The sequence below is a fragment of the Podarcis vaucheri genome (genome assembly GCF_965113315.1).
Source record: "Podarcis vaucheri genome assembly, chromosome: 3".
NCBI classification, from domain to species: domain Eukaryota; kingdom Metazoa; phylum Chordata; class Lepidosauria; order Squamata; family Lacertidae; genus Podarcis; species Podarcis vaucheri.
In genome coordinates, this window is record NC_138761.1 from 6,418,347 (window position 1) to 6,479,443 (window position 61,097).

At 44.0% G+C, this 61,097-nt stretch overlaps 3 long non-coding RNA genes across 6 annotated transcripts; 1 reads left to right on the forward strand and 2 right to left on the reverse strand.

The window, feature by feature from the left end:
• The first annotated feature begins 35,463 nt into the window (after nt 1-35,463).
• LOC309529017 lies at nt 35,464-37,709 on the forward strand. Its single transcript, XR_014218034.1, has 3 exons — nt 35,464-35,581; nt 36,915-37,035; nt 37,497-37,709. It is a non-coding gene; the product is annotated as an uncharacterized lncRNA (long non-coding RNA).
• A 3,953-nt stretch (nt 37,710-41,662) lies between these two features.
• On the reverse strand, nt 41,663-46,410 carry LOC309529185. Its single transcript, XR_014218117.1, has 3 exons — nt 46,161-46,410; nt 44,477-44,603; nt 41,663-41,848 (listed from the first exon to the last, which is right to left on the reverse strand). It is a non-coding gene; the product is annotated as an uncharacterized lncRNA (long non-coding RNA).
• Nucleotides 46,411-50,928: 4,518 nt separating this feature from the next.
• LOC309528616 lies at nt 50,929-58,251 on the reverse strand. 4 transcript variants are annotated; one of them, XR_014217846.1, is made up of 3 exons: nt 58,055-58,251; nt 54,474-54,603; nt 50,929-51,150 (listed from the first exon to the last, which is right to left on the reverse strand). It is a non-coding gene; the product is annotated as an uncharacterized lncRNA (long non-coding RNA). The 4 variants fall into 4 exon arrangements; XR_014217847.1 differs by lacking the exon at nt 58,055-58,251 and adding an exon at nt 57,959-58,035; XR_014217848.1 differs by lacking the exon at nt 58,055-58,251 and adding an exon at nt 57,639-57,779.
• Between the last annotated feature and the right edge of the window lie 2,846 nt (nt 58,252-61,097).

Sequence of the window (61,097 nt, forward strand, 5' to 3'; positions counted from 1 at the left end):
AAATAGTCTTTTAACGTCCTATAATACTTGGAGGTGAGTCCATCCGGTCCTGGAGATTTGCCTAACTGCATATTCTGAATGGCATCCTCAATTTCCTGTTGTGTTATTTTGCAATTCAAGATTGATCTCTTCTCTTGAGATAGTTCTGGAAGGCCATTTTCTTTCAAAAATTGTTCTATCTCGGCTACATCCTCGGATCCTTGTGTGTATAGTTTTTTAAAATATTTCTGGAAGCACTTTCTAATTTCTCCGGGTTTCTGGATGTTCTTTCCTTCAACTTCTAGATTGGTAACATAATTTAATTTTTGTCTCTTTTTCAACTGCCAAGCTAGCAGTTTCCCACATTTATTTGCCGACTCAAATGATCTTTGTTTCATTTGTTTAATTCTCCATTCCACTTCTTGGTTGATCAGTTGCGCATATTGTGACTGGTGGAATTTAATTTCTCTTAGAGTCTCTTTTGATTTTGGATTCAATCTTAATTTTTTCTCACCGTCTCTTATCTTCTCCAATATCTTGTCTTTTTTACCATTCCAGAGTTTTTTCTTAATCGTATTCTGTTGTATCAGAAACCCTCTCATAACAGCTTTACTCGCGTCCCAGATTGTTCTTTTTTCCACCGAGGTATTTAAGTTGATTTCAAAATAGTCCTTTAAAGCTTTTTGGGCCTTCTTTACAATCTCTTGATCTCTTAGCAGGTTGTCATTCATTTTCCATCTGAAGGAATCGGCAGTAGTAAATCTCATTTCCATTTTCAAAGCGTTATGGTCGGAGCAAGTCTTTGGGCAGATTTCTATTTTTGTAGTCTTAGGTGCCAGCCCTCTAGTTGTCCAAATTTGGTCGATTCTTGTCCATGACAGGTGGGCTTCAGAAAAGAAAGTTCCTTCTTTACCTAGGGGGTTTCTCGTCCTCCATAGATCGATTAAATCCATATTGTCAATTAGTTCAAAGAAAGTTTTTGGTAGTCTTCCATCTTTAGTCAAGTTCTGATTCTGTGACTTATCCATCAAAGTAGAGACAACCCCATTCATATCTCCCATCATAATGATGTTGGAATAGTCCAGATAGTCCAATAATGTCTCATGCAGCTTCTTATAAAATTCTGATTTCCCCTCATTTGGTGCATAAATTCCCAATATCAAAACTTTTTCTCCTTGGGTCGAAATTTCAATAGCCAGGATTCTTCCTTGTTCATCTTTAAACAAAAATTTTGGTGAAAGATTCTCTTTGGCGTAAATCACCACGCCTCTCTTCTTTACTCTGTCTGATGAGATAAATTCTTGGCCTAATCTTTTATTTGTTAACACCTTCCTGTGTAGCCTGGTCACATGTGTTTCTTGCAAACAAATTATATCCAAATTCTCTTTCTTTAAAATATGGAAGATCCTTTTGCGTTTTTCAGGGGAATTCGCGCCATTAATGTTCCAACTATACAGCTGCAGAGACATCTTGTGTCAATCTGTTGTTACTCTTGTTGGGTATCTTCTTTTTTGTCCGAATCCGAGGGTGGTAACTCTTTTCCTGACTCTGGTGGTGGCCAAATAGCTGCCGCTCCTTTCTGTAAGTCTTCTCCGTGATCGTGTAGAAACTTCTGGCTATCCTCTTTCGTTTTGATTTTTATCTTCTTTCCTTTGTATTTAAATGAAAGACCTTGTGGAAACTCCCACCTGTAAGGTATTCCGTTACCTCTCAAAAGTCCAGCTAGGTCCGTATAGTTAGCTCTTAGATCCAGTAATTGTTTAGGAATATCCTTGTAAATTTGTGCTCTTCTGTCCTGGATCACAAGTGCTTTGTTGAAATGTAAATCAAGTAGCTTGTCTCTCTCCTGTTTAGTCCTTAAAATAATCAAACAGTCTCTAGGCCTGTCCTTCCCGGCAACTCTTCCCAATCTAAATGCAGTCGTTATTTTGAAGTCTGTATCTTGATTTATACCCCAGAATTTGGAAAATTCTGCCGTTAAGAAACCAGTCAAATCCTCTTTCTCAATCTCTGGGATAGAGCGTAATCTCAAATTATTTTCCCTGTTTCGCAATTCCACCAAAGACAGGTAGGCCTGCTGGTCCGTAATATGTTTGTGGAGCGGCCTTACCTCTCCTTTCAGTTCCTCCACTCCTTTGGCTGCAGCCTCTGCTTTCCCAATCGCAGCCTCCGCCAATTTTCGATTTTCAGATGTTACGTCGTTTAGATTACCAATATCTTGTGAGTGTTTAGCCACCTGTTCTGAAAGTTTGGTAATTGAGGATGTGGCTAAGTCAATTTTTGCAGTTTGATCATCCACTTTTTTATTCAAAATTGCGAATTGTTGTAGCATTTCCTCTAACAAAGTGTTAGATCCTCCAGATGCCATATCCTCGCCTGTTAATTGTTCAGCTTCTTCAGCTGGAGTTGTTGGCGAGGGTGCAGTCTGTAAAACAGCAGGGACCGAAGATCTACGTCCCTGAGAAAACAGGGTTGTTTGTGTCAATTTGCCTTTCCCTGCCTTCGACGCAGCTCTTGTTTTCACTCTGTCACTCATTCCACACCTGTCTTAGGATTCAAGGTCAAACTGTCAAAAGTTTCATGAGAAAGACAGGCCTTGGAGTAAACAACCAAACCACAGAGAGACAAAGCAAAGTTGGTTCCCAGAAAGTTGTAAATCCCAAACTCCACTAGAGGGAGTGATGTTACAGTTCAGGAAAGAAGAAACAAAGTTTCAGTCGCCATTAAAGTTCCTTCAGTTAAGTAAATTAACAATAATCCTTGGAAAAGACCTTTTCCCTCTGGCAGGGCTCTCACAATGTTGCCACAAGTTTCTTAAAAGGTGCAAGGTACAGTTGTTTAATTGTATCCAACAGTAATGCCTCTAAATATCCATTTCAGGTTGTAAATGTATCCGCAAAGTAGCCTTTTGTCCCGCTGCAAGTCCGGAGACTGGGGGTTTTAAAGTCTTTAAAGTTTTTAAAGGTCTAGCAGAGGAGAAAGTCCCCAAATAAGGTACAGAAAATAACAAGAAAATAAGAGTAACTTGCCTCCTTCAATTTCCGACTTCTCTGGACGTATGATGTCTCTCACTTTAAAACCTCTCTGTGCTGCTTCCAGCTTGTCAGATCTTTGCCTTTGATCACTAAGCATCGTCGGGAGACGGACTTCCTTTTTCTCGTCTCCCGCTTTCAGCCGAATTCATAAATTTGTAATCCAATTTTGAGTAAGTCTTACTCACGAGTAGTTGATTTGTAATCCAATGTAGAAGGAAGAAAGGTCGGCGCTCATCAGTAACAGCCGCGCGGCTTCACTCCCGCAGAAAGAGCGATGAATCCACAGCACCGCTTCCCCTCCGCGCTTCCGGAACCCCTTACGGGGTCCCTTCTTCGTTTCGGGGGTCGCTCTTGGTGCCCGCCGGATCCCACGGCCACGAGCTCACTCTGCTCGTGGTTTTTCTTAGTGGGTCGTCGCTTTGCCGCAGCGAACGACCCTTTCCTGCGGAGCCCCTCTTCGCGGCGCAAAGAGGACCGCCATTACTTGCTTCGCGCCGCCTCCGGAAGAGCAGCGGCGAGGGCCTTCTGGAGGTTCCCTCCCTGCAAGAAGTGAGGTTACAGGGAACCAGGCAGAGGGCCTTCTCGGTAGTGGCACTCACCCTGTGGAATGCCCTCCCATCAGATATCAAGGAAATAAACAACTATCTGACTTTTAGAAGAGATCTGAAGTCAACCCTATTTAAAGAAGTGTTTATCTTTGATGTTTCATCGTGTTTTTAATAATCGGTTGGGAGCCACCCCCAGTGGCTAGGGAAAACCAGCCAGATGGGCGAGGTATAAATAACAAATTGTTATTCCAGTTACAGAATCAAGTCTGAGACTGTACAAACTCTTTAGAGATATTGACATGAGTTTTCAGAATGAAGGATGAAAAGAGTTAGTTATGTGCGGAGAGGACTTCCAGAAGAGCGTGCACAGTGTTGGGTCGGAGTTTGAGCTGTGAGCTGCTTGAGACAGACTCAGCACCTGGAGAGGCGAAGCAGGAGCAACAGGAGGCGTAAGTTGCCCCTACCCGGGTGGATTTCCTGGGAGCAGAGGCTCAGCAGCGAAAAAAGGGGGTTTCCCCACACTAGAATTGGACTTTAAGACACTTTAAAAAAGAAGAAATTTAGGGGAGAACCTCTGCACAAAGGAGCGACACCGCCCTCCGGTGCCTTCGCTTCCAGACCCCATGAGCTAGTGCTGGACTCTCCAGTAAGATATTGACACAAATTCAAGGAGCATCCCCCCCCCCAATTTATACAGTGAGAAAGGGGTTATCTAAGCCCCAACAATACATCAGAAACAAACAAAGGGGGGGGGGACTAACAAACAGATAAAATTAAGAAGTTGCAAGTGGAATGCTAAAAGGGGGTCATCCCTCACAACAGAAATTAACGCTGCAGAACCGGCAGTGCAGTAGAGATCTTGAGGAGCTTCTCTGCACTCCCAAAATAACACAGTCAACCCAAGAAGTGTCACTGGAGTTTGGAGCGGGGGAACGGTTTAGTTCAGCTAAACAGACGACAGAAATTAAGGAGAGCTCTTGACCAGAGACTTGCAGAGATCTGGAGACGCGAGGAGAAGGCTGGAGGAGTGAGTCAGCAGATTGAGTGAGGTGGGTGGTGGCCATTACTGAAAGACTACACTGGAAAAGACTTTAAAGAGCCGCTTTAACACCAGAGAAAGATAGAGTGAGGAACGGCTGGAAGAGTGATATAGCGGCTACTAGTAGAAGTAAAAGACATAACAGCCAAGAGACATAGTACTCAAGAATAGTAGGAAGAGCGACACAGCGGTCACTAGTGGAAGGAAAAGATACAATAGCCAAGAGGAAAAGTAATAGCCATACCCGCAACGCCAATATTTCCTTAAATGAACTGTAAAGCATAAACATCAAAGGGGAAATTTAAAATTCCAAATATTTCCAGCATAAAGGTAAAATTAATTACCCATGAAAATTAGATCCAATTAAACTTCCCACAGGGGAACTCCCAATAGCTTTAATCTATAGATTATATAGATTCTATAGATAATATATAGAATCTGAGGCGGAGAAGCGGAATCGAAAGACAAGTGAACTCAATCTCAAAACAACCAGCCATCCAAAAATACCCAAATACCCAAATGGGTTCAAAGAAAACGCAATCAACAATTGGCCAAACTTTAATTGCCAGCCAAGCAAGGAGAACTTCGATGGCGGAAGGTGAAGCAAGTATGGATGTAAAGGATTTGATTATTGCCATGCAGAAAGACTTAGGGGACAGAATAAACTCAGAATAAACTCAGAATAAACTCAGAATAAACTCAGAATAGCTCATCTCAGCTATCTGCCAATCTCCCATTCCCACCACCCTTCTGAGTAATACCCCTCCCCACCTTCTCACTATGTAGAAGGATCTGGCAACTTCTGTTTCAGTGTATCTGAAGAAGTGTGCATGCACATGAAAGCTCATACCAAGAACTAACTTAGTTGGTCTTTAAGGTGCTACTGGAAGGAATTGTTTTATTTTGAAAAAACCCCAAGACAAAAACTAGGGGGAAATAGAGGACCTAAGGAAGATGCGGGAGGCGATTTGGGGCGAATTGGCTGTCCTTGAGTTGAGACAAAAGGAAATGATTCTCTGCCTGAGAGGAATACCAGAGAGCCAGGATGAGGATATTTCGACAAAATTGTTAAAAGCCCTGGCGGACTGGTTGGGGGTTCAGGAGGAGGACTTATCACTTGATATTGATAAAATATTCAGGATAAAACTGCATATAAGAGGAATTAACCTAGGAACTCGATACTACAAAATTAAAGCCTTTGCCAATGATGTAATCGTAACCACTGAAAATCCAGTGGAAAGTATCCAAAAAATGCTTGCACAACTGGAAGAATTTGGGAAGGTCTCTGGGTTCAAACTGAGTAAAGGAAAATTCAAATTATTAACGAAAAATTTACGTAAGTTGGAACAAGAGGAACTGGAATACAACAGGTTTAAAGGTAGCCAATAAGGTAAATTATTTGGGGGTTTGGATCACCAATAAGAATATAAACTTATATAAGGACAATTATGAGAAGAAGTGGAAGGAAATAAAAAAAGAATTAGAGACTTGGGGATAAAAGAACCAAAGGATTTGACAAAAAAAATCCTATCTGGATCAGGATATTTTATATAATAATCAAAAGACACTTTCTAAAATGTACAAACTACTTTTGAATTGGGAAAGAAAGGAGGAAGATATCAAAGAAATTACAGTAAAATGGGAGAGGGACCTGGGACATACGATCAAACCCAATATTTGGAATGAATTATGGACTCAAAATATAAAATTCACTGCTTGTTTCCTTATAAGGGAAAATCTTATGAAAATGTACTATAGGTGGTACCTGACCCCTGTAAAACTTGCAAAAATAAATAAATCAAATAATAACAAGTGCTGGCGATGTAAGGAACAGATAGAAACATACAACCATATGTGGTGTTCCTGTCTAGAGATACAAAGAATTTGGAACATGATTTATAAGGAGATAAAGAGATTAATAAAAACTACATTTAGCAAGAAACCGGAAGAATTTTTACTAGGAATGGTTTCAGATAATATTCCCAAAAACAAAACTAGGCTATTTATGTATGCAACGTCAGCAGCAAGGGTTATAGTGGCAAAACACTGGAAAGATAAAAATACACCCACTAAAGAGGAATGGGTAGTCAAATTGTGCGAGTACTTGGAGCTCGCAATGCTGACAGATGCAATAAGAGATAAACCTAAAAAATTGGTGAAAGAAGAATGGGAATGTTTAAATAATTATTTAGGGGACAAGGGCTCAGCAAGAAAGATCTGGCTATGTTTAGAATGATATCGCATAGAGGAGACTTCCGGAGGCGGCGCGAAACGGGCAATGGCGGTCCTCTTCAGTCTCTGAAGAGGGGCTCCGCAGGAAAGGATTGTTCGCTACGGCACAGCGACGATCCACCAAGAAAAACCACGAGCAGAGTGAGCTCGTGGCCGTGGGACTTGGCGGGCACCTGGAGCGACCCCCAAAACGAAGAAGGGACCCCGTAAGGGGCTCCGGAAGCGCGGAGGGGAAGCGGTGCTGAGAGTACATCGCTCTTTCTGCGGGAGCGAAGCCGCGCGGCTGTTGCTGATGAGCGCCGACCTTTCTTCCTTAAGCATTGGACTCTAAATCATCTACTCGTGAGTAAGAAGGGTTTTAATTCGGAACTGCAAATTGGAAATTTGGCTGAAAGCGGGAGACGAGAAAAAGGAAGTCCGTCTCCCGGTAGCGCTTAGAGATCAAAGGCAAAGGAACAGACAAGCTGGAAGCAACAGAAAGGGATTTTAAAACGGGAAGTATCATGCGTCTGGCGGAGCTAGCAACTGAAAGGAAAGGCAAGCCTTCTTGTTTTCTTTATGTTACTGTGTTGATTTAACTTGGAGACCTTCTCCTCTTGTGGATTTTAAAAACTTTAAAAAACCCAGTCCCGGACTGGCAGGGGGGAAAGGGTTTTTGCGGATACATTTATAAAGTTGAAATGGATACATAGAGGCATCACTGGAAGATACAATTAAGCAACTGTATCTTGCACCTTCAGATGGGACTATCGTGGTAACATTGAAAGGGCTCTGCAAGTGGAAAACAGTTTTTAAGGATTATTGTTAACTTATCCAGCTGCAGGAACTTTAATGGCGATTAAAGCTTTATTCCTTCTTTCCTGAACTGTAACAATACTCCCTCTAGTGGAGTTTGGGATTTACAAATTCCTGAGAACTAACTTTGTTTTGGCTCTCTGCGGTTTGGTTATCTACTTCGAGGCCTGTCTTTCCCATGGAACATTTGACAGTTTGACCTTGAATCCAAAGACAGGTGTGGAATGAGTGGCCCTCCAAAAACAAGAGCTGCGTCGAAAGCAGGGAAAGGCCAACTTGTACAAACAACTTTGATTTCCCAGGCTCGCAGATCCTCAGTCCCTGCTGTTTTACAGGGAGCTGTACCTTCAACAACAGCTCCATCCAAGGAAGTTGAACAGCCAACAACTGAGGATATGGCAGCAGGGGGATCTGGCACCCTTCTAGATGAAATGCTACAACAATTTGCAATTTTAAATAAGAAGGTTGATGACCAAACAGCAAAAATTGACTTAGCCACATCTTCAGTCACCAAACTATCTGAACAAGTGGCTAAGCATTCACAAGAAATCGGGAATTTAAAGGACGCCACATCTGAGAATCTGAAACTGGCCGAGGCTGCAAACGAAAAAGCTGATCAAGCAATCCAGAAAGTGGACGAATTGAAAGGAGAGGTAAGGCCACTACATAAACATATTAGCGATCAGCAGGCCTATCTGTCTATGGTGGAACTGAAAAACAGGGAAAATAATTTAAGATTACGCTCCATCCCAGAGATTGAGAAAGAGGATCTGACCGGCTTTTTGACAACATAATTCTCAAAATTATGGGGCATAAAGGAAGATACAGACTTTAAAATAACAACTGCATTTAGATTGGGAAGAGTCGCCAGGAAAGACAGGCCCAGAGACTGTTTGATCATCTTAAGGACCAAGCAGGAGAGAGACAAATTACTTGACCTACACTTCAATAAAGCACTCGAGATCCAGGACAGAAGAGCGGAAATTTACAAGGATATCCCTAAACAATTACTGGATCTCAGATCTAACTACACTGATCTAGCTGGACTTCTGAGAAGTAACGGGATACCTTACAGGTGGGAGTTTCCACAAGGCCTATCATTCAACTACAAAGGAAAGAAGGTTAAAATCAAAATGAAAGAGGACAGCCAGAAGTTTCTACATGACCACGGAGAAGACCTGCAGAAGGGAGTAGCAGTTCCTTGGCCTCCACCAGAATCTGGAAAAGAACCAGCACCCTCGGATTTGGACAAAAAAGAAGACGCCCCATAAAGAGCAACAACAGATTGATGCAGGATGTCTCTGCAGCTGTACAGTTGGAATATTAATGGCGCAAATTCCCCGGAAAAACGCAAAAGGATTTTTCATATTTTGAAGAAAGAACATTTGGATATAATCTGCCTGCAAGAAACTCATGTGACCAGGCTCCATAGGAAAGTGTTAATAAACAAAAGATTAGGCCAAGAATTTATTTCATCAGACAGAGTTAAAAAGAGAGGCGTGGTGATCTACGCAAAGGAGAATCTATTACCAAAATTTTTGTTTAAAGACGAACAAGGAAGAATCCTGGCAATTGAAATACAAACCCAAGGAGAAAAAGTTTTGATACTAGGAATCTACGCACCAAATGAGGGGAAATCAGAATTTTACAAGAAGCTACATGAGACATTACTGGACTATCTGGACTACTCTAACATCATTATGATGGGAGACATGAATGGGGTGGTCTCTACCTATATGGATAAGTCACAGAACCAGAACTTGACCAAGGATGGAAGACTACCAAAAACTTTTTTTGAACTAACTGACAATAAGGATTTGATTGATCTATGGAGGACGAGAAACCCCTTAGGTAAAGAAGGAACTTTCTTTTCTGAGGCTCACCTGTCATGGACAAGAATCGACCAAATTTGGACAACTAGAGGGCTGGCACCTAAGACTACAAGAGTGGAAATCTGCCCAAAGACCTGCTCCGACCACAACGCTTTGAAAATGGAAATGAGATTTACTACTGCCGACTCCTTCAGATGGAAAATGAATGACAACCTGTTAAGAGATCAAGAGATTGTAAAGAAGGCCCAAAAAGCTTTAAAGGACTATTTTGAAATTAACCTGAACACCTCGGTGGAAAAAAGAATAATCTGGGACGCAAGTAAAGCTGTTATGAGAGGGTTTCTGATACAACAGAACACGATTAAGAAAAAACTTTGGAACGGGAAAAAGGACAAGATATTAGAGAAGATAACAGATGGAGAGAAAAAATTAAGATTGAATCCAAAATCAAAAGAGACTTTAAGAGAAATTAAATTCCACCAGTCACAATATACGAAATTGATTAACCAAGAAGTGGAATGGAAAATTAAACAAATGAAACAAAGATCCTTTGAATCTGCGAATAAATGTGGGAAACTGCTAGCTTGGCAGTTGAAAAAGAGACAAAAATTAAATTATGTTACCAACCTAGAAGTTGAAGGGAAAAATATTCAGAAACCGGGAGAAATTAGAAAGTGTTTCCAGAAATACTTCAAAAAACTGTACACCCAAGGGTCTGAGGAAGTGACTGAGATAGAACAATTCTTGAAAGACAATGGCCTACCAGAACTATCCCAAGAGAAGAGATCAATCTTGAATTGTAAAATAACACAACAGGAAATTGAGGATGCCATTCAGAATATGCAGCTAGGCAAATCTCCAGGCCCTGATGGACTCACCTCCAAGTATTATAGGACGTTAAAAGACTATTTGATACAACCACTAATGGAGGTTTGCAACCAGATCATGGGGGGAGGGAGGGCACCAGAAACGTGGAAAGAAGCATTCATCACACTGATACCTAAAGTGGAAACTGAAAAGACTCAACTTAAGAACTACCGCCCCATCTCACTCCTAAACGTGGATTACAAAATATTTGCAGACATTTTGGCAAATAGATTTAAAAAAGTACTAAATGAAGTAATTCATAAGGACCAAGCAGGCTTTCTCCCAGGTAGACATTTGTTTGACAACACTAGGAATATTATCGATATTCTGGAACTTTTACAAACAAATATTAACACTAAAGCAGTGCTAATTTTTATTGACGCGGAGAAGGCCTTTGACAACATTTCTTGGAAATTTATGAAGAAAAACTTGGAAGGGATGGGAGTGGGACGGGGGTTTGAGAATGGAATAGAAGCAATCTATTCAGAACAAAAGGCTAAGTTGATAGTGAACAATGTGGTGACAGAGGGGTTTAATATTGAAAAAGGAACACGACAGGGGTGCCCCCTATCCCCTCTATTATTTATTTCGGTCCTGGAGGTGTTGCTGAACATGATAAGGAAGGATCGGCAGGTACAAGGAATACGGGTCGGAGCGAAACAATATAAACTGAAAGCATTTGCAGATGACTTGGTCTTAACATTACAGGAGCCAGAATCTAGTACAAAAAGAGTTTTGGAATTGATTCAGAAATTTGGTCGGGTGGCGGGTTTTAAGCTGAACAAACAAAAAACTAAGGTGTTAGGGAAAAACTTGACAGCTACTGAAACAGAGGGGTTTCAGAAGGAAACAGAACTAAACATTGTCAAAAAAGTGAAATACCTGGGGGTCAATCTGTCTTCTAAGAATTTGAATTTATTTAAAGATAATTATGAGAAATGTTGGTCAGAAGTTAAAAAAGATCTAGAAATTTGGTCAAGACTGAAACTATCCTTGTTAGGCCGAATTGCAGCTATAAAAATGAACGTTTTGCCAAAAATGTTGTTTTTGTTTCAAGCCCTGCAGATTGTGGACAGAGTGGAATGTTTTGGAAAGTGGCAGAAGGATATTTCTAAATTTGTCTGGCAGGGCAAAAAGCCCCGAATAAAGTTTAAAATACTAACTGATGCAAAGGAGAGAGGGGGGTTTGCCCTGCCAGACTTAAGGTTATACTATGAAGCTGCGGCCTTCTGCTGGATGAAAGATTGGATTCTGTTAGAAAACACTGATGTCCTAGATCTGGAAGGCTTTAATAATTCGCTAGGTTGGCATGCATATTTGTGGTATGACAAGGCAAAAACATACGGAATGTTTAAAAACCATATTGTCAGAAAAGCAATATTTATGGTCTGGAAAAAATACAAAGACTTATTGGAAAGCAAAACTCCGAGGTGGGTATCACCAATAGATGCCAAGGCTCGGAAAAAACCTAATATGGAGGCCGGCTGGCCGAAATATTGGGAAATAATAGAAAACATTGGAGGTAATTGGAGGTTGCAGAGCTTTGAAAAACTAAAAGGTAAGGTGCAAAATTGGCTACATTATGCCCAAATTAATGAGGTCTTTAAGCTAGACAAAAAAATAGGATTCCAGGTGGAAAAATCGAGTTGTTAGAACCAAAGACCAAGTTATTGTCGAGAATGTATAACTTGCTGCTTAAATGGAACACTCAGGACGAGACAGTTAAATCAGCCATGATAAAATGGGCTCAGGACATTGGTTATAATATCATGTCTGAAGACTGGGAGAGGTTATGGACCACCGGTATGAAGTTTACCGCATGTAATGCTCTGAAAGAAAATATTATGAAAATGGTATACAGGTGGTACATGACCCCGGTCAAGCTGGCTAAGATATACCATTTGTCCGATAATAAATGTTGGAAATGTAAGGAGGCTGAGGGGACATTCTTTCACCTTTGGTGGACTTGTCCAAGAGTGAAGGCCTTCTGGGAAATGATTTATAACGAGTTAAAAAAGGTGTTTAAGTACACCTTCCCTAAGAAACCGGAGGCCTTCCTTCTGGGCATTGTCGGCCAGAAGGTGTTAAAGAAGGATAGAACTTTTTTCATGTATGCTACCACAGCAGCAAGAATCCTCATCGCTAAGCATTGGAAGACTCAAGATTTGCCCACACTGGAAGATTGGCAGACGCAATTGATGAACTACATGGAACTAGCCGAGATGACTGCCAGGATCCGAGATATGGGAGAAGAAGCAATGGAGGAGGACTGGAAAAAATTTAAGGACTATTTGCAAAAGTATTATAAGTTATATGAACTTTAAGATGCCGCATGACTTGGAAGGTTAGCCCCAGCAACGAGAGTGGATTATATATGAAATTGGATAATATTTTTGAAAGAATCAAAGTTTAAATGGGTAAAAACGACAATATGCTATATTTTTAGAGTAAATGGAAAATAAGGGACTTAAACTTAAACTGTAATTGAAAGTACAAAGAAACAAATGAAACAAGGGTATAATTTGCTGATAATTTTATTGTTAAGAACGCACTATGCGGGAGATGTGGGGAAGTTCGATAGAAATCTGGAATAAGTTGCTGAAATGGTTTGATTTTCTTCTTTTTCTTTTTTTATCTTCTATGCTCTTTCTTTTTTCTGTTTTATCTGTAATTGGAAAAAATGTAATAAAAATTATTAAAAAAAATAGAATGATATCGCATAGAGAAATGTTCCCTGATACCAAGATGAGGGATTCCTTTGGAATGCAGATAGAGTTAGTTAATTGATAAGAATAATGATCTGTTGTGAGCTTGACGGAAGTGTACAATAGATGAGCTTTCCTGCTTTGGCTCATCTTCCTTTTTCTTTTTCTTTTTTTCTTCTTTTTTCCTTTCTTTTATCTTTCCCATAGTTGCTTATGTTCTGTGTCATGTACTTCGATATTTTTTGTAATTTTTTTAGTCCCCCCCCCATTACTATTAAGGAATTTTCCTTTGTAATTTTGGTTGTCTATATTTATATGTACCTGTTTACATGTACCTGTTTAAAGCAAAATGAAAGTTTTTAAAAAAGAGTTAGTTATGTGAGGAATATGGGGAAATCCTGGTACTAAATTTGAGTCGGACCTTTCCTCTTTTACTCTATGGGAAAGCAAAGAGTGGCACCATGATTTAAATGATATGTTAATGAGTTGTGGAATGTAAGGCATATAGCAATTCCATTAGTCCTACATGTTACGTATATCTGAGCAAGGGCTACAACCCTAGAAGATAAGAAGAGGCTGCAGTATTTGCAAAAGGATATGGGGCAAAACCCAGGTGTGTTTCCTTGGCTGTAAGTCCCATTTTGGTTCACAGAAATGAGTCATTAGTCAAGCGACTGTGGAGAGAAGATTGAAGACCCTGAAATCAGAGGCTCCCTGACATGCTCAGCCTGGAGGGTTCGGGCCCTGGATGCTGTTTGTGAGATTACGCTTACCTCTGGCAGGTTCTTCAATCTCTTGTTTGGGGAACCGAGATTACTTATTTTTACAACACTTGAACCTCAGCAACCCCCCGCAGCTTCCGATCTTAGTCATGTGGAGACATGTCAGAGGTATGCAACGCCCCCCTGCAGCTTTGCATTCTTCCTTAGTCTGTGGCGACTCCTGGGGTTCTTGACTCTGTTCTGTCTCCTGGGGTTTCTCACTCTGTGCTGTCTCCTTAGAAAATCCTGCACAAAGAGAGAGAGAAAATATCACTGTACACTACAGGGACCAAAATAAAGTTACAGGTTTTCAGCGGGTAAAGAAAATTCAGAAAAGGAAGAAAAAGGGGGTACACTTCATTGGCAACTCAGGGTACAGTGACACTCCAACTCCCACCTCCAGTCATTGGCCACACATGTTGTCTGGGCTGGAGTCAGATGCCGGTCATCACAAAGAAACAGTTGTCAGTGAAGTATACTTTTTATTCAAGGAATCAGAATACAGTTCAGTCACACGTCCCAGTAGGTCCTGAGCCTACTGAGAAGTTAGCAGGACTGAAGGTCCCTGCCTTCCACTCCTTCTAAGGTTTCTCCTCTTCTAAACATTTTCCAAGCCCTCTCTAAAGCCATCTGCCCATCTCTGATCTTTGTTCTGCTTTTCTCATTGTCCTGCACATTCTTGGAGACCAGTAAGGAGGGGAGCTTGTTGCAACTGGAGAGAAAGACTTCTGGCATTCTTCAGCAGCCTCTTCACCACCACCTCTTGTCTGCTTCAGCCTTGGAGTCTGAACTGCTCCCTGCCACAGGTTCCTCCTGCTCTCTAAACCCTATTGCCCCTTCGGCATCCTGCACATCATCCCAATCTTCTCCCTCTGAACTCTCCTGAGTGTCCCACCACTAATCCCTGGGCTGTGAGCCTTCCTCCTCTGGGATTTCCAAATGTTTAATGTTCTGAATAGTCCTCTCCTCTCCATTCCATTCTCCCACCCCAGTTTTACAAACAAAGACACCTGTATAGACCTCATTAGGATATGGAATTATTTGGAGAGGGCTTCCCCTAACATTTTGTGTGGTTTTCCCTGCCCTAAAGATTCTTGGAACTACTGCAAATCTTAAGGTGCTCCTCAACCCTTGTTGATATGTCTCTCTGCTGCATGAGTGCTGTTGCTTTAAACAATGCAGGATATCCAGCACTTGAACTTTCCAGTAAGGATCTACAAATGTTCAGCTGAAATCCACACTCCCATAAATAAAGCCAGTTAGATCTGATTTCTCCCTCCAGGGCAGCAGAAAGCAAACATTTCCAGTCTTTCATGGAGCAGACCAGCATCAACCCAGTATCTCCAGGCTGTGGCTCTTTCCTTGAGAGCCACAGTCAGTTGGTATAGACAGTATTAAGCTAGGTGGACTAGTGGCAGAAGGGTTAAAAGTACTGAGCTGTTCTCAAAACCATTGAATAGTGCTGTTTCCCAGCCCCACTATGCAGGACCTGAAGACAACTGCCTTCTTCTGTATCACTTACCAGACGTAGCCAGGAGCAGCAAACACAGAATAGCCAAACATAGCTGGAGGATCTTCATGGCTCTGTTAGGATAGACGGTGCAGTGAGACTGGGTGCAGGGCCACAGGCCAGAAGGTTGTCAGGAGAGAGACGAGTGATCCATACTTGTAGGATCCTTGGGAAGCTGTTTCCTCCCACTTCCTTGCAAAGTCCAGCAAGTCGTCACCATGCCCTGAAGGAAAGTGGGGTTGCTGGTTCAGCCATCAGCACACTGTCTTCCCCAGAATGACATGTAGAGATGGAAAGATTAGAGGTTTTGGCCCATTGTGAGACCTGGAGGCACAAAGACTAGAAGAAGCACCCAGATGAGTCACTGAGCACCTACTGTTAGAACAAAAGCCTGTGTACTGGAAGAGGCAAAGGTCACCAGTGTCAAAGCAATGATTCTTCAAAATCAACATCATTGGTCATGTATCTGAAGAAGTGTGCATGCACACGAAAGCTCATACCAAGAACTAACTTAGTTGGTCTTTAAGGTGCTACTGGAAGGATTTTTTTTATTTTGACTATGGCAGACCAACACGGCTACCTATCTACTACTGGAATCATTGGTCATGTTGTTCATTTGCTTGATTAGTGGTCAACAAAAGAGGTTTAAAGATTCTCTGAAGGCAAATCTTAAAAAAAGTAGTATAAACACCGAAAAATGGGAAACACTGGGCTGTGAGCACTCCAATTGGAGAACAGCCTTTATTAAAGGTATCATGGTCTTTGAAGACGCTCGAACCTAGGACAAAGAGGAAGGCACGCTTGGCAAATCCTCACCATGATGAAATCCTGCCCGGAAACCATTGTCCCCACTGTGGAAGGACATGTGGATCCAGAATTGGCCTGCATAATCACTGACGGACTCACTGTTAAGACCGTGTTTATGGAAGACAATCTTACTTGGCTATGAGTGATTGCCAAAAAAGGAGAATATTGTAAGATCGATCCATGACTGATTTGCTATAGACCAATAAGGACCTTTCAGTCTCAATTGTTTAATGGGACAGCAAAAAGCCTTTTGCCTCTCTGCTCCCCCTTCTATTCTAAATTATATGCCTAAAATAAAGGAAAGCTTGGGAGGAACCAGGAGTGGGATTTTTGTGTCGAAATACAATGAACTCCACTCACTTCAGATACCGAAACCCAATTCCTGGGGGTGGGTTATGTTCACATGAGCCCCTTGAAGCACCTTGGAACACAGTGGCATTACGTCTTTGGTTGGCACCCGGGGCAGGACCAGCGGCTGCACAGAGGGTGGGCAAAACATAATGTGCCAGCCCAACCCTTGCCACTTCTGCTGGGGGGGCTTGGCGCACAGAGGTTTCATGGGGCCATGCTGCAATGCTCTTGCCCACACAGACAGCAGCCCAGTTGGCCAACATGAACCTTGGCGTGCACAGCCTTTCAGCGCTTGCTGGGCGGCCCTTCAGTGAAGCACCCAGGGACAAGGCGGCAATGCCAGGTCGGGCTCCAGAGACCCCTGGCTGCAGGCAGGGCAGGGAGAATTAAGAGGGGGTGCCTAGGTCTCGCCTCATCAAAATCATGCACCCAGGGCTACGGTCCCCCTGGCCTTCCCCACTCTACACCCCTGCTCCAACCACTACCCCTTCATTCAGAACACAAGCCCACTCACCCCTTTGTGTGTGGCGACATTGCGGGACAGAGGAGGCTTATCTTGTTTTTTTTAATAAAATTTTTATTGGTTTTTCACAGTTTTTATAAACACAAACATTACACAATAAAAACAAACAAACACATAAACAAACATGTATAATTTCACATCCTTTTTTCTTAAACCTTACTTCACCGACTTCCCCATCCCTCCCCTTTCTGCATCCCAATTTCCAAATTTGTTTCAGCAAATCCTACCCCTTGATTTTATCAGATTTTCCCTTATTCTTTACCTTTACTTAATCTTTTACAGCTGTAATCCCGTTTTTTCAAAAACCTCAACATTTTAACATTCATTAATTTTACAATGTTTCTTGAGATAAATTTTAAATTTCTCCCAGTCTTCATCCGCCGTCTCTTTCCCCTGGTCACGGATTCTGCGGGTCATTTCCGCCAGTCCCATGTAGTCTATCACCTTCATTTGCCATTCTTCCAGAGTGGGTAAATCTTGTGTCTTCCAATACTTTGTGATGAGTATTCTTGCTGCTGTTGTGGCATACATAAAAAAAGTTCTATCTTTCTTTGGCACCCCTTGGCCGACAATGCCCAAGAGAAAGGCCTCTGGTTTCTTAGGGAAAGTACATTTAAGTACCTTTTTCATTTCATTATATATCATTTCCCAGAAAGCCTTGATCTTCGGGCACGTCCACCAAAGGTGGAAGAAAGTACCTTCAGATTCCAGAGGAGGCTTATCTTGGCCCCCAATGTGGGAATTCAATCTGCTATGCCCTTCTTGATAGCCATAGGAGGCTTTAAGCCCCTCCACCCATCAGGAACCAAATCTTAGCCTACTTTGGCAAATGTGGCTGCAGGCTGTGCCAGGGGCAGTGCTGATAGAACCGCCATTGGGCTTCTCTCCTATACACCCCTTGCCCATTTAAGCAGCCAGCAACTGAGGCTCAGCTTGCTTGTTATTGCGCTGGGCTGACTTTACCTTGGCTACGGTGGTTGCCATTGTTCAAGGGGCCTGGTAGGAAATTGCCCACCAGGGTATGGACATGCCCAAGGATTAAGACATTCTGGGAGATGATTTATAATGAAATGAAAAAGGTATTCAAATATACCTTCCTGAAGAAACCAGAGGCCTTTCTCCTGAGCATGGTCGGCCAATTGGTGTCAAAGAAGGATAGAACTTTCTTTATGTATGCAACAACAGCAGCAAGGATACTTATCGCAAAATATTGGAAGACACAAGATTTACCCACCCGGGAAGAATGGCAGATGAAGTTGATGGACTATATGGAACTGGCGGAAATGACTGGCAGAATCCGAGACCAGGGAGAAGAGTCGGTGGAAGAAGATTGGAAAAAATTATTTACAGAAATACTGTAAAATTAATGAATGTTAGAAAAATGTTGGAATGAAGTTACATGGCTTTAGTGGAAACGTTATAAGGAATTAAGTATAAATAGATTAATAGAGTATTAAAGGGAAAAAATAAGGTTAGAATGAGCTAAGATAATTATAGGATAGAAAACAGAGGAAGATGGAAAGGAATTGCTGAAATAATTAACAGAACTGGAATACAAAAAGGGAGGTGTGAGGAGGTCGTGGAAATAAGTGAATGAAAGATGGGATAATGAAATTGTTTGATTTATTTTATTGTTTTTGTTTTGTTTTGTTAGTTTATTGTATTGTATTGTATTGTATTGTATTGTATTGTCTTTTTAGTGTTTAAATTTGTGGAAAAGTAATTATTATTATTATTATTATTATTATTATTATTATTATTATTATTATTAAAGGAAATTGCCCACCAGGGTAATTGGCAATGACCCAGTGGTTTTGCCTACCTTTACAGCACTTATCACAACTGGTTGGGCATTGGGGAAATCCTTTGTGCTGGACGGAGGGGAGGTTGTAGTCTCTGTTAGGATATTTCCGTTCCACCTTAAAAGGGAGCAGGCTTTGTGAGTCAGAGTCTGCCTATTTCCTGTTTCCACAGGATGTTTCTGTTGTGTCTTTTGTTTTCTCTCTCTGCGTCTGGAGACACTGAAGCAGGCAGTCATGTTTTTCTTTGTTCTGATCAACGCTGAATAAAACTTGTAAATAATGCTCTCCTGAGTGCGACTTTTGCTGTGCATTATCTGCTGATAGAGAGCGTGCATCAGCTCTAGAAGATGGCAAGAAATTTCTGGAGCTCATGTAGCTAATTGCTGATACTGCGTGTCTACGGGAGATCGATGGATCGTCCGGCAGCCGGCTTGGGGGCCATGATGGACTTTGTCTCCCTGGCAGTATCCCAACAGTCACCACCTGCCACTCCAAATGCTGGGGTATCCCATTAAAGGGATCCGGGGGGAGTAGCCATGTCCGTGTGCCTAGGCAGGGCCAAGGCTGAAGGCACTCTCCCAAACGGTGGTCCCTGCAGGGGTCACCCTATTCTTAGGAACCCCCGCCAGGATTGACCATGCATCCCTTCCAGTGGGTGAGCCAGAAGTATTTTGATTGCCCCATGCCTAAGGCATACCTCTTTCATCTGTATCTAGTAAAGTTGTGGCCTGTTTTGACCCAAAGTCCAGTCTTATTGGTTTCTTATTATACAGGTTGGGGTATGGGAAGTTCGATGCCTGGTCCTGCAGGAGGAGTCTACTGGATCTGGCCATCTAGCATTCTATTCTCGCAGTGGTCCACCAGATGCCTGCAGGAAGCCAGGATTTGAGCGCAAGAGCACTCCCCACCAACTGTGGCTTCCAGCAACTGGAATTCAGAAGTATTGCTCTCTCCAGCTGTGGAGACAGAGCACAGCCATCAGGGATAACTGCTCTCATTAGCCCTCTCCTCCACGAAGGTTGCAGGTTCAGTCCCTGGCATTTTCAGGTAGGGTTTGGAGAGACCCCTCTCTGAAACCCTGCAGAGATGCTGACAGTCAGCTTAGACAGCAGAGTCGTACCTTGCATCTCGAATGCCTTGCTACTCAAATGTTTTGGCTCCCAAACTCCACAAACCTGGAAGTGAGTGTTCCAGTTTGTGAACATTCTTTGGAACCTGAACATCTGACACGGCTTCCGTGGCTTCTGATACAGTACAGGAAGCTCCTGAAGTATACCAGAAGGAGCATCTCCACCCTCTTCGTTCAGCTATTGACCTTGTTTAGAAACTCGAACCTGGATAATAGAAAATTGGCAACCTGTGCATCTCTGAGCAGCGTAACATGTTGTCCCCAGTAGCTGCTTCTGTGTGGCATCTGGCTGCTGATTTCTACTAGTTTTATCAACACTGTTTACAAGGTTTAGCCTCACGCAAAAACCAGAACATAACCCATGGTGGTTATAGGGTATATTATTGGGGAGGGGTTGCCACACCTCCCTTCCCATTTTGTCATAGTTCATTATCCTCATTGTGGCTCAACAGACTCTTTTGGGAGAATCCTTTCTCCTTCTCAGGTTCTTTTCTACAGATCTGCTCTGCTTCTGCACAATCGTGCTGGTTGAAACTTCTGTCTCATGAGGACAAGGTGCTATTTTGGCTGCATAAGCAAGGACACATACCTGAAAACAGGAAAGAGAGGGAACGTGGTTTTTTAATTTGCTTTTATTGCAAGGGGCAAGCTGGTATAATCATGGAACATTTTGCGATGGCTTATTCTTTCGATCCACATGTTTTGGTGAAGAAGCAGAAGGCGTTTCTAGCTGGGGATGAAGCAGCAATCCAGTGGCTCTTAAAAGATCCTGGGTAAGCAGACCTCCTCCATGAGTCTAACCTATTTGAAAACAAAGCAAAATATAAAGCAGTTATTTCCATTTCACCTGGAATCAGATGTCAAAATGATGAAGATAGGAAGGCAGAGCATTGCAGGCAATGAATGAGCTAAGGCAATCAACAATAAGTATTGAAAGGAAATATAAACTCCTTTGGACAAGAACAAATACGTTTCTGAGCACAAATCAAAGTGTCTGTGCTGACCTTTAAGGCCCTAAACGGCCTTGGCCCAGTATACCTGAAGGAGCATCTCCACCCTCATCATTCAGCCCGGATACTGAGGTCCAGCGCCAAGGGCCTTCTGGAGATTCCCTCCCTGCAAGAAGTGAGGTTACAGGGAACCAGGCAGAGGGCCTTCTCAGTGGTGGCGCCCGCCCTGTGGAACGCCCTCCCAACAGATGACAAGGAAATAAACAACTATCTGACTTTTAGAAGACATCTGAAGGCTGCCCTGTTTAGGGAAGTTTTTATGTTTGATGTTTCATCGTGTTTTTAACAATGGGTTGGGAGCCACCCACAGTGGTTTGGGAAACCCCGCCAGATGGGCGAGGTATAAATAACAAATTGTTGTTGTTTGCTGTTTTCTTGTCATGGTTTTCTGTATATATTTGTATTGTTCTAGAGAAGATCCCCAGCTCATCTGAGAACTGAACAACAGCAGAAAATGACGAATGAAGGAAAATGGAAGATATAGGCAATATAAACAGGCAAAAGAAAAGAAAAGTGAGGCATGCCTAGGACTCTACTGTCAGATTCTGGTGAACAAATGAGGACAGATTCCAGTTACAGAATCAAGTCTGAAACTGTTCAAACTCTTTAGAGATATTGACATGAGTTTTCAGAATGAAGGATGAAAAGAGTTAGTTATGTGAGGAATATGGGGAAATCCCGGTACTAAATTTGAGTTGGACCTTTTCTCTTTTGCTCTATGGGAAAGCAAAGAATGGCACCATGATTTAAATGATATGTTAATAAGTTGCGGAATGTAAGGCATATGGCAATTCCATCAGCCCTACAAGGCCAGTTGAAGTGATGATATTCCAGCTAAACTATTTAAATTTTTAAAAAATGATGCTGTTAAGGTTTTACACTCAATATGCTAGCAAGTTTGGAAAACTCACCCGTGGCCAGAGGATTGGAGAAGATCCCAGTCCCAAAGAAGGGAAGTGCCAAATAATGCTCCAACTACCGCACAATTGCAGTCATTTCACACGCTAGCAAGGTTATGCTTAAAATTCTACAAAGCAGGCTTAAGCAGTATGTGGACCAAGAACTTCCAGAAGTGCAAGCTGGATTTCGAAGGGGCAGAGGAACCAGAGACCAAATTGCAAACATGCGCTGGATTATGGAGAAAGCCAGAGAGTTCCAGAAAAAATCTACTTCTGCTTCATTGACTATGCAAAAGCCTTTGACTGTGTTGACCACAGCAAACTATGGCAAGTTCTTAAAGAAATGGGAGTGCCTGATTACCTCATCTGTCTCCTGAGAAATCTCTATGTGGGACCAGAAGCTACAGTTAGAACTTGATATGGAACAACTGATTGGTTCAAAATTGGCAAAGGAGTACGACAAGGCTGTATATTGTCTCCCTGCTTATTTAACTTATATGCAGAATTCATCATGCGAAAGGCTGGGCTGGATGAATCCCAAGCTGGAATTAAGATTGCCGGAAGAAATATTAACAATCTCAGATATGCAGATGATACAACCTTGATGGCAGAAACTGAGGGGGAATTCAAGAACCTTTTAATGAGGGTGAAAATGGAGAGTGCAAAATATGGTCTGAAGCTCAAAATCAAAAAAACTGGTCCCATCACCTCCTGGCAAATAGAAGGGGAAGAAATGGAGGCAGTGAGAGATTTTACTTTCTTGGGGATCCATGATCACTGCAGATGGTGACAGCAGTCACGAAATTAAAAGACGCTTGCTTCTTGGGAGAAAAGCAATGACAAACCTAGACAGCATGCTAAAAAACAGAGACATCACCTTGCCAACAAAGGTCCGTATAGTTAAAGCTATGGTTTCCCCAGTAGTGATGTATGGAAGTGAGAGCTGGACCATAAAGAAGGCTGATCGCCGAAGAATTGATGCTTTTGAATTATGGTGCTGGAGAAGACTCTTGAGAGTCCCATGGACTGCAAGAAGATCAAACCTCTCCATTCTGAAGGAAATCAGCCCTGAGTGCTCACTGGAAGGACAGATCCTGAAGCTGAGGCTCCAATACTTTGGCCACCTCATGAGAAGAGAAGACTCCCTGGAAAAGACCCTGATGTTGGGAAAGATGGAGGGCACAAGGAGAAGGGGACGACAGAGGACGAGATGGTGGGACAGTGTTCTCGAAGCTACAAACATGAGTCTGACCAAACTGCGGGAGACAGTGGAAGACAGGAGTGCCTGGCGTGCTTTGGTCCATGGGATCAGGAAGAGTCGGACACGACCAAAAGACTAAACAACAACATCAGCCCTACATGTTAAGTATATCTGAGCAAGGGCTACAACACTAGAAGATAAGAAGAGGCTGTAATATTTGCAAAAGGAGATGGGGAAAAACCCAGGTGCATTTCCTTGGCTGTAAGTCCCATTGTGGTTCACAGAAATGAGTCATTAGTCAAGTGATTGTGGAGAAAAGATTGAAAACCCTGAAATCAGAGGCTGCTTGACATGCTCAGCCTGGAGGGTTTGGGCTGTGGATGCTGTTTGTGAGATTATGCTTACCTTTGGCAGGTTCTTCAATCTCTCGTTTGGGGAACCGAGATTACTTCTTTTTACAACACTTCATGTTCACCCACCCCTTGCATTTTCCAATCTGAGTCATGTGGAGACACGTCAGAGGTAGGCAAAGACCCCCTTCAGCATTGCATTCTTCTCTAGTCTGTGGTGGCTTCTGGGGTTCTTGACTCTGTGGTGTCTCCTGGGCTTCTTGACTCTGTGCTGTCTCCTTAGAAAATCCTGCACAATGAGAGAGAGAAAATATCACTGTACACTGCGGAGAGCAAAATGTTATAGTTTAGAAAGGCTGTTCCATATGAACCAGCCCAGACCCTGTGATCACCATCTGAGGCCCTTCTTCATTTGCACCCTCCATGAGAGGTCTGGAGGGTGGTAACATGGGACTGGGCTTTTATCTGCTGGTCCGTGTTTGTGGAATGCTCTCCCCAAGGAGGCACACCTGGAGCCATCATTACATATATATGTGCACCAAGCCAAAGCTTTCCTTTATAACCAGGCCTTTGACCTTGAACTAACAAATTTGATAATATAATAAAATAAGGAAGTGTTTATAGTTTTGAGTAGTGCTCTCCTCTCCATTCCATTTTCCCTCCCCAGTTTTACACCCACCCAACCACCCACACTCCTTTACAGACCTCTTTAGGATATGGGATTATTTGAAGGGGGCTGTCCCTAACATTTACTGAGGTTTTCCCTGCCCTAAAGCTTCTTGGAGCTGCTGCAAATCTTAAGGTGCTCCTCAACCCTTGTTGATATGTCTCTCTGCTGCATGAGTGCTGTTGCTTTAAACAATGCAGGATATCCAGCACTTGAGCTCCCCAGTAAGGATCTACAAATGTTTAGCTGAAATCTAAACTCCTGTAACTTAAGCCAGTTATAGATCTAATTTCTCACTGGGCAGCAGAAAGCAAACATTTCCACCCTTTCATGGAGCAGACCAGCATCAACCCAGTATCTGCAGGCTGTGGCTCTTTCCCTGAGAGCCACTGTCTGTTTATATAAACAGTATTAAGTTAGGTGGACCAGTGGCAGAAGGGTTAAAAGGACTGAGCTGTTCTCAAAACCTTTGAATAGTGCGGTTTCCCAGCCCCAATATGCAGGACCTGAAGACAACTGCCTTCTTCTGTATCACTTACCAGATGTAGCCAGCAGCAGCAAAGACGGAATAGCCAAACATATCTGGAGGATCTTCATGGCTCTGTTAGGATAGACGGTGCAGGGCCACAGGCCAGCAGGTTGTCAGGGGAGAGCCTATTGATACATATTTGTAGGATCCTTGGCGAACTCTTTCCTCCCACTTCCTTGCAAAGTCCAGCAGTCACCATGCCCTGAAGGATAGTGAGGCTGCATGTTCTGCCATCAGCACACTGTCTTCCCCAGAATAACATGTAGAGATGGCCCATTGTGAGACCTGGAGGTTGCAAAGATGGGAAGAACCACCCAGATGAGTTATTGAGTACCTACTTTTAGAACAAAAGCCTGTGTACTGGAAGAGGCAAAGGTCACCAGTGTCAAAGCAATGATTCTTCAAGATCAACATCATTGGACTGGTCATGTTGTTCAGCTGCTTGATTAGTGGTCAACAAAAGATGTTTAAAGATTCTCTGAAGGCAAATCCAAAAAAAAGTAGTATAAATACCAAAAAAGGGGAAACACTGGTCTGTGAGCACTCCAATTGGTGAATAGCCTTTATCAAATGTATTATGGTCTTCAAAGACGCTCGAACTCAGTGTGGTAGCCTGGTAGATGAAGGGAACGCAGTGGATGTAGCCCACCTTGATTTCAGCAAGGCATTCGACAAGGTGCCCCATGATATTCTTGTAAAGAAGCTGGTAAAATGCGGTCTTGACTATGCTACCACTCAGTGGATTTGTAACTGGCTGACTGACCGAACCCAAAGGGTGCTCATCAATGGTTCCTCTTCATCCTGGAGAAGAGTTACTAGTGGGGTGCCACAGGGTTCTGTCTTGGGCCCGGTCTTATTCAACATCTTTATCAACGACTTGGATGATGGACTCAAGGGCATCCTGATCAAATTTGCAGATGACACCAAACTGGGAGGGGTGGCTAACACCCCAGAGGACAGGATCACACTTCAAAACGACCTTGACAGATTAGAGAACTGGGCAAAAACAAACAAGATGAACTTTAACAGGGAGAAATGTAAAGTATTGCACTTGGGCAAAAAAAAATGAGAGGCACAAATACAAGATGGGTGACACCTGGCTTGAGAACAGTACATGTGAAAAGGATCTAGGAGTCTTGGTTGACCACAAACTTGACATGAGCCAACAGTGTGATGCGGCAGCTAAAAAAGCCAATGCAATTCTGGGCTGCATCAATAGGAGTATAGCATCTAGATCAAGGGAAGTAATAGTGCCACTGTATTCTGCTCTGGTCAGACCTCACCTGGAGTACTGTGTCCAGTTCTGGGCACCACAGTTCAAGAAGGACACTGACAAACTGGAACGTGTCCAGAGGAGGGCAACCAAAATGGTCAAAGGCCTGGAAACGATGCCTTATGAGGAACGGCTAAGGGAGCTGGGCATGTTTAGCCTGGAGAAGAGGAGGTTAAGGGGTGATATGATAGCCATGTTCAAATATATAAAAGGATGTCACATAGAGGAGGGAGAAACGTTGTTTTCTGCTGCTCCAGAGAAGCAGACACGGAGCAATGGATCCAAACTACAAGAAAGAAGATTCCACCTAAACATTAGGAAGAACTTCCTGACAGTAAGAGCTGTTCGACAGTGGAATTTGCTGCCAAGGAGTGTGGTGGAGTCTCCTACTTTGGAGGTCTTTAAGCAGAGGCTTGACAACCATATGTCAGGAGTGCTCTGATGGTGTTTCCTGCTTGGCAGGGGGTTGGACTCGATGGCCCTTGTGGTCTCTTCCAACTCTATGATTCTATGATTCTATGATTCAGGACAAAGGGAAGAAACATGCTATGAAGAAGGCACGCTTGGCAAACCCTCACCATGATCAACTCCCACCTGGAAACCTATGTCCCCACTCTGAAAGGACATGTGGATCAGAACTGGCCTCCACAATCACTGACAGACTCACTGTTAATACCGTGTTTATGGAAGACAATCTTACTTGGCTATGAGTGATCACCAAAGAGGGAGGAGGAGGAGGAGGAGGAGGCTGTTAGATCCATGACTGAATTGCAATAGGCCAATAAGGACCTTTCACTCTCAATTGTTTAATGGGGCAGCAAAAAGCCTTTTGCCTCTCCGCTCCCCCTTCTATTCTAAATTATATCCCTAAAATAAAGGAAAGCTTGGGAGGAACCAGGAGTGGGATTTTTGTGTCAAAAGACAATGAACTCCACTCACTTCAGATACTGAAACCCAATTCCTGGGGGTGGGTTATGTTCACATGAGCCCCTTGAAGCACCTTGGAACACAGTGGCATTACGTCTTTGGTTGGCACCCGGGGCAGGACCAGCGGCTGCACAGAGGGTGGACAAAACATAATGTGCCAGCCCAACCCTTGCCACTTCTGCTGGGAGGGCTTGGAGCACAGAGGTTTCATGGGGCAATGCTGCAATGCTCTTGCCCACAACAGCCCAGTCGACCACCACGAACCTTGACATACACATCCTTCCAGCACTTGCTGGGCAGCCTTTCAGTGAAGCACACAGAGGCAAGGTGACAAGGCCAGGTCAGGCTCCAGAACCCAAAGACCCCTGACTGCAGGCAGGGTAGGGCAGGGCAGGGAGAATTGCTTGGTTCTCACCTCCTCAAAATCATCCATCCACCCAGGGCTACATTCTCCCTGGCCTTCCCCACTCTACACCCCTGCTCCAACCACTATCCATTCATTCAGAACACAAGCCCGCTCACCCCTTTGTGTGCAGCAGCATTGCGGGAAAGCGAAGTGAAAGGTCGTTATTAGTCTATTTCAAATCAGCCATGGATCTAATAGTCTTCTTCTTCTTTGGCGATCACTCATAGCCGAGTAAAATTGTCTTCCATAAACTCGGTATTAACAGTGGAGGCCAATTCTGGATCCACATATCTTTATACAGTGGGGACATAGGTTTCCAGGTGGGAGTTGATCATGGTGAGGGTTTGCCAACGTGCCTTCCTCTTAGCATGTTTCTTCCCTTTGTCCTGAGTTCGTGCTTCTTTAAAGACCATGATACCTTTGGGAAAGGCTGTTCTCCAACTGGAGCGCTCGCAGGCCAGTGTTTCCCAATTTTTGGTGTTTACACTACATTTTTTTTAGATTTGCCTTGAGAGAGTCTTTAAACCTCTTTTGTTGTCCACCAGCATTACACTTTCCATGTTTAAGTTGGGAATAGAGTAGTTGCTTTGGAAGATGATAATTAAGCACAACAACATGACCAGTCCAATGATACTGATGTGGAAGAATCATTGCTTTTGACACTGGTCACTCATGAGACAGAGGTTTCAACCAGCATGGCTGTGCAGAAGCAAAGCAGATCTTTAGAAAAGAACCCTAGAAGGCAGAAGGATCCCCCAAAACAGTCTGTTGAGCCACAATGAGGATAACGAAATATAACAAAATGGGAAGGGAAGTGTGGCAACCCCCTCCCCAGTAATATACCCTATAACCACCACGGGGTATGTTTTGGTTTTTGCGTGAGGCTAAACCTTATAAACAGAGTTGATAAAACTAGTAGAAATCAGCAGCCAGATGTCACACAGGAGCAGCTACTAGGGACAACATGTTACGCTGCTCAGAGATGCACTGGTTGCCAATTTTCTATTATCCGGGCTTGAGGTTCTAAACAAGGTCAATAGCTGAATGAAAAGGGTGGAGAAGCTCCTTCAGGTATACTGGGCCAAGGCCGTTGAGATTATTAAAAATCTTTCTAGACAGTGGTTTTCTTTTAAAAAAACAACAACCAAGCATGACAGTAAACAATTTGCAACATTATGGTCACTTTGATAACAGTAAACCTGAATTGATTTGAAAGCATTTATAAACCAGTTAACATTTTAAAAATCTGTAAGCAGCACACAGTTTTAAAAGCAAAGAATGCCATTAAAACAGCAATACACCCTACATATTCCATAAACACAGTACTAACAGTGAGACCGTCAGTGATGGTGGAGGCCAGTTCTGGATCCACATGTCCTTCCACAGTGGGGACACTGCACTGGTTTCCAGGTGGGAGTTCATCATGGTGAGGGTTTGCCAAGCGTGTCTTCCTCGTAGCATGTTTCTTCCCTTTGTCCTGAGTTTGAGTGTCTTCAAAGACCATGATACCTTTGATAAAGGCTGTTCTCCAATTGGAGTGCTCACAGCCCAGTGTGTCCCATTTTTCTGTGTTTATACTACTTTTTCTTAGATTTGCCTTCAGAGAATCTTTAAACCTCTTTTGTTGACCACTAATCAAGCAGCTGAACAACATGACCAGTCCAATGATGCTGATCTTAAAGAATCATTCCTTTGACACTGGTGACCTTTGCCTCTTCCAGTACACAGGCTTTAGTTCTAACAGTAGTTGCTCAGTGACTCATCTGGGTGCTTCTTCCTGTCTTTGCGTCCTCCGGGTCTTACAATGGGCCAAAACCTCCAATCTTTCCATCTCTACATGTCATTCTGGGGAAGACAGTGTGCTGATGGCTGAACCAGCAGCCCCACTTTCCTTCAGGGCATGGTGACGACTTGCTAGACTTTGCAAGGAAGTGGGAGGAAACAGCTTCCCAAGTATCCTACAAATATGGATCACTCGTCTCTCCCCTGACAACCTTCTGGCCTGTGGCCCTGCACCCAGTCTCACTGCACCGTCTATCCTAACAGAGCCATGAAGATCCTCCAGCTATGTTTGGCTATTCTGTCTTTGCTGCTGCTGGCTACGCCTGGTAAGTGATACAGAAGAAGGCAGTTGTCTTCAGGTCCTGCATAGTGGGGCTGGGAAACAGCACTATTCAAAGGTTTTGAGAACAGCTCAGTCCTTTTAACCCTTCTGCCACTGGTCCACCTAGCTTAATACTGTTTATACCAACAGACAGTGGCTCTCAAGGAAAGAGCCACAGCCTGGAGATATTGGGTTGATGCTGGTCTGCTCCATGAAAGGCTGGAAATGTTTCCTTTCTGCTGCCCTGGAGGGAGAAATTAGATCTAACTGGCTTAAGTTACAGGAGTTTAGATTTCAGCTAAACATTTGTAGATCCTTACTGGAGAGCTCAAGTGCTGGATTCCCTGCATTGTTCAAAGCAACAGCACTCAAGCAGAAGAGCGACATATCAACAAGGGTTGAGGAGCAGCTTAAGATTTGCAGCAGCTCCAAGAAGCTTTAGGGCAGGGAAAACCTCAGTAAATGTTAGGGACAGCCCCCTTCAAATAATCCCATATCCTAAAGAGGTCTGTAAAGGGGTGGGTGTGGGTGGGTGTGGGTGTAAAATTGGGGAGGGAAAATGGAATGGAGAGGAGAGCACTACTCAAAACTATAAACACTTCCTTATTTTACTGTATTATCAAATTTGTTAGTTCAAGGTCAAAAGACTGGTTACAAAGGAAAGCATTGGCTTGGTGCACATATATATGTAATGATGGCTCCAGGTGTGCCTCCTTGGGGAGAGCATTCTACAAACAGGGACCAGCAGATAAAAGCCCAGTCCCCTCAGATGGTGATCACAGGGTCTGGGCCGGTTCCTCTGGAACAGATTTCTCAACCTGTGGGTCTCCAGATGTTGTTGAACTACGACTCACATCACCCCTAGCTAGCAAGGCCAGAGCTCAGGGAAGATGGGAGTTGTAGTCCAACAACATCTGGGGACCCACAGATTGAGAACCGCTGGGAGAGAGGCAGACCTGGCGGTACTGCAACCCCGAGCCATTTAAGCCTCATAAGTCAAAACCAGAACATTGAATTGCAGCTGGAAATTAACGGGTAGCCAGTGCAGTTGGGCCAGGAATGGTGTAATATGCTTGGGCCCTCTTGGCCAGTTGAGCAACCAGGCCACCAAATTCAACATCAGCTAAAGTTTCCAAACTGTCTTCTGAGGCAGCCTACATATAACGTGTTGCAATATTATTGAAGGTCCCAGTTCTATGGATTCCAAACAGGGTTGGAGAACATGTGTCAGGGACTGGCTGGACGAGGAGGAGTGGTGTTGAGGTGACAGCTTGGAACCCACAAATGGAAATCCCAGAGGAAGAAAGCTCAGATCATGGGAGTTGGTGGTGGGATACTGAGGAGAGGTCAGAGGGAGAAGATTAGGAGGAGGTGCAGTGTACCAAAGGGGCAACAGGGTTTAGTGAGCAGGAGAAACCTGTGACAGGGAGCAGTTCAGACTCCAAGGCTGAAGCAGAGGAGGGGTCGTGGTGAAGAGGTTGCTGAAGAATGCTGGGATTCTTTGTCTCAAGCTGTGACAAGCTCCCCTCCTCATTGGTCTCCAAGAAGGTGCAGGACAATGAGTATGGCAAATGGTTGAAGGAACATCGAGGTGGGAGTTGGAATGCCACTGTATCCTGATGTGCCAATGAACTTGTACCCCCTTTTTCTTCCTCTTCTGAATTTTCTTTTTTAAAAAAAATAATATTTATTAATTTTCAACAATTTAAACACAACACTACAAAAAACAAAAAAACCCCACAATACAACAATACAATACAGTACAAAAAACACTACACAACACTAACACAAACAATTAACAAAACAAAACAAAAACCATTCAAAACACAATCCAATTTCAATATCTTATCTTTCATTCACATGTTTCCACGACCTCCTCACACCTCCCTTTTTGTCTTCCACTTCTATTAATTGTTTCAGCAATTCCTCTCCATTTTCCTCTATTTTCTATCCTATAATTATCTTAACACATTCTAACTTTATTTTCCCCTTTAATACCGTATTAATCTATCTATACCTAATTCCTTATAACATTTCTACTAAAGCCATATAACTTCATTCCAACATTTTTCTAACATTCATTAATTTTACAGTATTTCTGTAAGTAGTCTTTAAACTTTTTCCAATCTTCTTCCACCGATTCTTCTCCCTAGTCTCGGATTCTGCCAGTCATTTCCGCCAATTTCATGTAGTCCATCACCTCTTCTGAATTTTCTTTGCCTCCTGAAAACCCATAAGATTACTTTTCTCTCTGCAGTGTACAGTGATATTTTCTCTCTCTCTCTCTTTGTGCAGGATTTGCCCAGGAGACACCACAGAGTAGGGAAGCATGCAAGGCTCAGGGTGGTACTTGCTTACCTCAAACGTGCGTCAATTTTCCTGAGATTGGAAGCTGCGGGGGGAAGATTAAGTGTTGCAAAGAAAAGTAATCTCGGTTTGGCAAACAAGAGATCAAACATATTGCCAGAGGTAAGCGTAATCTCACAAACAGCATCCACGGCCCAAACCCTCCAGGCTGAGCATGTCAGGGAGCCTCTGATTTCAGGGTCTTCAGGCTTCTCTCCACAGTCGCTTGACTAATGACTCATTTCTGTGAACCACAATGGGACTGACAGCCAAGGAAACGCACCTGGGTTTTTCCCCATATCCTTTTGCAATTACTACAGCCTCTTCTTATCTTCTAGTGTTGTAGCTCTTGCTCAGATATACATAAAATGTAGGGCAAATGGAATTGCCATATGCCTTACATTTAACAACTCATTAACATATCATTTAAATCATGGTGCCATTCTTTGCTTTCCCATAGAGTAAAAGAGGAAAGGTCCAACTCAAATTTAGTACCAGGATTTCCCCATATTCCTCACATAACTAACTCTTTTCATCCTTCATTCTGAAAACTCATGTCAATATCTCTAAAGAGTTTGAACAGTTTCAGACTTGATTCTGTAACTGGAATCTGTCCTCATTTGTTCATCAGAATCTGACAGTAGAGTCCTAGGCATGCCTCACTTTTCTTTCCTTTTGCCTGTTTATATTGCCTATATCTTCCATTTTCCTTCATTCGTCATTTTCTGTTGTTGTTCAGTTCTCAGATGAGCTGGGGATCTTCTCTAGAACAATACAAATATATAAAGAAAACCATGACAAGAAAACAGCAAACAACAACAATTTGTTATTTATACCTCGCCCATCTGGCGGGGTTTCCCAAACCACTCTGGGTGGCTCCCAACCGATTATTAAAAACACGATGAAACATCAAACATAAAAACTTCCCTAAACAGGGCAGCCTTCAGATGTCTTCTAAAAGTCAGATAGTTGCTTATTTCCTTGTCATCTGTTGGGAGGGTGTTCTACAGGGTGGGCGCCACCACCGAGAAGGCCCTCTGCCTGGTTCCCTGTAACCTCACTTCTTGCAGGGAGGGAATCTCCAGAAGGCCCTCGGCGCTGGACCTCAGTGTCCAGGCTGAATGATGAGGGTGGATATGCTCCTTCAGGTCTACTGGGCCAAGGCCGTTTAGGGCCTTAAAGGTCAGCACCGACACTTTGAATTCTGCTCAGAAACTTATTTGTTCTTGTCCAAAGGAGTTTACATTTCCCTGAAATACTTGTTATTGATTGCCTTAGCTCATTCATTCCCTGCAATGCTCCACCTTCCTATGTTCATCATTTTGACATCTGATTCCAGGTGAAATGGAAATAACTGCTTTATATTTTGCTTTGTTTTCAAACAGGTTAGACTGATGGAGGAGGTCTGCTTACCCAGGATCCTTTAAGAGCCACGTAGAATGCTGCTTCATCCCCAGCTAGAAACGCCTTCTGCCTCTTCACCAAAGCATCTGGATCGAAAGAATAAGCCATTGCAAAATGTTCCATGATTATACCAGCTTGTCCCTTACAATAAAAGCAAATTAAAAAACCACGTTCCCTCTCTTTCCAGTTTCCAGTTATCCGTCCTTGCTTATGCAGCCAAAATAGCACCTTGTCCTCATGAGACAGAAGTTTCAACCAGCACGATTGTGCAGAAGCAAAGCAGATCTGTAGAAAAGAACCCTAATAGGAGAAAGGATTCTCCCAAAACAGTCTGTTGAGCCACAATGAGGATAGTGAAATATGACAAAATGGGAAGGGGTGTGTGGCAACTCCCCCAGCATATACCCTATAACCACCACAGGTTATGTTTTGGTTTTTCCGTGAGGCTAAAGCTTGTAAACATTATTGATAAAACTAGTAGAAATCAGCAGCCAGACGCCACACAGAAGCAGCTACTGGGGACAACATGTTACGCTGCTCAGAGATGCACTGGTTGCCAATTTTCTATAATCCGGGCTTCAGGTTCTAAACAAGGTGAATAGCTGAATGAGGAGGGTGGAGAAGCTCCTTCAGGTATACTGGGCTGAGGCCATTGAGATTATTAAAAATCTTTCTAGACAGCGTGCAGAATGCTGGAGAAGAGGAGGAACCGGGGAGGTAGCAGGTGGAAGGGGCTGAGGTTAAAGGGTGCATTTGCAGTGCTGTGGATGAGCAAGATGGAACACTGGGATGAAAGAAAGGGGTTGTGGGTCAGGGGGATGGAGATTTTGGGGGGTAGTAATGTCTGTGGCAAGTGGCTGAGGGAGGTTGAATGGAAAGACTGGAATGCAAGGAGAGTGTTTATAACACTTCTAGGCAATGCTTAGCTATATGGACTCAATATGAGGTAGCTTCCTATCTTCTAAAACACACACCCTACCTCTGGCCTCCTTTGGAAAAAGATGGCGGGTCTCAAACACCCAGAGATGGAAACCCTCCCATAGTAACTTGATATATTTCAGAAGTCATTGCTGGAAAGGATATTAAAGGCAGCCTGGTCCAACCTTCAGCTCAGGGAAGAATCTCCAGCACAGGTTGGAACTGCAGCATCCTTAAGAGATAACTATTCAGCCTCTGATTATACCTCTTGGGCTTCCCGATGAGGTCAGCGGTTCAAATCCCCGTGACAAGGGGAGCTCCCATTGCTCCGCCCCAGCTCTTGCCAACCTAGGAGCTCGAAAGCACACCAGTGCAAGTAGATAAATAGGTACCGCTGTGACGGGAAGGTAAACGGCGTTTCTGTGCTCTCTGGTTTCGGTCACAGTGTTCCGTTGCACCAAAAGCAGTTTAGTTATGCTGGCCACATGACTCGGAAAGCTGTCTGCGGACAAACGCCGGCTCCCTCAGCCTGAAAGCGAGATGAGAGCTGCAACCCCATAGTCGCCTTTGACTGGACTTAACCATCCAGAGGTCCTTTACCTTTTACCTTTTACCTATACCTCTAGTAGGGAAGACCTCCGACATCAGACTGATCAACACAAAACCACCTTGCATGTAGAATAGTAGCTTTCAGAAAGGAAGGCTACAGAATGATGGGAACTGTAGCCACTTTGGCTACTCCAGGTTTTGGATGTCTTGAAAAACACTAAAGCATTCTGCAGCAGCCAATTATCTGTTTTTCTCTTTGGCTTGATGGTATCCTCATCTCTGGATTAATTTGTAGTTTGCTTCATCTTCAAAGTGCCTAATGTACACTATGAGCCTATTCATTTTTTCAGTTTGTGTTTTAAATCTCTCAACTTTTTTGTTGTTCCTACACCGTACATTCCTGCTCTATTGCTTGTTTTAAATACTTCTATTTAAAAATTAAAAAAAACCCCTCCACATTGTCCTAAGAGCCAGTGTGGTGTAGTGGTTAAGAGCGGTAGTCATGTAATCTGGGAAACCGGGTTCGTGTCTCCGCTCCTCCACATGCAGCTGCTGGGTGACCTTGGGCCAGTCACACTTCTGTGAAGTCTCTCAGCCCCACTCACCTCACAGAGTGTTTGTTGTGGGGAGGAAGGGAAAGGAGAATGTTAGCCGCTTTGAGACTCCTGAAGGGGAGTGAAAGGCGGGATATCAAATCCAAACTCTTCTTCTTCTTCTTCTAAGATAGGTAGGCAGTTTTTGTTTTGTAAGAATGAGGAAATGCTGAAAGAGGCAACTTGAAACTGTCCTTAACGTTTGTGGTCCATAACTGGGATGCTGTCTTTGTGCAAACTGCTCTGACTGACAGACTGTAGCAATACCTTTCCAACGGCCTTTGATTTCGGCAAGATTCCCTTCAACCGCTCCCAGTGTCACAACGTCCTACAAATATCGAAAGCTCCGTCTTGCCCTGGAAACCTTTGAGACTTGGCCTTGCTTGTAACACTGCATCCAGCTTTCCTGCATTTCTCCATCCCAGCTGAGTCATGAAGATCCTCCAATTGTGCCTGGCAGTTCTCTCTTTGCTGCTCCTGTCTTCCTCAGGTAAGGGAGAGGGACACTTGTCAGCCAATGGGAAGGGTAAGAGGAATCAAGATGTCCTTCTGTGGCCCTGTAAAGCGAACAAGCGTTTCCCTCTAACATTTATAGCATAGAAGGAAACTGGCTTGGGCCTTCCATTAGAAAGTTTCCCCAGAAGCTGAGTGCTGCACCCTGCACTGCAACTCCCATTGCACACTTTCGCAGAACTGTAGCAGCTTGTGTTCCATTTCAAGATTTGTAAACTATTAAAATATCATAATACATCAAACATTAAAAGTTTCTCTAAACAGGGCTGCCTTCAGATGTCTTCTAAAAGTCTGGTAGTTGCTGTTCTCTTTGACGTCTGGTGGGAGGGTGTTCCACAGGCCGGGCACCACTACCAAGAAGGCCCTCTGCCTGGTTCCCTGAGATTTGCTTCTCGCAGTGAGGGAACTGCCACAAGGCCCTCAACGCTGGACCTCAGTGTCCGGGGTGGAGACACTCCTTCAGATATACTGGACCGAGGCCGTTCAGGGCTTTAGAAGTCAGCACCAACATTTTGAATTGTGCTTGGAAACGTACTGGGAGCCAATGTAGGTGTTTCAAGACCAGTGTTATGTGATCTCGGCGGCCGCCCCCAGTCACCAGTCTAGCTGCGGCATTCTGGATTAGTTGTAGTTATACATATATTTCATACATACATAGATAACTACATATACTATGTAGTTATTCGTAGATTTCAGTTGAACATTAGAAAAACCTTCTTGATGGTAAGAGCAGCTGTGGTGGACTCTCGCTCACTGAAGAGCCATCTGTTGGGGGACGCTCACATTCTGGATTCTGCATTGTCAATGCCCTCCATCATCTCCTATAAACCAATAGGAAACTCACTTGGAATCCTGGTTTCAGTGAAGGCAAACCGACACCATCCTTGCACAAAAGGGATGCTTTGGGGGGGACCTCAAGCACAGCAGATATTCAAAAAAAATCTTAAGGGTGAGGGACTCAGGAAACCTTCTCCCACCCAAAAAATTAGCCTGCAGACTAATGAGGCCCATTGTCTATTTGTGGGGGTGGGGACTGGAGAGGAGGGCGCATGGAATGGTGTACCATGGATGAAGCCATGGCCAGCTGAGACCATGAAAAGGAGCGCTCTGAACTATAAGCACTTTGTTGAAGGTCCCATTTCTGATGAAGTGATTCTAAAGCAGGAATGGGGAGCAACTTCAGCTAATGGCTCAACATCCAGAGAGTCAAGGAATCCCCCATTCCTGAACTTGTGCCTCCCTTTCTTCCTCTTCTGAATTTCCTCTCCTCTCCCCAGTGGACAGTAACCTATTTTTCTTCCTCTGTGTAGGATCTGCCCAGCTAACACCAGGGAATAGTCAACAATGCGGTGGTGTTTGCAGATTTGGAGGTTGTATCTATCCCTTCATTCAGAGGGGGAGATGTGGATTTCTGAGGATATGTTGCGTAAGGTAACTTCAGCTCACCAGACAAGAGATCAAATGAGTAGCCAGAATATAAGTGTCATCAAAGTTTTTTTGATGCTTGCTAGACTTAACCGGACATTTCTTTAGATGTCTGAAGGCAGCCCTGTTTAGGGAAGTGTTGAATGTTTAATAGAATATTTTATTTTAATATTTTGTTGCAAGCCACCCAGAGTGGCTGGGGAAATCCAGCCAGATGGGCCGAGTATGAAGATATTATTATTATTATTATTATTATTATTATTATTATTATTATTATTATGTTGTATAAAGTATGCATGTTTGCATGCATTATTGTTGGCCCATCAAGAAGACTTCCCCCAGGGCAACTTCCAAATGGCAATAAAATTTGATCCACAAAGGGATAAAATATTAAAATGGTTCGTAGTGCAAATGCTGCCTCCGAAATGGGAGTAACTCTGGTATTTTTGCATTTCCTGATTTCTCAGGGAGGAATGATTGCTGCCTGCTTACTCAGGATCCCTTGAAAAATGGGAGATGTTCCCTCACCTTGAGAGCCACTGGATCCTGCTTAATCCCTTGCTGGAGACGCCTTCTGCTTATTCCCCAAAGCATCCAGATAAAAATTAATAAATGAAGACTTCAGAAAAATTCCATCAATTGTATGAGCTTGTTCCTTGTAATAAAAGCAAAATAAAACACTCCATCCCCTCTGTTTCCTATTTTCAGGTATGAGTGCTGTTGCTTTTGAAGCCAAAATGGCACATTTCACCTATGGGGAGGAATCCCCCCAAACAGCTCCAAGAGAAGGACTGAATGACAAGGAGGAGAAGAAAGGAGGAGGGAATGGGAATTAAGGAGAAGCAATTTTATTCAGTTCACTTTTAAAGGCATTCCAACATTATTTGCACTTTCTGAAGCAATAGGAGAACTGAAACAGAATGTGAATACAGTGGTACCTCAGGTTAAATACTTAATTCGTTCTGGAGGTCCCTACTTAACCTGAAACTGTTCTTAACCTGAAGTACTACTTTATCTAATGGGGCCTCCTGCTGCTGCCGTACTGCTGGAGCATGATTTCTGTTCTCTTCCTGAAGCAAAGTTCTTAACCTGAAGCACTATTTCAGGGTTAGCGGAATCTGTAACCTGAAGTGTATGTAACCTGAATCGTATGTAGCCTGAGGTACCACTGTACTATGTGCTCTGAATTTTTCAGTGCAGTTCTCCAACCACACAACTTGGGGGGAAATGCATGCAATTGGGGAAAGTGTGTCTAAGTATGCATATATTAATGAAAACAAGAATGCATTATATCAGGGAATGTTTCTATATTGGGGAATATTTAGTTGCAGAAATATGTATTTTGGGCAAAATTTCATACAAACAGGAAATTGCCACTGAAATGTTGATTTTTTTATTAAAAAATGCAAGTTTATGTGGAAATGCGGAGAACTGGATTTAAGACTGGAAAAATGAGAAGCCGAGACAAACCACAAGGGAGAGATTCTCCCATTCCTAGAAGGAAGAGATGAAAGGGAAAGTCCTAGAGACGGACATGGCTGGCTTGTTGAAGCAGAGAATAAAGGCACTGCTCCATAGCAACATTTTATTTTGCATGTTGGTCATGAAATCTCTAACCCACTGTTCGTCTCTTATATATGATGGAGTATGGAGAAATGCTTGGAAAATGTTCTTGCTTTCTGTTTCTTTACACTTCCAAGCCACAGTTTCTGGGTTCTCCAGTAAAGATAAAGGTAAAGGGACCCCTGACCATTAGGCCTAGTTGTGGCTGACTCTGGGGTTCCGGCGCTCATTTTGCATTATTGGCTGAGGGAGCCGGCGTTCAGCTTATGGGTTATGTGGCCAGCATGACTAAGCAGCTTCTGGCGAACCAGAGCAGCGCACAGAAATGCCGTTTACCTTCCCGCCGGAGTGGTACCTATTTATCTACTTGCACTTTGATGTGCTTTCGAACTGCTAGGTTGGCAGGAGCTAGGACTGAGCAACGGGAGCTCACCCCATCATGGGGATTCGAACCACCGACCTTCTGATCAGCAAGTCCTAGGCTCTGTGATTTAACCCACAGCGCCACCCACGTCCCGGGTTCTCCAGTACGGACTGACAAAGACTTCCTTGGCCCACGGTAGATGATAGCCAGCTTGCTGATATTTGTAGTTTTGCCTTCCTTCCAAGAGGTGGAGGCAGAGACTCGCTTTCCTTTGCGAAAAAGTCAGAAGCAGAAGGAAAGGAAAGGTTCTCCTTTGGTGGGTGCATTTCAGTAAACAGAAAAAAAGAGAGAAAGAGACACAGGGACAGAGAGAAAGCAGGGGAGCTCTGGGGTCTGGTTTTATTCTCTGTGTTACTCAGAGATGTTTAACTTAAACAACAATGAGTCTTTTAAAGGCTTGAGTTCTTAATATGGCATAAGCCAGGCTTCCCCAAGCTAGTGGCCGGGTTGGGCCTTATCATCCAGGAATTTATTTATTTATATAATAATAATTTTATAATAATTTATTCTTTATACCCGGCCCATCACACTAGATTTTTCCCAGCCACTATTGGCGGCTCCCAACAGAATATTTAAAATATGATAAAAGACCAGACATTAAAAGCTTCCCTAAACAGAGCTGCCTTCAGATGTCTTCTAAAAGTCAGATAGTTCTTTATTTCCTTGACATCTGACGGGACGGCGTTCCATAGGTTGGACACCACCACTGAGAAGGCCCTCTGCCTGGTTCCCTGCAACCTTGCTTCTCGCAGGGAGGGAACCGCCAGAAGGCCCTCGGAGCTGGGCCTCAGTGTCCAGGCTGAATGATGGGGGTGGAGACGCTCCTTCAGGTATACTGGGACAAGGCCATTTATATTATTAAAAGTGCAGGTAGGTAGCCGTGTTGGTCGGCCGGAGTCGAAACAAAATATAAAAATTTCTTCCAGTAGCACCTTAGAGACCAACTAAGTTTGTCGCTGGATTGAGCTTTCGTGTGCATGTACACTTCTTCAGATAGAAGAAGACACTTCTTCAGTATCTGAAGAAGTGTGCATGCACACGAAAGCTCATACCAATGACAAACTTAGTTGGTCTCTAAGGTGCTATTGGAAATATTTTTTTATTTTGTTTATATTATTAAAACAGTGGTTTGTTTTAAGAAAACAGCAACAACCAAGCAACACAGTAAACAATTTACAACATTAGAGTGACTTTGATAAAAGCAAACCTGAATTGATTTGAAAGCATTTATAAACCACTTAACATTTTTAAAATCTGTAAGCAGCACACAATATTCCAAACAACTAATGCCATTAAAACAGCAAAACATCCCAGAACCAATTAAGTACCAGTATAAAAAGATCTTTGGTGTGTGTGTGGGGGGGGTGAAATTAAATGAAACAAAGCAAAGCAAAACAAAACAAAATCCTGGGATTCCAGGAGAGAAAAAAGTTTTTTTTAAAAAAACACAAACACCTCAAAGCTGAATTACAAATATGTGAAAAACAAGGGGAAAATGAGAAAAATCAGTCAAATGAGGGGACCCCATAAAACGTTGTCTTATGTGAACAATTTCAACGTAATCCATGGATTGACTGTGCAGCCAACCATTTGATTTAATCTCATGGTATTTTTTAAAAAGCATTTTACAAGAACAATTTATCTGATAAACCAGAATTTCGGCATCTTGCCAAAGATATTATTGTTCTTTGTTGCCTACCTTAAGATGGTTAAACAATGGTACCTTTTTACGATGAAAATTACTTACTAGTTCTATTGTGTTGTCAGGGAGCATAGGAACAAAGGACACTGGTCATTTCGGATCGGTCTATCTAACTAACTCAGTACAGTTCTACCTTGTTGTCATACTAAATCCATTCCGGAAGTCCGTTCAACTTCCAAAACATTCGGAAACCAAGTTGCGGAAGCATATCAACCTACCCTCACTTGCTTCTCTCCCAAGACCTCATTGACACACTGTTTTCTCAGAGCATCCTCATCCCACTCCTGCCTTTAGAACCTTAGGAAAGCAGCCAATGAAATCAGAGTGACGCTGACTTACAATTTTATTCTATAGTAAGAGATAGAGCGATATCCTGTACCTCCTGTGAAGTATGACCTTTCCTCCTGACCCCATCTTATCTTCACAACAACTTCAAGGGTAATAATAATAATAATAATAATAATAATAATAATAATAATAATTTTATTCCTTGCATCCCACCCATCCGACCAGGTTGCCCCAGGCTCTTGGGGCGGCTTCCAACAAATGTATTGCACCATTCCCCCACTGAGCTCAAGGCACTGTATGTGGCTGATCCCCAGCTGATATCCTCACAATGTTCTGGCTTGGGTGAGAGATGGCGACTGTCCCAAGGTCCCCCCAATGTGCTTCATGGCTGGGCAGAGATAGTAACCTGGATCTCTGCAGCCCTCGCTTCTCATCACCATGACACAGTAGCTCTGGTAGAGAATGTGCATGGTCCAAAGTCATCTAGCAAGTTTCATGGCCATGTGTGGATTAGAACACAGGCCTTCCTGGTCTAAAGCACCCTGGCCATAGATCACCATGCCCTTGGGATCTCTGGAAAGTATAAATATAGTACATTAAAGTCCTAATAAAAACTCGAAAAAGAAAAAGAAAAAAACTGGAAGGAGAGGGAACAGGACTTTTTAATTTGCTTTTATTGAAAGGGGCAAGCTGTTATAATCATGGAACATTTTGTGGTGACTTATTCTTTTGATCCAGATGTTTTGGTGAAGAAGCAGAAGGTGTCTCTAACTGGGGATCAAGTGGCAATCCAGTGGCTCTTAAAAGATCCTGGGTAAGCAGACCTCCTCCATCAGTCTAACCTGTTTGGAAACAAAACAAAATATACAGTTATTTCCATCACACCTGGAATCAGATGTCAAAATGTTGAATATAGGAAGGTGTAGCACTGCGGGGAATGAATGAGCTAAGGCAATCAACAATAAGTATTGAAGGGAAATGTAAACTCCTGTGGACAAGAATAAAGATCTTGTCATGGTTTTATGTATATATTTCCATTGTTCTAGTGCATGTCCAGCTCGTCTGAGAACTGAACAACACTACAAATGACAAATGAAGGAAAATGGAAGACATAGACAATATAAACAGGTAAAAGAAAAGAAAAGAAAAGGGAGACATGCCTAGGACTCTACTGTCAGATTCCGATGAACAAATGAGGACAGATTCCAGTTACAGAATCAACTCTGAGTCTGAACAAACTCTTTAGAGATATTAACATGAGTGGAACAAGCTCCCATCAGATGTCAAGGAGATAAACAACTATCTGATGTTTGGAAGACATTTGAAGGCAGCCCTGTTCTGGAAGTTTATAATAACTGATGTTTTAATGTATTTTTAATCTTTTATTGGAAGCCACCCAGAGTGGCTGGGGAATAAATTATTATTATTATTATTATTATTATTATTATTATTATTATTATTTAAGAGGAGGATTACAGAGATCTTCCTTAGTTAAAAAGAGAACCAAAAGAAGGCAAAATTACAGTGGTACCTCAAGTTACAAACGCTTCAGGTTACAAACTCCGCTAACCTGGAAGAGTTACCTCAAGTTGAGAACTTTGCCCCAGGATGAGAACAGAAATCGTGTGCCAGTGGCGCAGCAGCAGATAGATGCCCCATTAGCGAAAGAACGCCTCTAGTTGAGAACAGTTTCAGGTTAAGAACAGACCTCCGGAACGAATTAAGTTCGTAACTCGAGGTACCACTGTACAGATCTAAAAGAAAAGGGAGACATGCCTAGGACCAGTGCTTTTTTGTGGGGTGGGGTCGCAGGGGTACAGGTACCCCTAAACATTTTTGTTGACATGCTTTCTGCAAAGAAGCAAAGCCTCTTCCAGCCACAGGAAGAGGCTTCTTGGGATCTGGCGTGATTGTCTATGCCATTTCCATTGGCTCCTCCAGCAGCAACAGCAAAGACAGGAGGGGGGGAGAGGCGCAGCCCGGGTTTCCTTGCTGCTATGGAAACCAATCACAAAGCAGAGCCTTCCCAGCCACACGCTGGTAGCTCCTCTCCTCTTCCCTCAAGGCCCATTCGCGCTTGGAAAACTCCGCAGGGCTGCCCTGGAAACACCATGTAGATGCAGCTATAGACGCATTTTTAAAATATAGATTGAAAGATTCAGCACCGCGACAACAGCCGCGAGAGTTCGAATAGCACAAGGATGGAAGACTGTAGAAACCCCAACTAAAGAATCATGGCAAGAAAAATTGACGGATTATGCAGAACTGGCAAAACTGACATATAAGCTACGGGACAAGGATAACTGTGATTTTAAAGATGAGTGGGAACTCTTTACAAAGTATCTGAAGACGCAACAAAGCAAACTGGACTCCTTGGCTGGCTTTGAATAAATTATCACAAACTTTTTATTGATAATAATCAGCTAAATAGTTTGAGGGTCTATACAACTTTGTAACATGCAGAAAACAGCATTCTCAGAGAAACCAAAGACTGGAACTGAGGGAAGCTGGGGGCGTGTTGGTGGGTGGGTTTTTGGGGGGGGAGGGAGGAAAAATGGGGGGGGATAAGGATGATATGTTTTTGGATAATATGTTTTGTTTTAATTTTGAATAAAAAAAATTAAAAAAAGAAAAGAAAGAAAGATACAGCGCCAGATACAGCGCCTCACACACACAAAAAAGTCGTAGCAAAGGCAAGGTGCTCATACTGTTTTTGCATGTGGGTTTTATTAGCGTTTTGAAAGGCCCTAGACTCGTTATATGTGAGCTGTCAGCTGTGTAATATGAGGTCATGCATGTCCATTTACTGTATTTATTTCCCTCTATTTGACCTATAAAATGGTGATTTTCTTGAGTCAACATGAGACTACCCATAAACATTTTTTTAAGGAAAAACAAACCGCACGGCCTAGGACTCTACTGTCAGATTCTAATGAACAAATGATGGCAGATCCCAATTACAGAATCAACTCTGAGACTGTAAAAACTCTTTAGAGATATTAACATGAGTTTTCAAAATGTTCAAAAGAGTTAGTTGTGTGAGGAATATGGGGAAATCCTAGTACTAAATTTGCGTTGGACCTTGAAGCAAAGAATGGCACCATGATTTAAATGATATGTTAATGAAGTGAGGAATGCAATGCATATGGCAATTTCATTAGCCCTAAATGTTAAGTATATCTGAGCAAGGGCTACAACACTAGAAGATAAGAAGAGGCTGTAGTATCTGCAAAAGGATATGGGGCAAAACCCTGGTGTGTTTCCTTGGCTGTAACTCACATTGTGGTTCACAGAAATGAGTCATTAGTCAAGCTTCTGTGGCTTCTTCTGTGGAGAGAAGCCTGAAGATCCTGAAATCAGAGGCTCCTTGACATGCTCAGCCCGGAGGGTTTGGGCCGTGGATGCTATTTGTGAAATTACGCTTATCTCTCATAGCTTGTTTGATCTCTTGTTTGGCAAAACGAGATTACTTTTTGCAACACTTCATCCTCCCCTCACAGCTTCCGATCTCAGTAAGATGGAGACACGTCACAAGTATGCATTTACCACCTTCAGCCTTGCATGCTTCCTTACTCTGTGGTGTCTCCCAGGCAAATCCTGCACAAAGAGAGAGAGAAAATATCACCGTTCACTGCAAGAGAGCAAAGTAAGGTTATGAGTTTCCAGGGGGCAAAGAAAAATCAGAAGAGGAAGGAAAAGGGGGTTCAAGTTCACTGGCAACTCAGGGTACATTCCAGCTCCCAACTCCAACCATTGACCACACATATTGTCTGAGCTGGAGTCAGATGCCGGTCATCACAAAGAAACAGTTGTCAGTGAAGTTTAATTTTTGTTCAAGGAATCGGCATACAGCTCAAGTCACACGTCCCAGTAGCTCTTGTCCCAACTGAGCAGTTACCAGGACTGAAGCTCCCTGTCTTCCACTCCTTCTAAGGCTCCTCCTCTTCCAAACATTTCCCAAGCCTTATCTAAAGTCGTCTGCCCACCTCTGACCTCTGTTCTGCTTTTATCAGTGCCCTGCACATTCTTGGGGACCAGAGGTCAGGGGATCTTGTCACAACCGGAAAGGGAGACTCCAGGCATTCTTCAGCAGCCTCTTCACCACCACCCCTCCTCTGCTTTGGAGTCTGAACTGCTCCCTGCCACAGGTTCCTCCTGCTCACTAAACCCTGTTGCCCCTTTGGCACACTGCACCTCCTCCCAATCTTCTCCCTCTGAACTCTCCTCAGTGTCCCACCACCAATCCCCGTTATCTGAGCTTTCTTCCTCTGGGATTTGCATTTGGGGGTTCCCAGCTGTCACCTCAACACCACTCCTCCTCGTCCAGCCAGTCCCTGACACATGTTCTCCATCCCTGCTTTGGAATCCATAGAAATGGCACCTTCAAGATTACTGCAACACATTATACGTAGGCTGCCTCCAAAGACAGTTTGGAAACTAACTGATGCAGAATTTGCTGATCTGGTTGCTCGCCTGGCCAAGACGGCCCAAGCATATTATACCATTCTTGGCCCAACTGCACTGGCTACCAGTTAATTTCCAGCCCCAATTCAATGTTCAGGTTTTGACTTATGAAGCCTTAAATGGCTCAGGGCTTCAAGACCTCAAGGTCTGCCTCTCTCCAGATGAACCAGCCCAAACACTGTGATCATCATCTAAGGCCCTTCTTCATTTGCCCCCTCCATGTGAGGTCTGGAGGGTGGTAACACGAGAATGACCCTTTCTGTGGTGCCTCCCTGTTTGTGGAATGCTCTCCCCAAGGAGGATCACCTGGAGTCATCATTGCATATATTTGTGCAACAAGCCAAAGCTTTCCTTTATAACCAGGCCTTTGACCTTGAACTAACAAATTCAATAATAAAACAAAATAAGGAAGTGTTTATAGTTCTGAGTAGTGTTCTCCTCTCCATTCCATTCTCCCACCCCAGTTTCTCTCTCTCTCTCTCTCTCTCTCTCTCTCTCTCACACACACACACACACACACACACAAACACACAGAACCGTCAGTTAGTTTACACAGTATTAAGCTAGGTGGACTTGGTAGAAAGCAGAAGGGTTAAAATACTGAGCTGTTCTCAAAACCTTTGAATAGTGCTGTTTCCCAGCCCCAATATGCAGGACCTGAAGACAGCTGCCTTCTTCTGTATCACTTACCAGACGTAGCCAGCAGCAGCAAAGACAGAATAGCCAAACATAGCTGGAGGATCTTCATGGCTCTGTTAGGATAGACGGTGCAGTGAGACTGGGTGCAGGGCTACAGGCCAGAAGGTTGTCAGGGGAGAGACGAGTAATTCATATTTGTAGGATCTTTGGGAAGCTGTTTCCTCCCACTTCCTTGCAAAGTCCAGCAAGTCGTCACTATGCCCTGAAGGAAAGTAGGGCTGCTGGTTCAGCAATCAGCACACTGTCTTCCCCAGAATGACATGTAGAGATGGAAAGATTAGAGGTTTGGGCCCATTGTGAGACGTGGAGGACGCTAAAACCGGAAGAAGCACCCAGGTGAGTCACTGAGCACCTGCTGTTAGAACAAAAGCCAGTTTACTGGAAGAGGCAAAGGTCACCAGTGTGATCGCCGAAAAATGGGAAACACTGGGCTGTGAGCACTCCAAGTAGGATCTTCATGGCTCTCTTAGGATAGACGGTAGAGGGCCACAGGCCAAAAGGTTGTCAGGGGAGAGCAGAGTAATTCATATTTGTAGGATCTTTGGGATGCTGTTTCCTCCCACTTCCTTGCAAAGTCCAGCAAGTCATCACCATGCCCTGAAGGAAAGTAGGGCTGCTGGTTCAGCCATCAGCACACTGTCTTCCCCAGAATGACATGTAGAGATGGAAAGATTAGCGGTTTTGGCCTGTTTTGAGACCTGGAGGATGCTAAGACCGGAAGAAGCCCCCTGATGAGTCACCGAGCACCTACTGTTAGAACTAAAGCCAGTGTGATCACCAAAAATTGTGAAACACTTGGCTGTGAGCACTCCAATGGGAGAACAGCCTTTACCAAAGGCCTCATGGGCTTTGAAAACTCTTAAACGCATGCCTAAAATAAAGTTATGCTTGTGGGAACCTGGGGGGGGGGGACCAGGGGCTGCACAGATGGTGAACAAAACATGATGTGCCAACCCAACCATTGCCACTTCTGCGGGTGGGCTTGGGGCACAGAGGTTTAATGGGGCCACTCTGCAATGTCTGCCAATGTAGAGGGCATTCCAGTCGGCTGACATGACCCTTGGCACACACACCCTTCCAGTGCTGGCCAGGCAGCCATTCAGTGAGGCGCCCAGGGTCAAGGCAACAAGGCCAGACTGCGTTCTGGAGCCTAGAGACCCGCAGCTGCAGGCAGGTTGGGGATCCTTACATGGGGGTGCCTGGCTCTCCCCTCCTCAAATTTATGCACCCAGGGCTATGGCCCCCCTGGCCTTCCCCACTCTACAGACCTGCTCCAACCACTACCCATTCATTCAGAACACAAGCCCACTCTGTCAGACTTGTGTTCAACCGAGCTGGAAAAGCTCATCCTCCGGTCAAGTCCTCCGAAATGTCCTCCGACGATGATTAACGACCTGAGCCTTTGATAAGGCTCTAGGCATGTTCCCCATTCAGTAGAGTATCAAAGCAGCAGAAGAGACGAGAAATATGAGCTACATTACTAGGTTTTATTTCAAACTACACAGACAGAAAAGAAATAAAACATCCTCTCTCTGTGAAAATCAGAGAGCGACTGGATACAAAGAAACAGGAAACCAGTAATATCAACATCTGTCTCCTGTGAGACTTCCAACAGTCTGGGATGTCTGGAATGCAAAACAGAGTCTTGTGACTCCAAGCACTGCACAGTGGCAACACACAGAAACCTAACACACTCACCCCTTTGTGTGAGGCGGCACTGAGGGACAGAGGAGGCTTATCTTGGTCCTCAACATGGGAATTCAATCTGCTATGCCCTTCTTGATAGGCAGAGGAGGCTTGAACCCCCTACGCCCATCAGGAACCGAATCTTAGCTTGCCTTGGCAAATGGGGCTGCAGGCTGTGCCAGGGGCGGCGCTGATGGAGCCGAAAGTGGGCTTCCCTCAGATCCACCCTTGCCCATTTAAGCAGCCAGTACCTGGAGCTCGGTCTGTTTGTTCCTCCACCAGGTTTCCCCATCCGCCCACCCTCAGTTTAAGCTGATACTCAATGACTTTGCTATGGCTATGGTGGTTGCCGTCCTTCTAGGAGCCGGGTAGGAAATTGCCCACCAGGGTAATTGGCGCTGACCTCGTGGTTTCGCCTAGCTCATAGCAATCATCACAACTGGTTGGACATTGGGGGGGGGGAGGTTGTAGTCTCCGCCTGCCCCTTCAAATGCTGGGGTATCCCATTAAAGGGATCCGGGGGAGTGGCCATGTCCGTGTGGTCAGGGGGGCCAGGGCCAAAAGCATTCTCTCAAACAGCTGTCCCTGCAGGGGTCACCCTATTGGATGTAAGTCTTAGGAACTCCAGCCTGGACTGACCACACGTCACTTCTGGCCGGCCCAAGCCAAACCTCTTTCATCTGTATTCAGTAACGTTGTGGCCTGTTTTGACCCCATACCCATTCTTAATGGTCTCTTATTTTTTTTTAAAAAAAATTATTCAAAGTTATAACAAAACATATTTTCCAAAAACATATCCTTATTCCCCCCCCCATTTTCCCTCCCCCCTCCCCCCACAAAACCCATCTCCCCACCCCACCCCCCGACTTCCCTCAGTACCAGTCTTTGGTTTCTCCAATAATGCTATTTTCTGCATGTTACAGAGTTGTATTAATCCTCCAACTATTTAGCTAATTATTATCAGTAAAATAATAATAATAATAAAATTGTGGATGTTTATTCAAAACCTGCCAAGGAGTCTACTTCGTTTTGTTGCGTCTTCAAATACTTTGTGAAAGGTTCCCATTCATCCTTAAAGTCACAGTTATCCTTGTCCCATAGCTTATGTGTCAATTTTATAAATGCTTTTAAAATCAATTCAAGTTTGCTTTTATCAAAGTGACTCTAATGTAAATTGTTTACTTTCATGCTGGGTTTTTCAAAAAAATTAAAAAGCAAACCACTGTCTAGAAATATTTTTAATAACAAACAAACAAAAACAAATTCCTGGATGATAAGGCCCAACCCGGCCACTAGCTTGGGGAAGCCTGGCTTATGCCATATCAAGAACTCAAGCCTTTAAAAGACTCATTGTTGTTTAAGTTAAACATCTCTGAGTAACACAGAGAATAAAACCAGACCCCAGAGCTCCCCTGCTTTCTCTCTGTCCCTGTCTCTCTTTCTCTCTTTTTTTCTGTTTACTGAAATGCACCCACCAAAGGAGAACCTTTCCTTTCCTTCTGCTTCTGCCTTTTTCGCAAAGGAAAGCGAGTCTCTGCCTCCACCTCTTGGAAGGAAGGCAAAACTACAAATATCAGCAAGCTGGCTATCATCTACCTTGGGCCAAGGAAGTCTTTGTCAGTCCGTAAGGGAGAACCCGGGACGCGGGTGGCGCTGTGGGTTAAACCACAGAGCCTAGGACTTGCTGATCAGAAGGTCGGTGGTTCGAATCCCCATGATGGGGTGAGCTCCTGTTGCTCGGTCCCTGCTCCTGCCAACCTAGCAGTTCAAAAGCACGCCAAAGTGCAAGTAGATAAATAGGTACCACTCCGGCGGGAAAGTAAACGGCATTTCCGTGCGCTGCTCTGGTTCGCCAGAAGCTGCTTAGTCATGCTGGCCACATGACCCGGAAGCTGAACGCCGGCTCCCTCAGCCAATAAAGCGAAATGAGCGTCGCAACCCCAGAGTCGGCCACGACTAGACCTAATGGTCAGGGGTCCCCTTACCTTTATCTTTACTGGAGAATCCAGAAACTGTGGCTTGGAAGTGTAAAGAAACAGAAAGCAAGAACATTTTCCAAGCATTGGGAGAGACTCCACTGTTTGATTCCTACTTTCTCCATATCCAAGCGTATATAAGAGAAGAGAGTGGGTTAGAGATTTCATGACCAACATGCAAAATAAAATGTTGCTATGGGGAAATGCCTTTGTTCTCTGCTTCAACAAGCCAGCCATGTCCGTCTCTAGGACTTTCCCTTTCATCCCTTCCTTCTAGGAATGGGAGAATCTCTCCCTTGTGGTTTCTCTCGGCTTCTCATTTTTCCAGTCTTAAATCCAGTTCTCCACATTTCTACATAAATTTATGTTTTTTAAATAAAAATAAATAAATCAACATTTCAGTGGCAATTTCCTCTTTGTATGAAACTTTGCCCCAAATACATATTTCTGCAAATAAATATTCCGCAATATAGAAACATTCCCTGATATAATGCATTCTTGTTTTCATTAATATATGCATAATTAGGCACACTTTCCCCAATTGTACGCATTTCCCCCCAAGTTGTTTGGTTGGAGAACTGCACTGAAAAATTCAGAGCACAGAGTACAGTGGTACCTCAGGCTACATACGATTCAGGTTACATACCCTTTAGCTTACAGACTCCGATAACCCAGAAATAGTGCTTCAGGTTAAGAACTTTGCTTCAGGAAGAGAACAGAAATCGTGCTCCAGTGGTACGGCAGCAGCAGGAGGCCCCATTAGATAAAGTAGTGCTTCAAGTTAAGAACAGCTTCAGGTTAAGTAGGGACCTGCAGAATGAATTAAGTACTTAACCTGAGGTACCACTGTATTCACATTCTGTTTCAGTTCACCTGTTGCTTCAGAAAATGCAAATAATGTTGAATTGCCTTTAAAAGTGAACTGAATAAAACTGCTTCTCCTTAATTCCCATTCCCTCCTCCTTTCTTCTCCTCCTTGTCATTCAGTCCTTCTCTTGGAGCTGTTTGGGGGGATTCCTCCCCATAGGTGAAATGTGCCATTTTGGCTTCAAAAGCAACAGCACTCATACCTGAAAATAGGAAACAGAGGGGATGGAGTGTTTTATTTTGCTTTTATTACAAGGAACAAGCTCATACAAATGATGGAATTTTTCTGAAGTCTTCATTTATTAATTTTTATCTGGATGCTTTGGGGAATAAGCAGAAGGCGTCTCCAGCAAGGATTAAGCAGGATCCAGTGGCTCTCAAGGTGAGGGAACATCTCCCATTTTTCAAAGGATCCTGGGTAAGGAGGCAGCAATCATTCCTTCCTGAGATATCTGGAAAAGAAAAATACCAGAATTACTCCCATTTCACCTAGAATCAGATGTCGAAATCGAAAAGAGAGTAAAGGAAGGTGAAGCACTCAGAAGAATATGAACTGATGGTATGGGGAATCAATGAGCGAAAAGAATTACAGGAAAGTACTGAAAGGAAATGGGTGGCACTGTGGGTTAAACCACAGAGCCTAGGGCTTGCCGACCAGAAGGTCGGCGGTTCGAATCCCCGCAACGGGGTGAGCTCCCATTGCTCGGTCCCTGCTCCTGCCAACCTAGCAGTTTGAAAGCACATCAAAGTTCAAGTAGATAAATAGGTACCACTCCAGCGGGAAGGCAAATGGCGTTGCCGTGCATTGCTCTGGTTTGCCAGAAGCGGCTTAGTCCTGCTGGCCACATGACCCGGAAGCTGTACGCCGGCTCCCTCGGCCAATAAAGAGAGATGAGAGCCGCAACCCCAGAGTATCGGTCACCACTGGACCTAATGGTCAGGGGTCCCTTTACCTTTACTGACAATGAACTTTGAGACAAGAAGATATTGTATTGGTTTTTTGGTATCTATTGCACGGACAGGTGGAGACCCCCCCCCCCGACCCTGGGCAACACTCGCGTGGAATAATGACTCAAGACAACGTGTTATGGGATTAAAATTTGGTCACAACTTTATGAAAACTTCAGATGTAGGGTGACCTTGGCTTAAGCATTGGGCATTTATCCCTCCCAGTCCCTGGCTGGGGATCTGGGGAATATCAGGGTTATCCAGAATATGGGGGGATTGGGCTGGCTCTGGAGAACGTCTGTTCAAGCAGAGAGCCCGCCCCCCCCCCATTTTGCCACTGTCACAGGGGAGAGCAATGACAACCTCTCGGCATATGGGCAATGCCTCCCCTCAAACAACCCCTTTAATGGGGAACCCTGGGATCACCGCCGCAAGGGGGGGGCGTGGGTCATTGCTTCAGCCCCCCTCCCCCATTTAGGGAAGATAGACTAAAGGATTCCACCCAAGGCCTGAAACAGCCAAAGTTGTGACGTTTTGCTACGGGGAAGGCAAAACCTGCCAATGCAGGAAAAATCATTTCCGGCCCTTCAACAGCGACCCTGGCGTAGCAGCACCTGCGTACCTGTGAAGAAGAGGTTAACCTGCAAAAGAAGGCTTAAGTAAGTGTTATGTACTGAGTTGAATAGGATCCAAACTGCAGCAGTCTGATTGGTCCTAGAAAAATAGGATTCAGAATGCAGCAGTCTGATTGGTCCTAGAACAATGCATCAGTATGATTGGTTGGCAGAAACCACCCAATCATGCTCCAGATAGAAACCTGATTGGCTTACAGTAGAATTCCGGAATTAGCCAATCATGTGCAGCCCATTGTGTAAATAATGTATATAAAGCAGATACTTTGAGGGGACATCCATTCATTCCTCCTCACCACTGTGAGCTGAATAAAGAGCATGAAATCACTTTGCGACTCTGAGTATATTTCAGTAAGGGAGGGCAGGGTGGGAGAAGCTCTGAAGCCGACTGAGAACTCCCAGGTAAGTTCCGCCCACTGTTGTGTGGGCTGGTGGATCCCTCCCCTTACCTGGCCAACTCTATCCTGGGAACCCCCCCCCCCAGCTGGGATTGGGTAACTGAGAGGTAGCAAAGGTAGGCAGCTACCTCCAGGTGTCCAGCCTGGGGGGGGCATATCCAGGCTCTACTACCACATGGGATTGGGGGGGCCGACTGTGTGCAACTGCGGAAAAGGCACCCCCCCATTTTGGTGTTGGGAGCGGCCATATATATAGCGCAGGACAGGTCCCACCTCAACTTGACACAATAGCAAAACAGAACTGAATGGGAAGTGGAAAATTGAAGATAAGGGAATTAAAGGGGAAGGGTAAAGGGCCCCCTGACCATTAGGTCCAGTCGTGACCGACTCTGGGGTTGCAGCGCTCATCTAGCTTTATTGGCCGAGGGAGCCGGCGTACAGCTTCCGGGTCATGTGGCCAGCATGACTAAGCCTCTTCTGGCGAACCAGAGCAGCGCACGGAAACGCCGTTTACCTTCCCACCGGAGTGGTACCTATTTATTTACTTGCACTTTGATGTGCTTTCAAACTGCTAGGTTGGCTGGAGCAGGGACCGAGGAACGGGAGCTCACCCCGCTGCAGGGATTCGAACCGCCGACCTTCTGATTGGCAAGCCCTAGGCCAGGGGTCTGCAACCTTTAAGACAAAAAGAGCCACTTGGACCCGTTTCCGAAGAAAAAAAACCTGGGAGCCGCAAAACCATTACGATATTTAAAACAAATATATCTCTGGAGCCGCAATCTGACAGCGGGCGGGAAGGTGACGTCAGGACGGTGCGTGACTAACGCACGCACCGCCCCCATGCAACGTCACAGCCAGTACAGCGCCTGCCATAGTGGGGAGTGTCGGGGCGCACAATGCGCCTCCTCCCCTCGCTAGTATCCACCCCGGAGCCACGGCAAAGGTGTAAAAGAGCCACATGCGGCTCCGGAGCCGCGGGTTGCAGACCCCTGCCCTAGGCTCTGTGGTTTAACCGACAGCGCCACCCACGTCCCGCTATATGGGCATTGGGAGTAGGTAAAATAGAATTAGGATCATAGGCCTAAAAGAAAAAGTAGAAGGGGAAGTTTTAGGATGTTATTTCCAAGATTTCCTAGTGGTATAAACTCAATATACTATGCCAGCACCCCGCACTGGTTGCAGATAAGAAATTGGGCAGGTGGGGTTGGAAGATTGAGGTTAGTGGGACAGGCATCCATTTCCTCCAATAGACGGGCTTCCACAGTCTTTTAGCTGTTTTTTTAAATCTGGGGAATTGTTTTTAAATGTTTGTATTATTTTTATATATGGCATTATCTTGGCTTTGCAAATGGGCTGGATCTATGGAGCTATATAGGATCTACTGCCAGAGGCAGCACTTGCTCCATGAACAACTTTTAATATTTTATCCCTTTATGTATAGAATTTTATTGCCATTTGGAAGTTGCGCTGGGGGAAGTCTTTTTGATGGACCAATTATAAATCTTAGAATAATACCGTAAACATAATGATGATGATGATGATGATGATGATAATTAATAATAATAATTTATTTATACCCCACCCATCTGGCTGGGTTTCCCCAGCAGCCACTCTGGGTGGCTTCCAACAAAATATTAAAATAAAATAATCTATTAAACATTAAAAGCTTCCCTAAACAGGGCTGCCTTCAGACATCTAAAGAAACTTCTGGTTAAGTCTAGCAAGCATCAAAAAAGCTTTGATGAAACTTATATCCTGGCTACTCATTTGATCTCTTGTCTGGTAAGCTGAAGTTACCTTATGCAACATCTCCTCAGCCATCCACATTTCCCAAACTGAATGTTGGGTGAGCGACACTTTCTAAATCTGCAAACACCACCGGAGGCTCTGCATTGATGACCATTAACTGGTGATAGCTGGGCAGATCCTACACAGAGGAAGAAAAATAGGTTACTGTCCACTGGGGAGAGGAGAGGAAATTCAGAAGATGAAGAAAGGGAGGCACAAGTTCAGGAATGGGGGATTCCTTGACTCTCTGGATGTTGGGGGGTTCCACGCCCAGCACCTCTCAGCCATTAGCTGAAGTTGCTCCCCATTCCTGCTTTAGAACCACTTCATCAGAAATGGGACCTTCAACGAAGTGCTTATAGTTCAGAGTGCTCCTTTTCATGGTCTCAGCTGGCCATGGCTTCATCCATGGTACACCATTCCATGCGCCCTCCTCTCCAGTCCCCACCCCCACAAATAGACAGTGGGCCTCATTAGTCTGCAGGCTAATTTTTTGGGTGGGAGAAGGTTTCCTGAGTCCCTCACCCTTAATATTTTTTTGAATATCTGCTGTGCTTGAGGTCCCCCCCCCAAGCATCCCTTTTGTGCAAGGATGGCGTTGTTTTGCCTTCATGGAAACCAGGATTCCGAGTTTCCTGTTACTTTATAGGAGATGATGGAGGACATCACTGGGTCATCTACTCCACCCTGTGACCAATGCAGAGAATCCAGAACATGAGCATCCCCCAACAGATGGCTCTTCAGTGAGCGAGAGCCCACCACAGCTGCTCTTACCATGAAGAAGGTTTTTCTAATGTTCAACTGAAACCTATGTATAACTTGATCCAAATAGTCCTGCCCCCTGGGGCAGCAGAGAGCAAGTATTTTCCCTCTTCAGTGGAGCAGCCAAGCATCAACTCATCATCTCCAAGGAGGGTTTGGAGAGACACTTGCCTAACACTCCAAAGAGCCACTGCCAGTCTGTGTAGACTGTATTGATCCAGGTAGACCACTGACTGGGCCATGCCTCTGTCTGAAATTTAGCTAGAAGGCCACCAGTGCTTGTTCAAGCAAGTATCTTCTGGCTGTCAGTATCCACTAAAGAAACATCTCTAGCTAATTTTAGTTATTTAAAAGCATTTGTAAGCTGCTTAATGGTTTAGAAATCTTGAAACGGACCACAAGCTACTACAGTTCTGCGCAAGTGTGCAATGGGAGTTGCAGTGCATGGTGCAGGGTGCAGCTTCTGGGGAAACCCATTTCTGATGGAAGGACCAAGCCATTTTCCTTCTATGGTATAAAAGTTAGAGAGAAACGCTTGTTCCCTTTGCAGGGCCACAGAACAATGTCTTGATTCCTCTTCCCCTTCCCATTGGCTGACAAGTGTCCCTCTCCCTTACCTGAGGAAGACAGGAGCAGCAAAGAGAGAACTGCCAGGCACAGCTGGAGGATCTTCATGACCCAGCTGGGATGGAGCAATGTGGGAAAGCTGGATGCAGTCTTACAAGCAAGGCCAAGTCTCAAAGGTTTCCAGGGCAAGACAGAGCTTTCGATATTTATAGGATCCTTGGGACGTTGTGACACCGGGAGCGGTTGAAGGGAATCTTGCCGAAATCAAAGGCCGTTGGAAAGGTATTGCTACAGTCTGTCAGTCAGAGCAGTTTGCACAAAGACAGCATCCCAGCTACAGACCACAAACGTTAAGGACAGTTTCAAGTTGCCTCTTTCCTCTCTCAGCATTGCCTCATTCTTACAAAACAAAAACTGCCTACCTTTCTTAGGACAATGTGGAGGTTTTGTTAATTTTTAAATAGAAGTATTTAAAACAAGCAATAGAGCAGGAATGTACAGTGTAGCAACAACAAAAAAGTTGGGAGATTTAAAACACAAACTGAAAAAATGAATAGGCTCACAGTGTACATTAGACACCTTGAAGATGAAGCAAAGGGGGTTTCAAACTACAAATTAATCCAAAGATTAGGATACCATCAAGCCAAAGAGAAAAACAGATAATTGGCTGCTGCAGGATGCTTTAGTGTTTTTCAAGACATCCAAAACCTGGAGTAGCCAATGTGGCTGCAGTTCCCATCATTCTGTAGCCTTCCTTTCTGAAAGCTACTATTCTACATGCAAGGAGGTTTCGTGTTGACAGTGGATCAATCTGATGTGGGAGGTCTTCTCTACTAGAGGTATAGGTAAAAGGTAAAAGGTAAAGGACCTCTGGACTGTTAAGTCCAGTCAAAGGCGACTATGGGGTTATGGCGCTCATCTCGCTTTCAGGCTGAGGGAGCGGGTGTTTGCCCACAGACAGCTTTCTGGGTCATGTGGCCAACATAACTAAACTGCTTTTGGTGCAACGGAACACTGTGACTGAAACCAGACAGCACAGAAACGCCGTTTACCTTCCCGTCGCAGCGGTACCTATTTACCTACTTGCACTGGTGTGCTTTCGTGCTGCTAGGTTGGCAAGAGCTAGGGCAGAGCAATGGGAGCTTCCCTCGTCACGGGGATTTGAACCGCTGACCTCATCGGGAAGCCCAAGAGGTATAATCAGAGGCTGAATAATTATCTCTTAAGGATGCTGCAGTTCCAACCTGTGCTGGAGATTCTTCCCTGATCTTAAGGTTGGACCAGGCTGCCTCCAATATCCTTTCCAGCAATGAGTTCTGAAATATATCAAGTTACTATGGGAGGATTTCCATCTCTGGGTGTTTGAGACCCGCTATCTTTTTCCAAAGGAGGCCAGAGGTAGGGTGTGCGTTTTAGAACATAGGAAGCTACCCCATATTGAGTCCATTTAGCTAAGCATTGCCTAAAAGTGTCATAAACACTCTCCTTCCGTTCCAGTCTTTCCTTTCAACCTCCCCCAGCCACTTACCACAGACATGACTACCCTCCAGAATCTCCCTGACGCACAATCTAGTTTCTTTCATCCCAGTGCTCCATCTTGCTTATCCACAGCACTGCAAATGCACCCTTTACCCCCAGCCCCTTCCCCCTCCTACCTCCCCAGTTCCTCCTCTTCTGCAGCATTCTGCCCTACGTCACCAACATTGGGGACCTAACATTACCACACACCTCTCTCCCCCACCCGTCCCTCCAAATGCCCCCTAGTGAGGTCCACCTGCCCTCCCAAGTTCCTTCTCTTTTCCTTCTGCTAATCACCAGAGGGCTAAAAAGCCTGTAGCAACCTACCCTCATTTGCTTCTCTCCCAAGACCGCATTGACACACTGTTTTCTCAGAGCATCCTCATCCCACTCCTGCCTTTAGAACCTTAGGAAAGCAGCCAATGAAAACAGAGTGACGCAGACTTACAATTTTATTCTATAGTAAGAGATACAGATATACTCCTATGAAGGATGCCCTCTCCTACTGACTCCATTTTAAGTTCACAACAACTTCATGAGATAAACCTAATTACTACTTCTACTTCTACTACTTAATTATTTGTATCCCACCCATCTGATTGCGTTGCCCCAGCCTCTCAGGGCAGCTTCCAACAAATTTATTGCACCTTTCCTCCAATGGGCTCTAGGCACTGTACGTGGCTGATCCACAGCTGATATCCTTACAACAACAGAGTGTGATGGCTCACAGCTGATATCCTTACAACAACAGAGTGTGCTGGCTGAGTTGAGAGATGGTGACTATCCCAAGGTCACCCCAATGTGCTTAATGGCTGGGCAGAGATTGCAACCTGGATCTCTGCAGCCCTCGCTTCTCATCGCCATGACACAGTAGCTCTGGTAGAGAATGTGCGTCGTCCAAAGTTATCTAGTAAGTTACATGGCCCATGTGTGGATTAGAACTCAGGCCTTCCTGAGAAACCAGAGGCCTTTCTCCTGGGCATAGTTGGCCAATCGGTGTTAAAGAAGGATAGAACTTTTTTTTATGTATGCTACAGCAGCAGCAAGAATTCTGATCGCAAAGCATTGGAAGACACAAGACCTACCCACTCTGGAAGAATGGCAAATGCAATTAATAGACTACATGGAAATGGCGGAAATGACTGGCAGAATCCGAGACCAGGGAGAAGAGTTGGTGGAAGAAGATCGGAGGAAATTTAAAATTTATTTACAGAAACATTGCAAAATTTTTGAATGCTGATGACGTTGAAATGAATTGAAGGGGTTTTAGCAACAAGGTAAAATGTAAGATGGGATTGATAATAGAGAAACTAAATTGGATATGAATTTGCTGAACCAATTTTAAAAAAGGGATACAAAAAAGGGAGGCGTGAGGAAGTCAGGAAAATAAGTTAACTAAAGATGAGAGACTAAAAAAGAGGGAGTTTTGTTTTTTCTTTATGTGTTTTTCTTTTTTCTTTCTTTTTTCCTTTCTTTTTGTGTTTAATGTTTGTATTTTTGTATTTTGACTTTGTATTTCTTTGTTTTTGTATTTTTTTGAATTCTTTCACTGATAAAACTTAATAAAATATTAATAATAATAATAAAAAATAGAACTCAGACCTTCCTGGTCTAAAGCACCCTTGCCATAGATCACCATGCCCTTGTGATGTAATGGAATAAACATTGCAGTGTTCCTATGTGGGGTGTGTCGTTGGAGATCCCTTGGAAATTTCAGCTGCTTCAACCTGGTGGCCTTCAGCTGTGATGGACTGCAGCTGCCTTCAGCCCCAGCCAGCATGGCCTGGAGTCAGAGATAATGGTTGCTGTAAGGTAAAGGTAAAGGGACCCCTGACCATTAGGTCCAGTCGTGGCCGACTCTGGGGTTGCAGCGCTCATCTCGCTTTATTGGCCGAGGGAGCTGGCGTACAGCTTCCAGGTCATGTGGCCAGCATGACTAAGCCGCTTCTGGCGAACCAGAGCAGCGCACAGAAATGCTGTTTACCTTCCCACCGGAGCAGTACCTATTTATCTACTTGCACTTTGACGTGCTTTCGAACTGCTAGGTTGGCAGGAGCAGGGACCGAGCAAGAGGAGCTCACCCCGTCGCTGGGATTCGAACCGCCGACCTTCTGATCGGCAAGTTCTAGGCTCTGTGGTTTAACTCACAGCGCCACCCGCGTCCCTAATGGTTGCTGTAGTGCAACAAAAAAAATTATGGAGAGTGCACCAGGTTGGCAAAGACAAAAATGTCAAGAGGGTATTATTTTGGGTCGACATCTAAATTAGCAAAGGATTTCTTGGAGTTGATATATAATGAAATGAAGAAAATGCTTTAAAAGACCAGAAATCATCTTATTAGGAATATTAGGTATGGATGTCCCCACATATTTATTTCTCTACACAACCAAGGCAGCACAAATGGTTTACACTCAGAAATAGAGAGAGAAAATAATACCAACAGAGGAGGAGTGGCAGGTGAAAATGATGGAATATATGGAATTAACAACAACCTAACTAACAGAATAAGGGCTCAGGAAGATGAAATCTTTAAGGAAGGATAAAAAATGTTTTCAGAATAACTGAACAATTATCTTAAATCAGTTAAAAGTTTAGCAGGGTTGGAGTAAATTCAGTAGATTCAAGTACTGAAGTTATAAGGAGCAAGGAGAAAAATGAAACATAAAGAGTAATTAGAATATGCAGATGTAATGCATAAATAAATGAAATCGTGGAAGAGGAGAAGGGACATGGTTATATTGATTGATTGATATGAAAAAAATTGTAATGGAAAGTATCAATAAAAATATTACATTAAAGTCCTAATAAAACTCAAAAAAGAAAAATGTGGGTATTGTTCAGGAGTTGTTGCTGGGGCAAGATTTATCTTTGGAGGGGCTTTTTTTGTCCTTAATTTGGGTTCAATTCTTCTTTCTCTATTGCCAGAACTTACTGTCAATTTTCTGTGGAGATTTGTTAATATGAACTGTTTCCATTGTTTCGTTTAAATTTTGCAATGCCCTGTAACTGTTAGTGTAGTCTGCAAAACGGCTGGATGTTGCAAGGAACTTTGATCACACCAATAAGGGACGATTATCCCCTGTGGATTTGTCTAATTCCTTTTTAAAGGCATCCAAGCTGGTGGTCATCACAGTGACTTGTGGCAATGAATGAAGTGCTGTGACTATTCACTGGATGAAAATGGACTTCCCTTGGTCTGTCCTGAAGCCCCCACCATTCCCCAACATCTAGCTTCATTCAGTCCCCATTGTGTTCTAATATTATGGGGGAGGGAGAACACATTATGAGAGAGGGGTGCTCAGTCTTCCTCATTGGCCTATTTTTGGGGGTCCTCCCTCCCTCCCTTCAGGGTTTGCCTTCTACTGATGGCAAGGTAATATTATTCAAGCAAAGACACCCATGCCTGAAAACCAGACATTGAGTTTTTGAATTTGCTTTTATTGCAAGGAATAATCTCATATACTCAATGTGCAAGCTCATCGTGATGCTTGGGTGAAGAGGGTTAGAGCTGCCGGGGAGTGGGCCACAGCCAACAGAATGGCTGGGGCAGGTTCCACGGTGTGTGTGTGTGTGTGCGCTCTGAAACACCTGATCTTGGTGATCACAGGTAGTAGGAGGAGTTATGCTAAGACCAGACCATGTCATTACTGAGGAGGCAGGTTTAGTCATTGTTTGAAGACTATTCCTGCCTCCGGGTCTGGTCTTGACTGGATGGATACTGGAATCAATAAGGGAGACCCACATGACCTGAAGGTGCTGCTGTGCAATGCCAGGTCAATGATGAAT